Source organism: Euphorbia lathyris, chromosome 4 (assembly GCF_963576675.1).
Source record: "Euphorbia lathyris chromosome 4, ddEupLath1.1, whole genome shotgun sequence".
NCBI lineage: Eukaryota > Viridiplantae > Streptophyta > Magnoliopsida > Malpighiales > Euphorbiaceae > Euphorbia > Euphorbia lathyris.
Genome location: NC_088913.1, coordinates 72,094,202 through 72,166,290, shown reverse-complemented (window position 1 = coordinate 72,166,290; position 72,089 = coordinate 72,094,202). Strand labels below are relative to the sequence as shown.

Genomic DNA, 72,089 nt, shown 5'->3' with positions numbered 1-72,089 from the left:
GTTAACGACTTCAAAATTAAAAAAAAATCAATAATTAATGATATTCTAAGAAAATTTTAGTTTTGAGATCATTTAGATGTTGTTTAGAGGAGATAAAGTTGATTTTTAGAGAGATAAAATCCAAAATGGTGATTTTAAAAAATAAAAAATATGGTTCTATGGTAAATATCATTCTCAACAACTTTAACTCTTTAATATTTTTATTTTGAAGTCGTTAATTTAATGATTATTTTAAAGAGTTAGTTAAAGTTTAATAATCACAGGTGTAACAAAAATAAAATTCAGTAATTTTAATGTTAAATTTGAAATTCGGTATATTGTCACCGTGAAAGTTGATAAAATTCAATCGCCATTCCGACTAGTGAATGGTTCTAAATATCTCATTCCATATGTAAATCCAGAATTCCTCATGAAATTTATTTTTTATTTTAAATATTATTAAAAATTAGATTTATATAAAATAAAGTATCAAATTAATAAAGAATACACTTCACTTTTTAGCAATACAAGCGTAAGACATTCATACTAGACACGGGAGACTTGTTTCGGTCTAAAAAACATGTGACATGATTTATAAACATGATTTGGAAATTATGGATTGACATACCTTAATAGAAATTCCATGTATACCTTCTCATCACGATGAGAGTGTAAGAATGCATTAGAAATATCTAGCTGAATACGATTGTTTTAATCTTCATCATCTGATTTTAATAAGCCTAAATCTAATAGTGATTGACTAAATTCACTTGGTCAGTCACTGACCAAGTGAAAACTACCGTATGATCAGAATTGTAGCTGGTTGGACCACGAGATTGTAAGTATCAAACCAGTCTCTTGGGCACTCATGAAAGCCTTTAGAAACTAATTGTGGCTTATACTGATTGATGTCTTCAAATATGAAGATACTTTCCGGTCACGCATTCTGATCACATGAACTAATAACAAACAGTTAGGGAGGGGTGACCGAATAATATGGTCATTTTTGTCTTTTCAAATATAACTGCTGAGTTGTAAAAAGAAAGTGACCGAATTTGACATGTGGCATTTGAAAAGTCAGACTTCAAGTGCATTCCTTACACCGGTCAATTCTAACCTTCGATAATGAAAATGGAGGGGTGAGAAATACCACTTTTATGGAATTAAATGGGTAAATAGGACATTGGATGAGTTGAGGGATACAATGACCAAGTTAAGAGGGTGAGAAATATCATTTTATAGATTTAAGGAGTAAGGGGTAAATAAGACATTCGATGAGTTGAGAGGTAAAATAACCAATTTGAACAAGTTAAGGGGGTTGAGGAGCATTAGGCATTTTTTTTTAATTATCAATGGTTAGATCAAGTTTAGGGAAAATTACACATAAATTCATTTTTTAAAAATTATTTACAATTATATCAAGTCGTAATTTCAGATTATGTTAAACAAATAAAATAAGTACTTTTAATATATTTTAAGGATTAAAATTTATAAATTAGAAGTCTAGAATATATTTTCTAGGGTTTATGATTTATGAATTTGAGCCTAAATTTTTTAATTATGGTGTAAAATCATAATATACAGAAAATAATGACATGTTAAGAATTAAGTTTGGTGATATGACTTAAGGCCTGTTTGGTTCAGCTGTTAGCTAATAGCTGTTGCGGTTGCTGTTAGCTGTTTGCAGTTGCAATAAGTTGTTAGCTGTTTGTTATTAGCTGTTTAATTACTAGTGTTTGGTAAAATTATATTGAAATGTTGCTGTTCGGATATAAAATGTTTAAAATGAACATGTTTTAATATAATCAACAATGGAATTATAAAAAGAAAAATGTGAAAAAATGCACATAACGTTTACAACTAGAAATAATTTTACTGTTAATGTCTAAAATTGTGCAATTTTATCCATAACGCGGGCAGTTAAGAGCAATTTTATCTCTAATATTGGCAAGTTGAGTCGATTTCAAATATTATTAGAAAACATAGATATTTTATTTCTTATTATACACCAATTGCACATACCAGTAGTTCTAAAAAAGATATTTCATTTTTTTTTTGATTTAATAATAAAATTGAAAATTAATATTTATAAATTCGATGAAAATATTGGAAATTTTTTGTCCAACTTGTTCAAAAGACAATATTGGGGTATTTTTGCACATTATCCTATTATAAAATAAAAAATGTGTTACACAAATTAATAAAAATAATCTATATAAAAAATAAAAAATTTATTGAACGCAACAAAATCTTGTTTTCCGGTAATTATGTTGTAGAAATATAAATAATGTTAAAAAAGAAACATATTTTATGAAATAAGAAGGATAATTCGGTCAATAACAACTAACTGCAAACAGCTGTTTATGAAAAGCTCCAAATAAGAGTTTTTCGTGAAACGCTCCAAAACGCTGCAGTTTCCAGAGAAAATGTTAAACGCTGCGGTTATATAAACCTAACCAAACGCTATATTTTCCGCGGTTTGGAGTGAAACGCTAAATGCTCCTCCGAAAAGCTGAAACAAACACTCTCTTAATTGTAATTTTGAACTTAATTATAATATTCGGTATTTGACTCTAAAGTTTATTACTAAGCTCGGTAATACATCCCAAAAAGTTACGATACGTACACTGATTAGAAACAATTTTACAGTGCAAAGTAAATTTTACACCATTAAAGTTGCTGTTACAAATCGGACCTTGTTATGAAAAGGAGTATAAATGATTATAAAATAGGTATACCTAGAGATGATGAGATTACGTACGTATTCATTTAGGTTTGGTATAACATTATTTTATACGTTCGTGCACATTTACGTCTGTCATAATCATACACAAATTAAACACTCGTCACCTATTATCCTACCAAACCTATTTAATTATGCATAAGATAACACCTACACTACACCTATAATTATGTTTTTTTTAATTTTCATACAACCTTCATCTTTCATTTTAGGTTGTGTTAGGATGGAAACATCCAATGTACATCATAGTCAATTCACTGCCTAACATACAGCTAAAAAATTATCGTCTTCTTCATCCAGATTTCGAGGTTTTTCGACAAATTAAATTTTTATTTACTTTGTTTTGTTTTTACTTTATTGAATAAATTTTTTTTGATGTAGATTTTTGTAGTTTCTACTTTATTTATCAATATTGTTCTTTCGTCAAGTCTAAAGGACATTTGCGTGATAGGTTGTGTCAGGTAATAATATAAAAGTTATTGTTGGATCTTAACAACTTAAACTTTAAGTTTAGTTGGTTCATTCACACGATTGGTTGTGGTATGTCTCTCTATATGAGTGTTATCATGTTTTCTTTTATGAAAAAACACAATAGTTTTATCTATCATCACATAGATCTGGCTATTTAAAAAATTATGAAGACATTCCTGAAAAAAAAAGACTATTGAGTCAAATTCTAGGTGGAGTGTGTTTCTCGACGTTGTGTTAAAAATATATATATTTTTTTTTTGTAAGTGTCAAAAGTAGTTTTAAACATTATCTTCTATTGCTCTATCACGCTCTATGGTATTGAAGCTCTAGATTCAAGTTTTTCTGATGTATTTCTAAATTGTAATTTTCTAATTACTTATATCGATATGTATTATTTTTGTTATGAATACAACAAACATATGTCTTCTGAAAAAACATACATTATACCATTATTACTAAGTTAAAATACAAATATCCAATCAAGGTGATAACAATATCATTTTCAGTAAAATAAAAATAAATATTCACTCAATGTAAAGAGGAAGCCTTTTACCTCAAAATTTATAATTAGTTACAAAAAAAAAATACAATTAAATTATATTATAAAATTTAATTCTTAATAAATATATATTTTCTTATCTATAAGGAGGGGCGAAAACCCTAGAGGATTCTTAATATATATTTAATTTCTATATATTATAAATAAAATATAATTTTATACCCATAATTTAAAAATATTAGACTCCAATTCATAAATCATAAATTCACAAATTCAACAAGTGTATTTGAAAATGAGAGAGATATTTTCTCATCTTATTTATTGAATACTGAATGAGTCTATATATAGACTTTACATGATGAACACTTTGCAAAAGTAGAACTTTAATCTAACAGCTACAATTCAAATAACTATCATCTAATGGTCCCTCTTCTTCCTGATAGATGATTGGAGAGTTCAAATCTGTTTCCGTAGAATACGGTGAATAGAAAAGGGGTGTGATGGGTGTTATCTGTAACTGTAATTTGAGCGGGAAAAATGGAAGAAGAGTGAAGAAGAAGATTGACAAAGAAGAGTGAAGAAGAAGATTGGCTGTTGTTTGTGATTTGTGTAAAATGCGCAGTTTAACTAAGAAGCAGTAATGATAAAGTGAAGTGAGGTGTATGGATCTTTATTGTGGGGTGTGTATATTTGGAGATAAATGTTACTGTTATGACCCCCCCTCAAACTTGGCATAGGGATTGGAGAGGCCAAGTTTGGAAACTAAGGCAGAGAATTGAGGAGAATGGTGTGCTTTTGTAAGAAGATCAGCAAGTTGCAAAGTGGTAGAAATGGGCATAAGGCGAATGAGGCCAGATTGAACTCTTTCGCGAATTACATGGCAGTCAATATCGATATGTTTCGTTCTCTCATGGAAAACAGGATTTTGAGCAATATGTATGGCAGATGTATTGTCACAGAAGAGTAAAGATGAGCGGTGGGGGATATTGAGTTCTTGGGCAAGACGAAGAATCCACTGAAGCTCACAGGATGTGGATGCCATTGCTCTATATTCTGCTTCGGATGAAGATCGAGATACAGTACTCTGTCGTTTAGAACGCCAAGAGATCAGTGCAGGACCAAGAAATACTAGATAACCAGTGATAGAGCGACGTGATTCAACACATGAAGCCCAATCAGAGTCAGTGAAAGCCTGTATGCGAAGATCATTTGAGGCAGGAAAGAAAATACCAAGACCTGGAGTTTGTTTCAAGTATCGAAGAACTCGATAAGCCCTTTGAAGATCATCAGTGGTAGGTTTGTTAAGATGTTGTGATAAGGTATTTATGATGAAGGCTATTTCAGGTCTGGTGTGAGTGATATACAGTAGTCGGCCAATTAATCTTCGGTAAGCAGTAATGTCCGTGAGTAATTGGGCATTTGGTGAAGGTTTAAAATTTGGGATGGCTGGTGTAAGGGTTGGTTTGCATCCTAAGAAGCCAGTTTCACTGAGTAATTCAAGGATATACTTCCGCTGGCACATGTGGATCCCTGAAGTGGTTCTGGCATATTCAAATCCCAAAAAATAATGAAGAGCTCCCATATCCTTGATACTGAATAGTATGTGAAGATGTTGCTTAATAGAATTGATTTCGCTGTGATTATCTCCGGTTACAATGACATCATCCATGTATATGAGTACTGCCACAAAGCCATGAGGATCATGCTTGATGAAAATGGAGGGGTCTGATTGAGCCTGCTTGAAACCTGCCTGTTTAATTGCAGTAGTTAGCTTGATGTTCCACTGCCTGCCAGCTTGTCGAAGACCATAAAGAGATCTTTTGAGCCTGCAAACCTTGTTGAGATCATGGGAATGCAATCCAGGTGGCAGAGTCATGTATACTTCTTCTTCTAGCTCTCCATGTAAGTATGCATTGTTGATATCTAACTGATCAATTCTCCATGTTTTGGCTACTGCAATTGTTAATAATACACGAATTGTTGTAAACTTTGCCACTGGTGCAAAAGTTTCTTTGAAATCTACCCCTTCTTGTTGCGTGAATCCCTTTGCAACTAATCTTGCTTTGAATCTGTCTATACTTCCATCGGCCTTGTATTTAATTCTGTACACCCATTTGCAACCAATTGGTGTTTTGTTTAATGGCAAATCTGTGATCTCCCATGTATGATTCAATTCTAAGGCCATTAGTTCCTTATTCATAGCTTCTTGCCACCTTGGATCTTTGAGTGCCTGGGTATAATTTTTGGGTTCTGTGTGGCATGTAATGTTTATGGTAAATGCTCTTTTGCTTATGGATAGGTTAGTGTAAGATAAATGCGGGGTGATTGAATGTGGAGTGTTAGGTAATTCGGGCGGTGTATGGTTTAGTGAAAGGGCGGTATGATAATCTTGGAGATAGGTTGGGGGATGGGAATTTCGAGTTGATTTTCTTTGTGGTAAAATGACAGGCTGATTTGTGTGTACTGGTAATGGATGTGGTAAGACAGGGTTAAGATAATCAACTTGATCATCAATGTGAGAATTATGGATGAGAATTTTTGGTGGAGCTTGCTCAAATTCATCATCTGCTGGGACAGCATTATGCAAAGAGTCTAGATGATCATCAGTAACATAATGAAAATCATTAGTTGGGGTATAGCTAAAAGGATACTCACCCTCGTACACTTTTACATTTCTAGAGACAAAGATTGTAAAAGTGTCTAAGTCAAGTAATTTGTAGCCTTTGACACTTGGCTTATAACCAAGAAAAACACATTTTGTTGCCCGGTCACTGAGTTTATTTTTGTTTCTGTCCAAAGTACTAGCATAAGCTAGACTTCCAAAGACCTTCAAATCATCAATATCTGCCTTTTTGGAATACAACTTTTGATAAGGAGTGATGTTACCTATTGCTGCTGAAGGTAGTCTGTTGATCAAATAGAAAGAGTGTTGAACAGCAAACGGCCAGAATTCTTTAGGCATTGAGCTCTGCAACAGTAAAGCTCTTGTAGTGTTCATGATATCCTGGTGTTTCCTTTCCACTCTTCCATTCTGCTGTGGTGTTTCAGGACAAGATTTTTGATGAATGATTCCTTGCTTATTGTAGAAATCGGGCATATGAAACTCCATGCCATTGTCTGACCTTACAATCTTCACTTTTGTTTGGAACTGAGTGTTGACATAAGCATGAAAATGTTGTATTAAATCCTTAGCCTCTGATTTGAGCTTCATTAGAGAAATCCAAGTATAACGGCTATGATCATCAACAATGGTGAGAAAGTATTGCTCATCAGTAAAAGAATGCTTGAAAGGACCCCAAATATCTATATGTATTAGATCAAAAGTGGATACAACAATACTATCACTTAGTCTATAAGACAATTTCTTTTGTTTTGCTTTTGAACATACATCACAGGGATCTTTGACATATGAACTACAAAATGGAAACAGTTTTTGTAAGTTCAGCATTCTTTGTTTGGAAGGGTGGCCGAATCTGGCATGCCAAATTTCTTTATTCGAAATTGAAACTGCTACTTTCTTGTGAGTGTTTAGAGGTGTCTCTAGGTAATACAATCCATCTCTTTCTCTAGCACAACCAATCATCTCCCACTTTATAACATCCTGTATTAAACAATAATGTTTAGTAACAATCAAGCAAATGTGTTTGTCTGTGGTTAATTTGCTGGTTGAAATGAGATTGTATTCAAAATTTGGAACATAGAGCACATCTCGTAATATAAGATTTGGATTCAGAATCACAGTTCCAATGCATGCTACTGGCACAGAACTCCCATTTGGCAATTGAATATCATAATCAGCAACTTCCTTATATGTTTCATAAAACTTTAGATCACAGATGACATGGTCAGATGCACCTGTGTCAATAATCCATGCTTCCTTTGTGCAAAATGAACTAAGAGAACTCAGAATTTTACCAGACTAAATGTTTGATTTTGCACTGACGTTTACTGCTCCTGTATGTGCTTTACTTCCTGCAGTTCCTCCTGTACTTGATGGAATAAGTGACATCAGTTGCTGATATTGTGTCTTAGTAAGCACACAACTATCTGATTCCTGCATGGTTTGCATATTATAATTGCTGATTTGATCATCTGAATCTGATTCATCATCAGAATTGTCATTTTGTTGATGAGATGCATAATTGACTCTGGATGAGTTCCTTTTGTAGTTGTTTTTGCCTGTTGCCATAATTCGGTGGATAACCATGTTTCTTAAAAACATGTATCTTCTATATGCCCTGGAGTTGAACAATAAGTGCAAATTGGGGGAGCTTTGCCATAGTTTTTCTTATAGTGAGGTTTTGAATTTCCATTGGTATTGTTGTTTGGATAAGAATTGTGTTTAGGCTGTGAAGTTGTGAAACCAGCAAATGATGCTGGTTCAGCCTTAATAAATCTCTTGGTAGTGTGGTTTATTTGCCTCTCATGTTGCATAGTTAATGCAAAAACCTTATTCAAAGAAGGTAATGGATCCATAAGAAGGATCTGAGAACAAGCAGTGTTAAATTGATCATTTAAACCCTGCAGAAATGTTATAACCTGATCTCCATCCATTTGACTCATTAGAGTTCGAAATGCTTCACAATTACAAGCAGGATTGCAGCTGCATTTAGGAATAGGTCTTAAATTCAAAAATTCATTATAAAGAATCTTCAAACCTGTGTAATACTCTGTTACTCCTTGATCTTCTTGCTTGTAACTGTAGATCTCCTTCTTCAATTCTGAGATCCGTAATGCATCTATCTGAGAAAACCTTTCCTTAAGATCTTCCCAAGCTTCTGATGCCTTATCAATGCAAATTATGCTTTGAGCAATAGATGGAGACAAAGCATGATGAATCCAGGACATGACCATTGTATTACATCTTTGCCAATGAGAATACATAGTATCCTCTAGATTTGCAGGTGCTGTAATTGTACCATCAACAAATGAAAATTTGTTTTTGGACATTAAAGCCATCTTCATAGATCTTGACCATTGATGATAATTTGGTCCAGTTAGAACCTGAGATACTAGAGTGAGGCCTGGTGCTTCATTGGTTGCCAAGTAATATGGACTACCAGTTGTAATTGCTGCAGGAATCGCCATTGTTGAAAAAAAAATGGCCGAGAAAGAAATTTCAGAGAAGAAATAATGAGCTAAGCGTGCTCTGATACCATCATAAATTCAACAAGTGTATTTGAAAATGAGAGAGATATTTTCTCATCTTATTTATTGAATACTGAATGAGTCTATATATACTTTACATGATGAACACTTTGCAAAAGTAGAACTTTAATCTAACAGCTACAATTCAAAGAACAATCATCTAATGGTCCCTCTTCTTCCTGATAGATGATTGGAGAGTTCAAATCTGTTTCCGTAGAATACGGTGAATAGAAAAGGGGTGTGATGGGTGTTATCTGTAACTGTAATTTGAGCGGGAAAATGGAAGAAGAGTGAAGAAGAAGATTGACAAAGAAGAGTGAAGAAGAAGATTGGCTGTTGTTTGTGATTTGTGTAAAACGCGCAGTTTAACTAAGAAACAGTAATGATAAAGTGAAGTGAGGTGTATGGATCTTTATTGTGGGGTGTGTATATTTGGAGATAAATGTTACTGTTATGATAAATCTCAATCCGTAAATTCAAAACAATACGGTTAATGTCATATTCTAATAAATAGTAAATTTATATAATTGTTACAGTGTGTAATTTGTCCAAATTAAGATATTCCACATAAAATATATAAACAAACAGGAATAGTGAGATTGAAATAGGAATAGTAATATGTAAGGGAATCTATTTTTTCTAAAAGAAATAAAATGAAAAAAAAGCAATCATTATCTTATCTTATATTTAAGGAATAATGGAAGAATATGTGTTAGTTTAACCACTCAACTAAACTAAACACACATATATATATATATAGCCTCTTAATAAATAATAATAGGTTGAACTATCAAAATAATAATAATGGTTGACACCAAATAAAAAAAAATACTGTTAATAATAATAATGTAATTTAGGTAGATAATGGCAAATGGAGCATCCTTATCTTAATTAATTTCATGTAGAGCCGTGTTAGAACTTCATATTCCCAATTTGTCATTATTATGTAAAGGGAACGATCCTTCTAGTTATTCAAGTACTACCACTAGCCGACTTATAATTCAACTAATTTAGTTCAAGCAGTTGAGTCTGGTTCTATTCGTGGAAAGTAGGTCTGTCCTTTTTTGTTGCTTGTTTCAATTCTTTTTTCTCATATTCAATAAAGGTTTACTTATTTTTTCAAAAAAAAAAGTTTCAATTTACTTGAAATCTTGAGTTTGAATTTTAGTATACATGGAAAATTTTAATTAAGAGAGAGGATTCATCTAAAAGATACCTAACAAGTCTCAAAATGATAAATCAGACAAACTATATAAAAAAAACTTATCATTCAGTAATAAATTATAAATTAGCCATATAATTATTCTTTGAATCGAACAAATTTACACTCTGAATATAAGATTGTGCATTTTCTTTTTGTTATGAAATCGTGCAATGTTAACACTAATTATTCAAGGTGAACTGATATTCGTCTTAAGTGGTTAAGAGTTCGAATCTTGCATTTATTAAAAAAAATCAACAAATGGTAAGATTGACATGCCTTGTACACGCTTTAAGCCCATCGCATGTGGAGGTATGTCAAATCGTATAATACAATTTTTATTGGTTAACTATCAACTTAACTTTTTGGTTCAATTGATTATTTGACATAAAATCTGATAGGATTGAATTTAGAAACATAGAGCAAACGAAGAAGAGAGTGTCTGTAATTTCTTGTTGTCCTTTTATTAAATGATAAATAACATATATATAATAGTCTTACGACTGAAATATAACAAGTACTGCTGTAAAATAGGAACACTAACAATTAACAATAATGGGTCATCGTTCTCCCTCTCTCGACTGCTGTTGATCTGAGTTTGGTGGAGGGTCTTGGTCCATTATGGTTTTGCTCTAGTAGTTTTTGTTTTATCTTTCAATTCATCAGTGTTGTCTATCTGCGGTCTTTTAGTAGTTTTTGTTTTATCTTTCAATTCATCAGTGTTGTCTTTCTGCGGTCTTTTAGTAGTTTTTGTTTTATCTTTCAATTCATCAGTGTTGTCTTTCTGCGGTCTTTTAGTAGTTTCTGTTTAATATATGGCAAGTACAAGTTTGGAGGGGTTACTTGAGAAGTTTAATCTGACAGAGTGTGAAGATGTCCTAGTTGATTTGTAAAAAGAACCTCTATTAGATGGTGAGCGTTCGATTTGTCCAAGTTTAGTGGGAAAGGTTTTCTCCTCAAAGGCTCTCAATTTGAAGGGGGTGGCATATGCTTTTTCCGTAGCATGGCGAGTGAAGACTTTTCAGATGAAGGATGTTGTAAATAACTTATTTATTTGTGAGTTCTCCAACAATCGAGATTTGAATAGAGTGATGAAGGATAGTCCCTGACACTGAAAGAATTGAATGGAGATGAGCAATTATCTGACATTCCTTTGAATGTTTGTGATTTCTGGATCAGGATAATTAATGTACCACTGAATCATCATGATGTACAATCAATCAAGTCAGTTTCCTATTGTGTGGGTCAAGTACTAGAATTGGATATCGATGGTGTTGGCGGTTGGAGCAGTTATGTCAGAGCTCGGATTCGGTTACAAGTATCTAAGCCTCTAATTCGTGATGTGAAAAGTTACCAAATTTTTGTTACTGGTGTGCGCTTATTGGGCATGGTTATGATGAATGTTGAGAGGTTACAAAAGTTGAGGATATCGAATGGCCCTATGGGCTAAGTTTGTGAGCGTCTCCCTTACGAGTTAAAAACGTTAGGGTCGATCCAAAAGATAACACCGTGTTGGATAATCCTTTGGAAAGTAAAGGTCCTTGCAAAAAATTGAACTATGTTATGGAGGATGTAAGTGTTCATGTTGTAAGTGGAATTAATGGTGGTTTGGTTAGTGAAGTTTCAAATTAATGGTGCAATTACTTGATTTTGGAGAGAAATTAACAAAGAGGTGAGAGAAAGAAAAAGAAGATTAGAGATATATGGAGAAGCTAGTGTTTTTGAATTTTTATTTTTAATTTTGGGATTTGTTTGTGATAATTAGATAATAAGGAGGTTAATATATAAAATAAATAAATAAATATACAGACAAAATTAACTTTTTTCCTTTTTCCTTTTGACTTTTTTTTTAATACCGGCAATCAATTTTGACTGTGTTTGCTAACGAAATCAATTTCAAGGTGCATGTTTGCCAACTTTTAAACCACATCGTCTCTGTTTGAAAATGGCCTAAACTATATGTTTTATTTTTATACTTTCCCCTTAAATAAATAAAGCTTAAATGGGTAAAATAGGGTAAAGGTAAAAGGATGGTATGGACTATAAATAAAGGTGACATCATCTCAGATACCTTCAATAAAACAACCAATAAGAAATACCTCAGGTAGGACATAAACTTGGTGGTAAGTTTTTTTCAAATGCTTCCTGTTATGCTGCCAGAGTAATAGTTTGACATGGATGATTGAGTGCTTCAGAAGGATCCTCATACTCTGTTGGACTAAAATGAGTGAGAATTTCCTTGATGAACTCATTCCAACTTTGATGTCCACGAAATTTCATGAACCGTCGATGCCATTGTAAAGCAACACCTTCTAAATGGAAAGAGACTAGTTGAACTTGTTAGCCAGGGCTAATTTTTTGAAACTGGAAGTACTTTTGCAGCCTTGTAAGTCTAGCCACTTGGGTCCTCCCCATTAAATTTTAAGAAAACGTATGGTTCGTGAGCCTTGTAACTCAGTTAATACTCTTCGCTAGGAAGCAGTGATTTTATTAAAGTTGGATTCTTGTCGAGCTATAACTTCATTGACATCATTACAAAATTCGACATTAGTCTTACGTTGAGTATCCATTGCCGGAACAGGACTCTGATACTAAATGATATTATTGAATTTAGAAATAGATGGGAAAAGAAGAAGAGATTGTCTGTAATTTCGTACTGCCCTTTTATTGAATGATAATATACTATATATAATAGTCTTACAACTGAATCATTAAGTACTACTATAAAATAGGAACACTAACAATGAATAATAATGCTTTGGTCTAGGATACGAAGCCGCTGCTAACAATATGAATAAACTGGGCATTAAAGCAACAACTGAAAATCAACTCATGTATCCGTATCAGAACCTCTTAGACCAAGTGATCACGAGTTTGAATCCTAACAAATATCATTTATCATAAATAATTTAACACATGGTAAAATGAGTTGTATTGTGCACGCTTCAAACTATGTACATCGTATGCTAGGGATTAAAGTTCTATTGGTTTTTCACTATTCGTTTAAACTTTTGGTTCAATTGGTTTCTTGACATGATATCAAATCTTTTTAGACTAATTGTGTGTTGTACATATTTCATGCTCATGGGCACTTGTTGAAACACGTTTCCACACTAATTTTGATTATGTCAAAAATATTAAAGGAAATTAATATACCTATAATAAGTAACACATTAAAATTAAATATTGATTTATTTGAACTAATGTGTTTGTTGAGTGTTTTGGTTAAACTAAAGTATAAGATTAAAAGAAATAGATAAAAGCCTTAAAATATGGATCAACTTGAGCCTCATAGCAAGAAGGATCCAGAAGCACCATTCCATGCCTCAAGATAAGACTTACTTGGAGGACAGTAGAACAAGGCACAAGAGACAAGATCAAACGTTAACTCCGTGCAACTGACATTGTATAACTAAATGTGGAAAGATTCTGAAGCTCCAGACGGTGTGTCCCCTGGTCAACTTGAAAACTTTGCCTGATTTGGTTAGACAAACAGACTGCCTCTGTAGAAGATCAGAAGCGTGGCACCTCGGACAAAATAACGGAAAAAAGAAAGAATACCATTGGCTTAGGACACTGGGCTCTGAGGACGAAAGGGATAGAAGAGATGTTTTCCTCCAACGGTTATTCCAAAATTCGAATTAGCCAGCCTTCAAGATGTCACTATCAAAGCCGTATCACTTGCTACATTTGTGGACGACTATCCACGCAGATATTCAAAGAGAATCTCTATTGAAATTCCAAAAGCAAAAATCATATACACACTCATTATATTTATTTGTATAAAAGTTCTAAGTTCACATATTGTGTTCTGCGATTAAAACAAAAATTATCAATTGCTTACATAGTTCAGAAGCTCTTCTATTTACTTGTGTTATAAGTAGACAGGAAGAGAGAAGAATAGATAGTTGAGTGTGGAGTGTAAAGGAATGTATTTTATAGAACATGTGTATCTATTATACTCTACTTGTGAAAGAGTTCGCTAGTGGATTAAAGCTCAGAGGAAGGTACTCTAGGGACTGGACGTAGACAGGAGGCCGAATCAGGATAAATCGTTGCGTAACAATTTCTTTACCCACTCAATAGCATACTTAATTAAGTCACACAGAGTCTTTACCCAGTTGCGCAGTCTAAGTGTACAAGTTTAGAAGAGGATTCAAGCTTAGCTTCTGTTCAAAATAGTAAATTAAGTTTGCCTCTGATTCTGAGTGGCCCGTGCTATAAAACTAATTGTGAGAAAATTTATAAAGCTCTTAAATTTGTTTATAGTTCCATTCACCCTCACTTTGGAACTAGATTATATCTCACAAGGGACCAACAACATTCGCGTACGAGTTAGCTTAAACTTTGGGTTCTTTAACAGCGCAAACGTAGAACCAAATTAAAAGGAGATTAAATTAAATTAAATTAATGGAAAAATGACTTTTATTAAATTTTACAGTTTGGAATTACTTCATCTACAAAATATAAGTAAAAACTGCTCAGTTTCGTAAGGAGTCTAAATTCCTTTTTTCCAATTAATCATAAAGCTAAATTTGCAAATTATCCTTGATGTGAGGGATTCTGAGCGAATCTTGTTGGGTCCATAGATTGCCTGAGATAAGAGAAAAAAAAAGTAGTTAAAGAGGAGTCGGAAACCGGCGATCCCACTCTCATGTCTAAATCAATGATGAGAATAATATTGAGAAGTATACAAACTTAGGTGAGCAAGTAGAATCAATAAAATACTTCTTGTGTAATCTGCATTTTATATTTAGGGATAATGTGCAAAAATACCACTAACGTTACGACCAGGAGTAATTTTACCACTAAGATTGGCAGTTATGAGCAATTTTACCCCTAACGTTGTCAAGTTGGGTCAATTTGAAAAATAAATCAAACTGTCTTCTCGATCATAAATCTTGTCATCTATACTTCACATGTGAGTCATTTTATTACTCATTATTAACAGATCATAAAAATATGATTAGACGTAAAAAAAATTAAAAATATACTGACTTCTGTACGAGTTGGACAAAAAATGCAAAATATTTCACCGAATTTATAAATAATAATCTCCAATTCTATTATTAAATCATAAAAAATATGAAACTTTTTTTTAAAATAAACTGATATGTAATTGGTGCAGAATAAGGAACAAAATATTTATGGTTTATAATAATGTCTGAAATTGACCCAACTTGACAATGTTAGGGGTAAAATTGCTTTTGACTACCAACATTAGGAGTACAATTGCATCATTTTAAACGTTAAAGATAAAATTGCTCCTGATTATAAACGTTATAAGTATCCTTTATTTATTTATATATATATATATATATATAAGATCCAGACTGTGCACCTAAATATAAACAGAGAACCATGTGACAATCTCTTAATTAGGAGGTCAATTACGATTCTCTTTAAGACATCTACAACTTCACTAATCATAACGTGAGATATAGATCAGAATGTGTACGATCTTTATAACTTTATTTGACCGGATACGATAACTCTGGCCATTAGACTTAAAGTTGTGAGTATTTCATTGATATTTGACTCATAATAATGTGATATCAATCCTTATAAATAATTCACCTTTCAAACCGACTTTTTTTAGTGCATATTATTTCTATTTTTCCCAACAAAACTTTGTTATTCCCCCAAATTTAGAAACCTAATAAACAAACCATTCTATTTCCCCAACCAAAAAATTGAAAAAAAATAAACCCATCATTTTTCTCCACCTAGTATTTAAACGTACCTAAATTTAACACATTAAAAACATAAACCCCACAAAAATTAACATCAACTTAACCTCAAACCTCTTTCTCCTATATGCTTGCAAACCTCCTATGGCTTCTCTCCATTTTCTATTCAAACATAAACTTCTCCTCCTCCTCTTCCTCATTTTCTCGCTAACCAAACACTCTTTTTCCTCAAATGAACAATCTTTGGTTTTATCTTTGAAAACCCAGAAAAAAAGTTCCCATCTTTCAACCCCAAACACCACCACCACCACCACCAAACTCACTTTCCACCACAATGTTTCTCTCACGGTGTCTCTCTCCGTCGGAACGCCGCCGCAGATGGTCACCATGGTTCTCGACACCGGCAGTGAGCTTTCATGGCTTCACTGTAAAAAAGAACCCGGTTTAAATTCGGTTTTCAACCCGATTTCCTCCAAAACTTACTCTAAAGTTAGCTGTCTTACACCCACTTGCAGGACCCGAACCCAGAATCTGACCCTACCCGTTTCCTGTGACTCGGCTAAGATCTGCCACGTCATCGTCTCCTACGCGGACGCGTCTTCCATTGAAGGCAGTCTAGCTTTCGAAACTTTCAGACTCGGGTCATCGACTCAACCGGATACGCTTTTCGGGTGCATGGATTCGGGTACCAGTTCGAATTCGGAGGAAGACGGGAAGACAACCGGGTTAATGGGTTTGAATCGCGGGTCATTATCGTTTGTTAGTCAATTGGGGTATCGGAAATTTTCTTATTGTATTTCGGATGTTGACTCGGCCGGTGTTTTACTTCTCGGTAATGCCGATTTACCGTGGCTTAAACCGCTTAACTATACTCCTTTAGTGAAAATCTCCACCCCGTTACCGTACTTTGACCGGGTTGCTTATTCAGTCCAACTTGAAGGTATAAAAGTGAATAACAAACTTTTATCGCTTCCGAAATCTATCTTTGTACCGGACCATACCGGAGCCGGACAAACCATAGTTGACTCGGGTACACAGTTCTCATTCTTATTGGGTCCGGTATACACTGCTTTGAAAAACGAATATCTGGCACAATCAAAAGGGATTTTAAGGGTTTTAAATGATGATAATTTTGTATTTCAAGGAGCAATGGATTTGTGTTATGTAATTGAATCGTCTCGGCCGATTCCGGCGAACATACCGGTGGTAAGCTTGGTGTTTGATGGAGCCGAGATGCAAGTATCGGGGGAGAGGTTATTGGTTCGGGTACCGGGTGAAGTGAGGGGGAATGATTCAGTGTGGTGCTTTACATTTGGGAATTCAGACCTTCTAGGAATAGAAGCGTTTGTGATTGGTCATCATCATCAACAAAATGTTTGGATGGAATTTGACATTGAAAAATCAAGGATTGGACTTGCTGAATTTAGGTGTGATATTGCTGGTCAAAAGCTTGGATTACACATATGAAAAAAAATCATTATTTATTTATTGTGACAGAAAAATCAAGAAAAAAAAAACAAAATTGCAGGGACAAATGTAAATATATATTTTTACATATACACATTTCTTGAGAAAAATTATTGTTGGTCCATATTGGCCTATATCACTTGTAATTATTGTTTTTTTTTTGTTTTTTTATTTAATTAAAATTTTAAAAAATTAATTGAATATATATATTTTTTGGGTAAATAATTATAAGGTGCTTATGTTTTTACTTAACACGCTAGTAAGTCCATCATATTATTCTAAGGTCCTTAACTTTTATCTTAATCAATTATTTAGTCCTTCCATTAGTTTTTTTAAATGAAAGTCCAAAATTACCCCTAGTTATATACATAAAAAAAATTATTTTTTAGTTTCAAATTTTATCTAATTAAAATTAATGAAAATTTTGAACTACATATACACCGAAATTAATATACTTGAAAAAATGTATTATTAATTTTCTTAAATTGTATTTTTTTAAAATTTTTAATATAATATCTTTAAACTAACATTAAATATTATTACAATTTTTTTTTAAAATCATTTTTTTTATTCGTAAAATTTATTAGAATTTTAAAAACTTTTTACAATGATAGTCTTACTCCTGTTTTAATAATTATTGAAATATTTTTCATTAATTTTTTAGTCAATAAATTTTACGTTATTAAATTAAAGTTCTATAATTATATAAAAATTAATAAATCAATTACTTTATATTGTGATTATGTAGGAAAAAAGAGAAAAAAAATAGACAATAGAAAAAATAGATGTTTTATTATTAAAAGATAAAGTAAAGGAGTAATTTTGGTATTTTAATTATAGTTTGACCATTGACCCAAACATAAGGACTAAGGAGTTAATAAAAATAAAAACTGAGGGACTATATAATTATTTTTAAAAACACAGGGACTAAATAGTATATTAGATAAAAACATAGGGACCTTATAATTATTTACCTTTTTTGAGGAAAATTGAATATATTATTTTTAGTTATTGGTTTGTTAAATTCTCTAAATAAAAAGTAGTGAATGATGTTAGGTAATAAATTTATAATTGTAGATAGTACATTACTATATTTGGTATGCAGAATTTTTACCATCTACTATTGTACAGTTTGATTAATTGTACTATATATAGCATTTTATGCTTATAGGTCCACATTTTTAGTGTAGACTCTGGTCCAAAAAATTCTTTACCTGTCTCTCACTCAAATTTTGATATTTGGCATATTTATCACTTTCTATTAATTTTGATTAAAAAGGTTAAGAGTTAGAGTTAAAAAAATAAAGCATGATAAGTACATAAGTGTCATAAATTGAGTGGAAGATATGTAAAGAGATATAGAATTCGTGATCTCATATTTTCTTTCTATTACACTATTGTCTCCTTTAAGATTTTTTTCGGATTTGAATCCAAAACACGACAGATAGTGTGACAATAAAAATATAGAAAAACCAGTTTCAATAAAATTACCTAAATGTGGTAATTTATAATTGAGAGTCGGGGCTAGCTTTTCTCCAAAAGCTTCCGCCTCCTCTCCTTCTCCTTTCTTTTCTTTCCTCCTTTTCTCATCCACTTTTTTTTTAAACCCACTTTTTTTCCTTTGTAAATCCTCTTCTACTAAATCTTTGAGCAGGAAGAAGGAAGGAAGCTCGCTTTTATGTTTTCTAATTTTTGTTTTGTTAAGTTATAATCTAGTTGGATTTCATATATTTTACCGGATCTTCTACTCCGTTTGAACTGCATCTGTTTTTCTTAATCTTTTCATTTGTAACCTTTTCTGATTTAGCAAGAGCAGAAAAGGTAGATCTTATCCGTAGATCACTAGATCTACGGGATTGCAAAAGAAAGGACTCAGATCCAAATGTTCAGACTGGTTCTAATGTTGGAGATTGGATTACAACTGCTTTTCTGCGAACTCGGAGTTTCGAGAAATATGTGATTTATCTGTTATTGTTGTTGTTGTTATAGTTGTACCTTTTATGGCTTTTTCTGCTTTTTGTAGCCATTTTATTACCTTAGTGGATCACGTATTAAGCATAACCTATACTTATGTGAGGTTTTGTACATTTTCTTATATTATACGTTCAATCTTCTTATTTAATGAAATATTAGCATTATCATAAAAAAAAAAAATAATTGAGAGTCGGGAGATGTAGTATAGTATTGGATTAGAACCCAAAACCATATTTTTAGAAAGTGTTGTCACTCAATTACTAATTGAGTAATTTGATTAAGAGTTAATTATTTGAACTTAATTATTATCAGCTCAATGTATGAATTGAAATTTTGTTCTTGTTTTTCTCGTGAATGAATATTTATTTACTCAATTTTCTTTTCTTTTTTGTCTTTTCATATTAAAAGTAAGAATTTTAAGTGTTCGGCTAGGAAACTATTGTTTACATTTTATACATAAAAATAGATTTTTTTTCAACACAAGATTTTCTGTTTTTCCAACAACAAACAATAAATCATAACGCTAAACAACATTGAGTTAAGAGGATAATAATTGGTTTTATTTTATTGTAAATGTAATCTTTACTAGGAAGTTGGGTGGAAATGAGGCACAAAATCAAATTGGTCATTTTTTAATTGAATATTGGTCATATTTTTGGAGCAGGTAGAGTTTTTGCTGGGTTTGACAGCCCATCGTGCTTTGGTTTTTGCACACACCACTTGATACTCATCCTAAAATATCCTCCTAATCCTTGTCTCCATGTGAACACTATTTCTGTTTAAAATACATAAAATTTAGATTTTAGGGTTATATTTGTCTTTGAAATTATTAGGAAATATTAATTTTATTTTTATTATAAGAAATCCTAACTCAATCTTACCTTTATAATAATAAAATATAGTTAACTTTTTTTTTCAAGTAAATGTCAACTAATATAGCAATAAAAAAACTTAAAATTAATCTAATATTTCAACCATGAAGGACAAATTAAATCAATCATTTAATATTTTGAAAGAAAATATCTCTGGTCATTTAATAATTAAAAAAATTATTTACTAACCACAACAATCATAGTCCTAACAATAATTAAATAAAAAAAAATCATTAGTTTTAAATATTTAAAGTGATGTAATTATATGATATTTTATATTATTATTATAAGAACATTGATTGATGAATTGAGGCAAGATCTTAGTTTTGTGAGAAAAAACACACTAATTCCAACAAATTTGATAATTTAAGATAAGATATTGGGTGTGCAGACAAATAATGTTGAAAATGGATGTGATATTACCAAATTTGACTTATTTATACAATCAAATGTTTGAATCGGACAAGGGACCCGCGAACAGAAATCAGTCCAACATGGAACACTGTTCGTAGTGTCTGAATTACACAAAATCAAGGTTGCACCTTGCAAAACATAATTCAACTATTTCACATTTTAATACAAACAACTTGTAGAAGATATAAATTAATTTCCGGCCTAATACACAAATAACTCTCTGAACTTGTCTAAATGTTGCAACTGTCCCCTCTAACTTTCAATTATAACAACTTACTCTTCAAATTTGTCCAATTGTAAAACATAACCCCTCAAACTTGTCCAATTGTAAAACATAATCTCAAATTGTTGATATGGACTGAAATTGAAGAAACACGTGAAATACAAATTTTGCAACGCTTGTGGAGTGTGATAATCAGATCGTTGGCGTGATATGAATCCGGAGAAACGTTTTACGGTTGCTTCAAGTACGGGGTAAAAAAACTTTCCAATTTAAGGTTATGTTTTACAATTGGACAAGTTTGAGGGGTAAATTGTTACAATTGAAAGTTAGAGGAGGCAGTTGCAACATTTGGATAAGTTCAGGGGATTATTTGTATATTAGACCTTAATTTCCAATTCTCTCATTCGATAACAAGAATTAACCGAAGCTATGGTCGACAACATTTACTTGTTTACGGAAGAGGATGTAGTTAAATTTTTTTTACATTACAGTACTCTGAAAGTAATATATCTGATCTATAAAAATCATTTTAATAATATGTACATATGAAATTAATTCTTTGGTCAGATATATTATTCGAATAGTACCTGAAAATTTTCCACATCTAAAACGGCAATCCAACAAATCTGAAGCTAAAGATTTACAATCCAAAAACAATAGAGAATTTAACACCAAAAGAGTATTATTTAGAAAAATAATTCATAATCTAAGGTTGTTGGGCTTGGCCCATATTTGTTTATAAATGAAAGGCTTATATTAAGCAACTTTATGGTATATAGATTAAAGAGAGGAGAAATAAAACACTAATAGAGTGGTTTATATTGGATGTACTCACATATTTGGGTGTGTTCCATTGGGGTACCCAATTTTAGGGGTGAGCATCGGTTCGGTTCGGTTCGGTTACTAACCGAACCGACCTGCCGGTTAACCGAACCGAAATTTGTTCTATTTTCATAACCGAACCGAACCGAATAAGTTTGGGAACCAAATTTGATTTAACCGAAAATTTTCGGTTCGGTTCGGTTACCGACCGAATAACCGAAAACTCAAAATATTTAATTTTTTGTACATTTTTATTTAATTAGTTTTCAAATAATATCCTTGTACAAAAGTTACAATTGCATAAATTAAAGGCTACTAAACCAAAATATATGTATACAAAGATAAAAGTGTATTTTTTAGGGTTAAACTTTTTATTTATATATATATAAAGATAAAATTATATTTTAAATATGTATATATGAAGTTCGGTTCGGTTATCGGTTACACCGATATTTTTTTTCAATAACCGAACCGATAACCGATTACCAAATAAAGCTAAAATTAAAACCGAACCAGAATGTTAAAATAACCGAACCAAACTAAAATTTTGGTTCAGTTATCGATTTGGTAATCGGTTACCGGTTAGTTTGCTCACCCCTACCCAATTTTATGCATGGGTGATGATTTATATGGACATTGGTTCACTTTGACCACTATATGTGTGCGTTGTTGTAGACTGATCGAGCTGGACCAGATTGGGTGTTGTGGACCAATTGAAAAAAAATACAAAAATAAATCTTGTATTTTGGTGATTTTCAAATATAATCTTCGTGATTTAAAAGATGACAACCAAGTATCTTGACGTTGATTCCGTTAGCAAAGACAGTTTAATAGTGTTAAAAAGGATGACATGACAGTCAAATGGACATTTGTTGAAAAACAATTTCCATAGAGTTTTTTATTCTGACAAAAATAACAATTATGTAAGATTCCAAAATATTTAATTTCAAAATTGAATTAAGTTGTTTTTTTATGTTAACGTGTTTATTGAATATTTATACTAACTTATAGCATAACACAAAGGCAATTAAAAAGGTCTTACCAAAATAAAAGGCCCAAGTACAAACTGGGAAGACAGAATCATGTGACAAGCAGTCACATCAAGGCAATCTAGAAATAGTAAAAACGTAGAAGACAAAAGACCCTATCAAACAGACGTCTTCCTCTATCAACCAAATAAGGAAAGACATAGATTGAAAGCATGTGAAGTCAAAAGTCAAAAGATTATCATTGACGCACAGCTTTACGATAGACAGAAGCCTGATTTCTAAAATGACAACTTTCCTTAAATGGATATATTGGCACAAAGTTCAGAAGCAAGACAGAGACAGAGGACGTTTCCCTCCAACGACTTGCTCCACCTATAAAAGCCAATCCCAAAGCTCATTTTCACAACTTGATCTTCACGCGAAAAATAGATAAAAAAACTCAAGTGAAAAGCAAAGAGCAAATATCTACACACATTAACTCTGTATTTGTGTAATTAAAATAGAGAGAGACTAGTTCATTTGATTTCATATCAAAATCTTTTCTATTGTAAAACCAGAAGATCTGTTATTGCTTTCGTTATTGGCAAGTAACGAGAGAGAAATAGTTAAGTGATTGTAAGTAAATGTCGGTACTTTACTTAGCCTTTGACTATTGTAAATGGTTTGTACTCTACCTGTGAAATAGTTCTTTAGTGTATTAAAGCTCAGAAGATGAAATTCTGAGAACTGGACGTAGGCAGAAGGTCGAACCAGTATAAATATGTTGAGTAACTTCTTTTCCTTACTCTACCTTTATTGCTTCTGTATATTGCATGCTCTGACTCTTTATCTCACTTAGATCATTCTGAATATCATGTATATAACATATAATATCAATCTCAAGGATCTTCAGAAGCTATGTTAAACGAACTGTCCATTGAGTGCAAATATCAGAAGTAAAATCAAGCTTAGTAGACTGATCCTCGGTAGACTGAACTTGTCTCTGATTCTGAGTGTTACCTCTATACTGTTGTTGAACTAAAAGAGAAAAATTATTAAAAGGTTAAAATTAACCAATAGTTCTATTCATAACCCCCTAGAACTAATGTAACATTATTAGGGACTAACAAGTGGTATTAGAGTCTAAGCTATATATCTAAGATAAAACAATCTTGAGCTAAGGATCCTTAAAATGGCAGTCAATAACACTCGCTTCTTTCCTGGTAATGAGACAATATAAATCCTACCAGAAGGTTTGTCTATCACCAGACCCCTCTGTTCTTTGGATCTAATTATACATTCTGGAAGAACAAAACGATTTTTTTTATCCAAGCTCAGAGCATGAGTGTCTGGTTAGCAATAATCAAAGGCCTTCATGTACCTATTGAAACAGTAGCTGGGGAAAAGGTCTTGAAGACTGAGGATAAATGGACAAAAGATGATCTTAAGAAGCTACAAATAAATGCTTCGACTATAAATGTGCTTCACTGTGCTCTAGATGCTGCAGAATATAACAAGATCGTAGGTGTTGAAACGACCGAAGAAATATGGAACAAGCTAGAAGTGACCTATGAAGGTACTAGCAAGGTAAAATAATTAAAAGTCAACCAGAATATGAGATTATATGAATTATTCGAGATGAAGGAAGGTGAAGGCATCTCTAATATGAATGCAAGATTCGCCAATATTATCAATGAGCTTAAGAGGCTGGGAAAAGTATTCTCAAAAGAAGAGCAAGTCAAAAAGATCATCAGAAGCCTTCCGAAAAGTTGGCAGGCCAAGAAGACATCCATTGAGGAAGCTCGGGACTTGACATCTTACAAGTATGATGAGTTCATTGGATCCTTACTAACCCATGAAATTCATGAAAAACTTTGAAGTAAAGGAGAAGTCAGAAGATAAGAAACAAAAATGAATAGTGTTGAAGGCTGACTTTACTGATGAAAGCACTACTGATGATGAGGACATGACAATGTTCACTCGAAAAATGAAACGAATGTTCATGAAGAATGATCAATACAACAAGAAGCCATTCAGAAGGCCTAACAAACCTAAAAGTGAGTACCATGATAATAAGTTCAAAAAAGAACCTTCCAAGCGCATCACTCTCTTCAAATGTCATCAGCTAGTGCATATCAAGTTTAATTGCCTAACTCTCGAAAAGGAGAAAAGACATGGCAAGAAGGCCAATGTAGCTACTTAGAGCGATAATGATGAGACATCATCTTTTGAGAACGAAGCTATTGCAACAGCCAACATTTGCTTCATTGTTGTCAAGATAGAAGAACCATAAGCTATTGATGCTGCTGAACCATCCAACACCTCTAAAGATAAAGAACATGATCAGAATATTGAGGTAAGCTCTCCCTTTGTTTTTTGAGAAGAAATGATTAATTCTATATATGATCTATATTCATTAACGAAAAAGTATAATAAAAAGATCAAATCATTAAATAGATGATGTGATGAGATTGAAGAAATGAAACTCAGAGGCATCTGATATTTTCTTCAAGACAATACTCGTCAAGATGAGAATCTTAGAACCATGATAAAGTTTGTCTCTCAAAACTTTGAGGAAAGAAAATCCTTCGGAAAAGATATCACATCAATTCAGAGTCACCGGGTGACTCAGAAGGAGATATAGCCACCATCATCAGATCTTTGGAAGCCAAGCTCCCAATAGGAAAAGATGGAAGACAAGACTAGAAGCTGCGTGCAACTTCTATGGCAAGAAATGCCACACTACCAATATGTATTGGCATAAAAACGGATATTACGATCAATATGATGAACAACCTGTTAGAACTAACATAAGAGAAAAATTATTAAAAGGTTAAAATTAACCAGTAGTTCTATTCACGCTCCCTTTAGAACTAATCTAACCTTATTAGGGACCAGCAAGTGTTGCCTCTGATTCTTAATGTTGTAAATGTACCTCTAAACATGCCCTAATCGGGGTATATATATACTATCTTTTATAACGTGCTTGCCTTAATTGAGTCGTTTTTCGTTACTCCTATTTTTTCATTACTCATCCTTCTACAATGACGTGGCAATATACATCTTTATCTTCTTTCCATTGACTTTCGACGAATCCCTATTGGTTAGTCTTTCACTCGGATATCGATAAACATGGCTTTTAGTGATTCCCTTGAAACGAGGTTCCTTAGGTGGGTCTCTTATCATAAGACCTTGAAGGAACATGTCTCATGTAGATTCGACTGCCTTATCGTGGGACTCCTCAGGTTACCGTCTTTCTATGTATTCTGCTATTGCTGACGGTTGATGACACCTTTCGTGAATTTGTGTGTTATCAGTAGGCCGCCTTATTGCCAATAACTTCATTATGCTCCTCCACCAAAGAAACTAGGTGATCTTTTTCCCGAGTCTTCATCAGGGAAATGAACTTCTTATCATCCAACTTCCGCTCTATATAAAGCTTTGGAGTTTCCTCCTCCTTAACTATTTGCTTCAAAGACTTGCTCTACTTTAAGGTTTTGAATTTTCTCTTCCATCTCGATTGCCTTATTCTCTAAAGTAGAAATCTATTGATTCACTAGTTTGGTGAAGGGTAGAGTCTATTGCATAAGAAAGAAGATTCAATAAGAGCATAAAAAGTTAAAGATAAAAAAGGCAGTATACCGAGACTTACAAAGATTAACTGTTGGGCCATTTGCATGACATTCTCCTGAGTAACCTTACTCAACAACCTCTCTTATGTCTCAACTTGAGTTAAGATCCACCCCATATCGAATATGAATGTGGGAATTTGGACCATAAAGACTAGTCCATAAATTCAGATTCATATTATCTGGTGCAATTGAGGCCGAGTATCCTGAGGAAGGGCATAAGATTAGGGAGATGATAAAAAACACAAAATAAAGAGCAACATGAGGTGTAAAGAAAGATAGAAATCATCCTACCTCAACAACTAGTTTATTTCCCTTATTTTGTAAATGGATCTTCTTAGACTTCTTCTACGCAATCTGCTTTATTTTCTTGGAACCTTTCTATGAAGTTGGATTAGGCTTAGAATTCTTGCGTTTTGAGGGTTTTAAAGGAGCCAAATTCTTAATAACCGGAGATCCTTGGGGGAAACTGCTAAATATGCTTATGGTTCCTTAATGTCTTACATAATTATTGCAAAGATAACTTCCATTGTTCAATTGCATGCACAAGGAATATAGGAAGTAAGAAAGAAATAAAAGTGCATTTAACATGGGACCTCCTCATAGCGGTATTTATGTTGGCCCACATCCATTTCCCATCTTATCAAGGATTTGCATACGAGGTATGCTTCGATAACAAATTGCAGGCCATAACACTTCCATTGAATTGGGAAGTTATGACCCTCTCTGGTCTTTATGAAGAAGAATACATCTTTTTAATTCTCCATGAAAGAGACCGGCCAGTAGAAAAGTAAAATGACTTCTCTACTGGCAGAGAATATCTTGTCATTTAGAGGGATCTTTATCTATTGGCAGTTCTAATAAAAGGAAGCTATTTCATTCCAAGCCTTTGGATGAATCTGAGGAATCCAAAGTTTGAAATAAGTTAAGACACTAGCTACCGGCTCCAATAATGGATATGTATGTGAAGCCAAAAAATATATGCATCGAGTAGATGGAGAAGCAACCCTCAAATGGATGATGTACCCTCTGAAAGGACTCAAGAAAGGCATAGTCGCACTTTGTAAGCCAACCGTGGATGACATTTTTCTCAATTCTAGGGGTGATATTTTTGCAAGGCTTGGATGTTGTTAATCTGCGGAGATTTCAGGCGCAGTTTTGTTTGGGTTTTCCTTAACAGAAGATGCGGCGACCATATGCATATTTGATTGGGTGCTCTCACGGACATTGTCAATTGGGGAAGAAGATCAGCGAGGAGTGCCATTGATTTGAGACATATTTATCAAGAGAAAAAGATGAGTGCCCAAAGAATAGACACTTTAGTGTCTTTTTTATATAATTTAGTGATGGTCATATTTGCAAACTTGGGGTAAATTACACATGTGGTGTACAATCTCTGTCTTATTTCACACTTTGGTGTACAACTATCAATTTTGCACATAAAAGTGTACAACCTTTTGGCGACCTCACACTAAAGTGCACAATCGGTAATTGTGATCAGTCAATGCGAAGTCAACGTGCCATGTCAGTAATTTAACCTCCATAAAAGTCAAAATGGCTGACGTAGCACATTGACTTTGCGTTGACTGATCAACTTTTGACTTTTATAGAGGTCAAATTGTTGATCTGACGTGTTGGCTTCGCATTGACCGGTCACAATTACCGATTGTACACTTTAATGAGAGGTCATCAAAATGTTATACACTTTTGTATGTAAAATTAAAAGTTGTACACCAAAATGTGAAATAAGATAAAAGTTGTACACCACGTATGTAATTTACCCTGCAAGAGCAAAACGAGAGAAAGAATTGCTTAAATAAAATATTAAGCTTAAGTTCTATTTTATTTATTTTTAATTTATTAATAATGAATATTTTTTATTACAATATATATTTTTTATAAGTATTACAATAAGACTTTTTTTTTGTAACAGAGGAACGGCTTACACCCCAACAAAAACAAAAAGAAACACTAAAACAACAGCTCAAAACAGAATTTAAACTATTTCAGCTCCATTTGAGTTAAAACCAAGCTGGTCTTCCAGCAAGATGTCACGGAGGACTGCAGGCTGCCAATCACACTAGTGATGACCTAAAGGGAGAGTTCCTGCGAAATTAGCCATCCAATCCGCGACTCTGTTACCTTCCCGGAAGGTATGAACCACTTTGACGTCCCAGTTCTGCTTCAAAAGGGTTTTTCACTTTTCTATTAACCAATAGTATCTGTGATTGGATCCACCACTACCCTGCACCAACTTCACAACAGATAGCGAATCCAGCTCAAATATAACCCGCCGATATCCTTTACTCCAGGCCAGCACCATCCCGTAGTAAAAGCCCCAGAATTCTGCAAGTTCCGCCGTACAGATTCCAAGGTTGCAATTAATACCTCCTTTCCAGTCACCTTTCTCATCTCTGATTAATCCCCCTGCAGCCGTTGGCCCCGGGTCTCCTTTACTAGCCCCATCGCAATTAACTTTAACCCAATTCTCGCCCGGTGGAGTCCAGACAACATTCCTTCTATTCATCCTTGAGTTTCCCGACTCATCCGCCACCCTACTCTCTAAGTAAGCAATGGCCTGGCTCACAATTAATTCTTGTTTCCACCGAGGATCCAGGTGAGTGGAATTAAAAATGACATCGTTTCTCCACCGCCATATTCACCAGCACGTGAAGGAGAACACCGACTGCCACTCAATCCCTCTCCAGCGAGTACAGGTCGTTAAGTTCATAGCTATCCAGACATTTAGGTTTCCTGTGTTAAATTGCTGATACCAGCTAGCAGGAATGAACATCTTCCAAACATCTTTTGCTTCAGTGCAATCCCGCAATAGATGAATGATTGTCTCATCTTCCAAGCAGCTTGGACATCTCGCATCTGTTGTTAGCTGATGCCGGACCCTGTTAATGTTAGTTAGGATCGACTTCCGCTGCACTAGCCAAATAAAGCACCGAACTCGCTCCGTAGCTCCCAAATTCCACGTTACTTTCCAATTCTGGGATTCTTCCCTATCCACACAGCTCGACAGATCAGTATAAATTAACTGATACATTGTTTTCACCAAGAAGCTCCTGGACGCAGATTTACGCCAAAGCCAACCATCATTTTCAGCACTATCTTCGAACAACACATAAGACGCAAGTTGCATCAGGATCCCGTCGGGTAAAAGATTCTTCAGCCGAGTCCAATTCCAACCTCCTGTATCTACCCAATAATCGCTGATAGTATAATTAATCTCATCATCTGGGATCGAGGTTATACTAACTTCAGTAAGAGCCAAGTCCCCCATCCACACATCAGTCCAGAACCGGATCTCCTTCCCTGTATAGAGAAGCCTTCCCAATGCTCGAGGGATCTCCTTAGCACTCTCCACTAAGCCCTTCCAAACACGACTACTTCCTCTCACTCTTCTGAACATATCCATTCCCCTCATTCTCTTTGCATACTTCTCTTTAACAACTCGAGCCCAGAGCGTATTAGGATCCGTAAGCATTTTCCAATTAAGTTTAGCTAACAGGGCTATATTATATTTTCTTATCTGACGAATGCCTAAACCCCCCGTGTCTCTCTTTTAACAGACTCACTCCCAGTTAACCAAGCTTATCTTTTTGCTTCCGTCTCTGCTTCCCCAAAGGAACTTCCTATTGATGGAATCCAAAGTATTACAAGTTTTAACTAGTAGGAGGTTAGTTTGCATTGTGTAGGTCGGTATCGCATTGGGGACTGATTTGATGAGGGTTGTTCTTCCGGCCAGCGACAACGTTTTTTCTCTCCAACCCGATAGTCTCTCCTGAACTCTCTCCACAACATATTTGAAGCTATCTGTGGTTACTTTCTCATGGATAACTGATACTCCAAGATACCTGCCCAGAGAGTTGGTCTTCTTAATCCCCAATTCCTCAACCACGTCCAACTGGTCTTGCTCGATGGTATTCATCGAGAAATAAACGCTTGATTTATTCAAGCTAACCCGCTGCCCCGAGCAGTCACAAAAGTAGCTCAAAACTGATTTTATCACCTGAGCTTGTTCACGATTCGCTTCTGCCATTAGAACTATGTCGTCAGCAAAGAAGCAATGCGAAAGCGGAGGGCCATTTTTAGATAAAGCTATTGGCTTCCAAACCTTATCTTCAACTGCATCGAGGATTAAATGGCTAAGGCGCTCAAGGCAAAGCACGAAGAGATAGGGCGATATCGGATCGTCTTGCCTGATACCCCTTGACGGTTTGAACCTTTCACACTGCTCACCATGCCACATAACCTTCATATGGGAAGATGATACACACTTCATAATGATGCCGACCATACCTATCGGTAAACCAAGGCTTCTCAGCGTGTCTTCAATAAAACCCCAGCTAAGACGGTCGTACGCTTTCTCAAGGTCCAGTTTTATAACCATCGCCCTCTTTCTACCCTTCTTATGTTTCAGGGAGTGAACCGTTTCTTGAATGAGAATGATATTATCCGAGATTTGTCTCCCAGGGACAAAGCTGCTTTGCATTGGGCTCACCACGCCGGATAAAAGCGGCTTCAACCTGTTAACAATACACTTAGTGATCAGTTTGTAGGAAACGTTACACAAGGTGATGGGTCTGAACTGGGAGAAGTCCTCAGGGGAATTTATCTTCGGTATTAGCGTGATATTGGTATGGTTGGTTTCTTCCTCCAACACCCCCTCATTCAGCGCTTTCAGGATATGATTGCTCGTATCCTGACCAATAATGCTCCAGAATTTCTGATAGAAATCAGCCTGGAGCCTGTCCGGGCCAAGAGCCTTCCAAGGGGCCATGGAAGTGAGCGTTGCATAGACCTCATCACCATCGAAAAGCTTGGAAAGAGAGGCCTGATCCTGCTCAGTAAATGGGGGAAACTCATGTCTAGCATTAATGTGGATTCTTGAAGGACAATCTTCCATATACAACTTGCTGAAAAACTCCACTGCCATATTCTTCAGGACCTCGCTATCCCAAACCCAATTACCCTCAGAATTATGAAGACCATTGATTTTGTTGCATCTTCTCCGAATAATGGTTGTCGTATGGAAGAAAGAAGTGTTTCTATCCCCTTCCCGGAGCCAAAGAATCCTTGATTTTTGAGCCCAGTAGCATTACTCTTGCTTCAGAATATCGTTCAATTCATCTAGAAATCTCATTTCTAGTCTGATCAGACCCTATGTACACCGCCCTAACAGAGCTCTCTGAACCCCTGCTAGTCTCGCATACACCCGTTTCCTTCGTCTGAAAATATTTCCAAAAGAGTGGCTATTCCAGTTGCTGATCTTAGCAGTTAGATTCTGTATTTGGTCGCTTAACTTTTCCTCCTGATTCCACCAACTGGCTATCTAATCCTTGAAGCCCGGCGCTTCTAATCAGGTGTTCAGGAACCGAAATGGGGCCTGAGGTCTCCTGCAACTCTAACTCAGTTCCATGAGAATGGGAACATGGCCAGACTGGTTTCTTTAGAGATGTCTAATGGTGGCTTCAGGGAATCTATGTCTCCAATCTACAGAGCACAGACCACGATCAAGGCGGCAAGCAATGCATGTTCTCGGAGTAATACCTCAAAACCAGGTGAAGGGAGGACCTACAAATCCCAGATCCGCAATCCAGTTTGTAAACAAAGTACTTCTATCAATAGCCCCAGTTGCCCCGCCTTGCTTCTCCACCTGAGAGCTGATACAGTTAAAGTCACCACACAGCAACCATGGATGGTCAACAGTCCGTTTCATCTCCCTCATACTCTCAAAAAATAGTTTCTTGTATCTCATCTGGGGACGCACATAAACAGCAGTGAGCAGAAAAGGAGAATTCTAAAATAAACCATGTTTCATGGTAACCAGACAATGAATGAATTGGGTATTTTGGCATTTAACCTCAACTTCCAGCTCGCTCTCATCCTAGAACAACCAGATTCCACCGCTGAAACCTTCCGCTTCGACAATCGTGTAATTGGGAAGCTGCACTTGCCTACTGATATCCTTAGCACGAGAACTAGGAACTCTGGTTTCAACCAGACACAAAATAGAAGGCCTATGGGTCTTCACTAGATGACGGAGAGCCCTTTGAAAGGCGGTGCCGCCAGCACCGAAACAATTCCAAGAGAGTAACTTCATAACAAAGAAAACGCTAAACAGAACACCACTACCTCACACCAACATGGGATTAGGAAATCTTCTGGGCACTTCCGCCACCCACATCCCCTCCCTTTTGTCTAGCACGGTCACGCAACATTTGGCTCAGCTTGTCATCTCTTCCCTGCCCCATCTCAAATTTTGATTTGTTCATATCAATAGGTTGAAGAGCAATTCGTGTTACTAGCTCAGTTCTAACTCGTTTTCCTCGGTTATTACTTAAGCTGTTTTCATGTCGCCGGTTCTAGTCTGTCCCAACATCATCCTCCATGATCATCTCCTGGTTCCCTGTATCCAAACTGGCGAACGGATTGGTATCCCAATTTTCATTTTGGCCCTGAATCATGCTTGTAGAGCCCCCTATCTTTTCAATGATTTTTCCAGTTGTTCTCCTTGGTTTTGAAATTCTAGACCTGGTGCCCTGTTCATTCTGGCAGCTGAACCCCTCAAAATTATTATTCGTTGAAGGCAATGTCTTACCAGACAACTCGAACGGGTTCAGAGTTTGTTGATTGTCCATCCTCTCCATTCCTTTATTATTTCCTCTATTGTCCCTTCCCCTTGGCATGAACTTTCGCCTTGGAACTATCATCCAGGGCCTATAATCCTCAGTGATATTACCGGTGTTGCCTGTTTCAGTAACCTGCGGTGCATCCTGAATTGTATTAGTGGTCCCATCCGTCTTAGCAATAACCTCCTACTCAACAACCATTTCATTTGTCACCGATTGTTCCTTTGGTGGTATCGCACTCGGCCAGCTACATCCCGTCTTCAGATGTCCATACCTTCCACAATTTGTACAAGCTATGTGCAGACCCTCATATTCCACTCTCTGTATATCACCCTCCAGTTCAAACTGCGCAATAAGTGGCTGTTATAGGCTTACCTCAACACAGACACGAGCAAAGCGTCCCCTAGCCTTTTGGGCAGTGTTTTCGTCAACCCTGATTGGTTTACCAATAACCTCTGCTAATCCAAGAAGGACATCAACATCATAATAGAGAAGGGGTAATTGGGGAAACCTTACCCAAACTAGTGATTTTTCCACACATGTTGCAGCTGGGTTGAAATCTGCATCTCAAGTTCTGACTGTCAGATAATGCCCCTGAACAAGCCAAGGTCCATCATTGATTACATGGTCCCGATCCATATCGTTATCAAATTGGACAATATGAAATCCCTCCCCAAGGTCCATCATACTGAAACCCGCAATCGGATTCCAAAGTTCCGCTGTTCTTTTCTGTAGCGCCACATAGCCCATGTTTCTTCCCAGCAACTTAATCACCAGCGCCTTTTCCCAAGGAACACTTAATCTTTTCTTCAGTTCAGGGTCACTAGTTACCCGTGGGCAGAGCGGATTGGTATCCAGTGTATTGATAGTTAGGAGCCCAGCCGTTCGAAGATTCGTGCGAGTGCGAAGGGAAGTGGTGGCATTCTTTGCTTCAGCGATGTCTTTCCAGAAACGGCGCGGGGCATCAACCTCCCCAGCACTACGGCTGCCACTTAAATCAGGAGGAACAGGGAACGGTGGCCGGAGGGGACTGGAGAAGGGCATCGCCATCAGAGCCCTAGCGACAGAGAAAACGCTTAAAACCTATATATTATGTGTATGTTATGTTTAGCTCGTATTACAATATTACTTTGATGCTGTAAATTGAAAGTCACGGTCAATTAAGAAATAATTGTAAATTGAAATGGTTAGTGATGTGGTAGTAGCAACACACCCTTTACAATTGTAGAGATGGATAATCTAAAATAGACTAATTAACTTTGGATAATCTATGTGTCCGAAAAAACATTTAGTAGAAAGAACTCTACAACCAGAACCAGGCACCACCAACAAAATACACGTCCAGCTGATTTTTGCATTTACGGACAGCTACGGTGTCGTTTTGCTTGTTGTTCAGCACAAATTAAATGAATAAACAATAATTCCGATAGTACTATACGAGGAAAAGCGTGTTGGTTTCAGGCGAAACCAGCCCCAAAACCCAACGCGTTCGACTCAAATCGTTCTCCAACTCGTCTTCGTCTATCATCCTCTTCAATTTACAGACAACGAGAAAAGGAAGCATTTTCTACCATGTTATCAACATGAATTGGATACATACATCCAGATCCAACATCATTTTCCGCGATTAAATGTAAGTCTCTTTTCTCTTTTCCATTCTCATTTCTGCATTTTACAAGATAAAGCTATCTTCGCATCTAATACCTCATGTAATATTTTTTTCCTTGATCGATTATGGAATAATTTGATTTTTTATTCGATGGCTTGACTTATTATTGTGTTTTTGTGGTAGGGGGTTAGGGTTTGTTCTCTGCTCCGTATTCAATTTCTCATCTTGAAATAAATACATTGTCTTAATTTTTAACTTATTTTGTTCTTCAATGTGGTCGTTGGCGATTCTTTCCAATCTAGGCATTGCAGCGAATTATCGACTTTAATCTTACTTCAGAATTTTGTGAACTGAAAATTGAATAGCCGTGTGCTTTCGTTTTGTGTTCTTTTATCGTGTGTACGTGTTTTCTTGTTTCGATTTAGTTAATGCTGCAAAATTCTAGTTCTGTTTCTCCGTTCTAATATTGTTTTGTTTAATGAGTTTCAGTGTTGGTGGATCATACATTACCAGAGTAAGGTGATTTTTGTAATATTTGAAGAAGCATGAGTTTTGTGTTTCGAGGGACTAGAGCTGATTTAGAAAATGGGTTCCAAGAATTTCTCCCTGAGCGGCGAGCAGTGGTAATATCAATTTGATTAATATCTTTACTATAATGTATATTATTATATGTATATAATTTCATTATTATTCTATCAATCGAACCTGATTATAATGGTTGGTTTTTGTTGAACATTTTTTTCTCATCAGCGTGTGCATGCTGCGCGGCCTGTTAACTCCAACTCCCTTGTTTTTCTCGTCACAGGTACTTGTTTAACATGAATTAACATAAATCTTTTCTATATTATGGTTTTCTAATTTATGCATTCCTTATTTGGTGTGGCAGTTCTTTTATTATTCATGATACTGAACTCACAACAGATGTCACCTAACTTTCTGGTATGCTTTTCCCCAAATATAGAAGTGCATCATGTTTTAGTTTTCTTGTTAATGATGTTGGAGTTTGTGTATGTAGCTTTGGCTAGTGCTTGGGATATTTTTAATGGCTACGACTCTAAGGATGTATGCAACTTGTCAACAACTTCAAGCTCAGGCTCAGGCCCATGCTGCCATGGCCAGTGGGCTTCTTGGTCATACCGAGTTGCGTTTGCATATGCCACCATCAATAGCACTTGCAACCAGAGGGCGTTTACAAGGCCTTAGACTCCAACTTGCTCTTTTGGATCGGGAATTCGATGATCTAGGTATAGTATCACTATTCAGGTTTTATTGTGTTTCAGGGAGTTTGGTTTAGACAAATGGTAGGGAAATACAATGATCATTTGCTGAAGTAGGCGTGGTTTTCATCTTGTTATCTTATGTGGAATGTGCTATCTGTTGATTTGATTATGATGAAAACGATTATTCATCTAAAGTTGCTGTTTGCAGATTATGAGACTTTGAGAGCATTGGATTCTGATAATGTTCCCACCACTGCATCAATGAGTGAGGAAGAGATAAATGCCCTTCCAGTTCATAAATACAAGGCCACTGCTCTCCAAAGGTAAGCTTTTGGGTTTCTTTGATAGATATACTTGTAAATTGCTTCTTCACCTACTGGTGTGAAACAGTAACATTGATTTTGCCCTTGCATTCCTCATGGAAAGTGGTCCTTTTTTGTCCCTGACCCAGTTCATTCAATGCACTCTCTAGCATGTGATTTTTAGTTTTACTATGTTTAAATTCATTATTGTGGTTGGTGGATGCTGTTATTACCTTTTCCCTGCTAGAGTTCCATTGAGTGAAAGGCAAATATTGATTTTGGTACTCTTTGTCATGCATACTGATATTTGACCTTTCTAAAAAATGATTAACTCAGCTGGTGGACTATCTTGCATGGAAACGGAAATGGACACCGAGCAATGTTATTTCTAAAAAAATATAGCTAGGAAACTATAACGGAAACAGACACAAAATGTGGAAACGCTAATGAAAAAGAGTTTCCGTGCAACATAGCTGGTGGATTATGTAATATAATCCGTGATATAGTAATCATGTTATATTGCTTTTTAATGATATTCTTTACCCAATTTTATGATAGTTTGAGTGATGGATGCAAAAGAGTATGGGCGAATCAAGTTGAGCCATCGTCCCTGCTGAACTAACTCAGCCTAATGTCTTATCAGTGGAGACAATTGTCTCAATTTTGTTGATGCAGGCTGAACCCAACTAAGCAAAATTACATGTCACTGAAGAAAAAATCCATTTTTATAGATTGGCGTAGATTTTTTTTTTTTTTTTTTTTTGATGCTGTGGGGTGGTTCACATAGGCATCCATCTTCTTGGTCGTTTTGCTCAGCACCACAAAAACAACATTGAATTAGATATTTTGCTCGTGTTCGCCATTTGAAAAGTGGAAGTTGTCTGAATTGATTAGTGAGCTCACTCTGAGCAATAGAAGGCAGCCTGTCTGAATGGGACAAAAAAATAGGACTTAAGTTTTCTGTTAATTTCATAATATGTTTGTTTTGAAAGCACTACATACATCTTAAATATGCATATGAATGAAAGAAAAAAGAACATCTAATTGTCTTTAGTTTTGAAATGTCATGTATATAATCCTTGAGTTTTTACTTGTGGACATCAATGACTTGACAACAAGATGATTTTTTGGACAGTGGTGGCTCTTCAATACAACAGGCCTCATCTTCCGTCTCAGCTGAGGTATGGGCTTTTGTTATTTTTGAATCTCTATCAATAGGTCCAATGTTTACGTTGCAATTTGTGCACGTGTGTGTTGAGACTAAAATCGTTTTGCACTCTCTTCCACGTTAGTTGCTTTACCTTTGCCTGTGCCTGGCATGTGCTAATTTTCAGCCTCATGTTTATACCAAAGATTTTGCTGTAGAGGATTTTATACAATAAACATTTGAATAATGGAAGAAATGATGCTTTTCTTGACTGTTTGCATTAGCTTCTAGTTGGTCTTTCTAGCTTGATGCATATTCAGTTATGCAATTCTCAGCATAGTTATCAAAGGGTTACCTGCTAGGCTCCAGGCCTGTCGCTTGAAAAGCCAAAAGGCGACTCTGTTCAAAAGGCGCTTGCTTGAGCACGCTTGTGAGCCCAGGGCCTTGTTGGAGCCCCCCCTAGGCGCAATTTTATAAGCCATACAGTTTAGTTTAAGGTTCCAAGTTAAAAAGTGGCTGTTTTGATGTTAGACCTTCCCTATTTATTCCTTATACTGCTGAGGGAAGTGTTTATCATACTAGAGGAGTAGGAAAAAATATCATGAATATCTCTACTTCAAGTGCTAGGCCTAGGTCAAAGGAGAAGGCTGAAGCACCATCTTCTTGTGTTTGAGGAAGAACTCTTACAGTTCTTAGAGATGAGGAGGAAGAAGAATCTGACTTTGTAGAATGTAGATGACTACCTTGAAGATGAAGTGGGTGAGATTTAGAACCTTAAAGATGAATCTCATGTTGGAGATGATGATAGGATGGTGGTGGTGATGACTTTCATGAGTGATGAATATGGACCATGGAGAATTTAGTATTGATAAGAAGTAGTTATTGGACTCTTAGTTAATTAACTTAGGATTTTGTTGAACTTTAGTCTTAAGATTTAGAAGTTATTATGGATAATTAGATATGATTTAGTATTTGACTATCTTTTGCATTTTAGAAATGTTAGTTGTTGTTATTTATGATTTTATACATTTTTTTTTTAAATCTTTAGTGCACCTTGTGCCACTTAAGTGCACGCCTGTGCCTTGCTTCTAGGCCCCAAAACCCCTTGGCGCCTTAGTGTGTCTAGGATCCTCAGGCTGTTGCACATCTGCGTGATGAATGCAGGATTCAATAGATTTTCTTTTGTTGTTTTTTCCCTTATTGCTTCCCTGGGTATTAGCTTGAGATTGCTCTCTGATCACCCAAAAACCAAGGTATCCGAGCGTTGATAAATAAAACTACTGAAACACAATTCAAATTTTTGTGACTGGTGATAGTAGATTCAGTCACTCACTGGCCATCTTGATTAGTTTTTGGACTAAATTTTTATATATTTCCTGAAATATGTGATTAAGTTGTACTTTAATGTTTCAACTATATGTAAATTATTTATTTCAAATGGTGACTTTATTTGATATTCCTCTCGTTGCGTGCTGTATATACTATATATTACATGCGTCGTCAAACTTGATTTCTATGAAGCTTTTCGTTTCATTCTTTATTTCGTTTGGTGTTTATATAATTTTAGAGTTCGATTCATTTTTCTTTTCTCCTTAGCTGAAGAAGCAAGATACTACAAATGCTGTGGGAAGCACGAAAGCTTCGGAAGATGATCTGACTTGTAGTGTGTGCTTGGAGCAAGTTATTGTAGGAGAAGTGATTCGTAGTCTCCCATGCTTGCATCAGGTTCGTCTTCTTTCCAATAACCTTAGGGGTAGGCTTGTCAATGGGGTGGGCAAGATCATAATGGGGATGAGAATTTCCCATCCGTCATTGTTGGGATAGGGACAAGTTTATCCCGATTTTCCTTAATGGGGCGGGGATAGGATGTGTTGCCTCATCCCATCCCCACCCGGCCTATTGACAAACGTTCTCAGAGGGAAAACTGATTCTTATCCCTAGAATGAATGAAGAATATGAAGTTCGATATTCGTGATATTGCAGTTTCATGCGAATTGCATAGACCCGTGGCTGCGGCAACAAGGAACATGCCCGGTTTGCAAATCGAGGGCAGGAGGAGTTGATGTTTCTTACATGGTTTGAGGCACTGACCTAAAATATATCATTTTGATGAAAAATCTTGGTTAGGGTAAGTCTAGCTATCAGTATCATATGATTGGAAGTGTAATTTAACATTATTAATCCAATTAAATGCCATGTTATTTTTACATCATTCTCTTTGAAGATGAAAATGGAATTTAATTCATGCTATATATGATATTGACTTCGCTGCCAAAAAAATAAAAAATTGGAATGCAGTCTTATACATAAGAGCATATCGACGTGAAAAAACATAACTAATTGGCTGCAACTATCCACCGATCAAGATGCGCATTTTGTTATGAGCTCTATGCATATAAAATTTTCATTGGGGGATTGTTGGTTTGGAAAATCTGAAGTTGAAAATTCAGAAATCTGCCTCTGGAACTGCGAAAAAACAAACATTGAGTTTTGCGGCATTCAGAAGTTGGGACGTTAGCAGAATATTCTTTGGTACAAATGATTCATGGTTCCTGTTTTTGCCAGTTAAGATATTTTTTAAAATTGTAGATACTACCTATTCGCTTTCAAAATGAATCTCTTTCACTTTTTTTATTTTTTTTATAATCGGATCTTGTGGTATCTCTCAATACGTCGTGATTAATACGATTATCAGTGAATCCACATCTCCATCCACATCCTCGATTACTTGGCATTATGTAAAAGTTTATTAAAGTCTTAAAGATTAGGAAGAGGATTACTTGACATTACCACAAGCGTCATGGTGTATGAAATCATACTAGTCCCAGGCTTTCTTTTCTCCCACTGCCTCACTGAAGATGCTCAAATACAGGCCGAAGCCTTGGAGGTCGAACTTGTGAGATTGAGAATCATTATTTTAGTGATAGGGAATGACCAGCCTAGCTTCGCTAAGCGCGAAATAGAAGTTCTTCCGCATCGTTGTGACCTCGAAACAGGACGTTCTAGTGAGTTATATAGCGCTCAAAAGTATAAAACAAAAGAGAAGAGCTGGCAAGGGGCAATTAACTAAACGAACCTATTTTGTGTGAGCTTGCAATTGTGAGTTAGTGCTGAATCCTCTCCTTTGCTAACTGAACCATGTGGTTGACATTTAGAACTGGTTTTCATTAGACTGATTCAATCAATTCCATTTTGAAGCAGCCATACCTTTCTCAACCTGCTAGCTCTCGAAAGGGGAGTGCCCTTTGAATTAGCTAATGACAGAATTTCATTGATAACGGATCTACTGCTGTAGAAATAGAAAGAATCGCCTTACGCTATCGGAAAAAAATATAATCTTGGATAGAGCACATAACCAAATTTACCTGATGTAGAGGCAATCAAGAAGGCCGCATAAGTGAAGATATAACCTATGGAAAAATGGGCTAATCTAGCCAATCTTGCTTGCACGATGGAAAGAGCTACTGGTTTATCTCTCCATCGAATCAAATTAGCCAAAGGTGTACGTTCATGAGTAATGTTATGAGGGTTCCACGACTTAAGCGCTAGGTCTGGCCTAGTCTACTTGAAAGAAAGGTTGGAGGAGCTCTTGCCACAATTCTTCTATTCCTACTCTGTCTCCATCTCTATATTAGCTCCCACAGTCGGTGGGTCTCATAGCAAACCAGTCGTTCATCTCGCTTGGATTGGTGTTTAAGTAAGAAGCCTTTTCTCAGGGTTATGACCTGTACGGCCTCACTCACTCAGTTGCTGGCTTCTATTCTACATACACCCTGCCCTTGTTGAGCCCTCTAGGGCGGCTTGCCTAGCCGTCTCAACCACCGGCGAGTTGACACCTCACTTAGAAAGGGAGGCACTGAACCAAATGGAAATTAATAAAAAAAAAATAGTGAAAAAAAAGCTTTAACCAATGATAATGATGCGAATGCGGAAAGATCCAACGAAGCATGTGTAATGTTTATGATGAGTTTGGTTTTATTTTTATAGAGACATTTCTTTTAAAATATTCTGAAATCTTTGCAAGCTACAATGACTTTCACTATTAATTATATTTCTGACCGTTATAGTGAATCCATGCTTTAGTGGTGTTCACGTCAAAATGGTGCCACCTAAATACTAGTCACATTCAAAAGTAATATTTCATTAGAGGCTTTGTAACTTCACAATTTTTTAGGATTAAATAAATAAATAAAAATAAATCAGAAAGGATTGAATTCGTAATTTATTATCCAAAAGCAACTTAATTGGGACTGCAGATTGAGGCACCAGACATACCACATCTGGCATGTATCTGGCGATTCCGTGTGCTGCACTCTTCTTTTTGAATTTTATAGATAAAATTCATTATTTATTATTAAAGAAAATAAAAACTGCAATTGGACACAACCTTGCTAATGGTTGGTTATTACTTTTTCATCTAAAGTTACAAGTAAACGACATCTCTTATCAACTATACCATGCTTCAAATTATTTTGAAATTTCTATGAGCCACATTGACTTTTATTATCAATTATACCATCTCTAAATTATTTTGAAATCTCTGAGAGCTGTAGAGACTTGCACTATCATTTATATTTTCGCAATCTATACTATATTTCACTGTCAATTATATCCCCAACAATGTACAAGGCTCCAAGTTATTTTGTAAATTATGTTAGCTACATTGTATTCCACCATCAATTATACCCTTGACAATTCAAATTGTTTTGAAATCTACGTGTTCTACTATCTAGATATCCTTACTAATTAATGCGCTGCTCCAAAATTTAAAATGTGCTGAGTTAAATATAACTATTAGCTTAAACTAAAAAAAACAATATAATGTAGTAAGATCCAATTTTACTATATTATGCGTATGTGATTTAGACAGTTAACCAATTTAAAAATTGACACTCTTTCAATTCATTCATTTCTCTTTATATTTTTTCATAGTTGTCAAAACTGGACCGATCATATAATAAAAAAAGACAGAAAGTCAAAGTGTTAAAGGTTCAACTGAGGTTAATCAGAGCTAAATTGAGATTCAAATAATGTGAAAATTATATTTTTATTCACATTTGAACTTACAACACAGTACAATCTCATTAATATTAATAAATACTATACTAATAATAATAATATTTCTTTAATATCGATTCATGATATTTGATATATTAATAAATTTAATATGACAATAATTGTTTATTTTTTGTTAAAATTCAATATATATAAAACTTGAAAAAGAAATATATATTTTAAAACTAAATAGTTATTATTTATATTTATATTATTAACACGTAAATATAATAAAATAAGATATTTATAATTCATTAGACTTTTAAATTTTTACTTATATGTATTGTAAATAATAACTAATTTTTTTTCTATAAAAAAAATAATTAAATTTTTTTAATATTGACAATATAAAATAATTTTTTTTGGGATTGACGATCTTCTATGAGAGTATTTCTCATCCCATAGGGCCATATCTCCATGCCCCAATTTCACTGATAAACTTTGTTTTTTTTTTCCAAATCTCATTCCGCAAGGGAAATTTTGGAGATTTTCCACCTCCTTCAAAGAAGGATTTCCAACAAAAAGGGAGAATCTCTATTATTCCATTGACAAGTCTACCAAACAATTTCTTTTACATTCTAATTCATTCAAAAACTTGCATTAGTTTTTGGCCAATGCAAGTTGAACTAAACTAAAACAAAAATAATATACTGATGGGTTATTTTGGAAACTTTTATTTATCAATTTATAATATTTTATTTATATTTATATTATTCAAGATTGCCTTCACTTCAATCTTTGCATTTCCCATCTGCAAAACTTGCTTAAATTTCTCCTATCTTAATTTTTTTCCGTAAACATTCATCACAAAAAAAAAAAAAAAAAAGGTGTTTTGACAAATGAGAGGGAAATTACAACTTCAGTCCCCCCAACTACTATGTTTAAAATTTTAGTCCTTGAAAACCTCCCAAGACTGTTCCCCATTTCACTGTTGAGGGTCCTCAAGAAGACTACCTTCTGTGCTCAAGGTGAATTACTTAATTACATTATAATTAGTCTTTTTTCCATTAGTTTAATCGGATTTGTTTTTTTTTGTACGTTCTTATTCGTTAAAAAATAAATATTATATAAATATAATTAACATATACATATTATACTATAAAAAAATAAAAAATAAAATGGTTTAATGACAGAAAAACATGTACATTCGAAACATATATCCTTAAAAATCATACAAGTAAAAAATAATATCATAAGTAATATAATTTACCAAAAATTATAAAATAATATCTTTAACATCTTAATCTATATCGTAGAAACAAGTAGCAAATAATTAAACGAAAATATCTGAAAATAATAAACACAATTCATCAACCATTAATGAGAAAATGTTTAAAAGTTAATTATAATAAAGGAAAAGAAAAAAATATTTGTTTTGATTGCTGCCTAGTCATCGTCCAAGCAGCAAGAATAAAAAGCTTAGGGGTCCCAATTGGAGAAAATCGGATCGGTTTCTCAATCGGCTAGTCAAACTAATCGGCTGATTTCTTCAACACGGATCAAAACTATGGCAATTTTTTTGTAAAATGATATATACGATGCAGGTAGTGAATTCAAGTATATTAAGACAAAAGTAGAAGCAATAGACAAAGAAAACTTGAGCCATAGCTACAGCATAATTGAAGCAGAGCCAAAGACTGAAAAACTTGAAAAAATAACAATGGAGATCAAAATGGAGAGTTATCAAGAGCTGCAGCAAGTACTATCCAAAAGAAAACTGTGAGGTTGATGAAGACATAATCAAGAAAAAGCAGAGAAAGCAATGGGTTTATACAAGGTTGTTGAAGCCTACATCTTGCCCAATACTCATGTTTGCAACTAAATTGGGATTTAAACATTTTTTGGCCTGAGAATGAAGTTTTCATATTGTTTTTTGCTGAATCAATTTTAATTTAATATATGACTTGTATTTACACTAAGTTCTGGTCAAATTATAAAAAATAATATTTTAGCAATCGGAATTTAATAACCCAGAAATTTGGAAGGTAAATATATGTCAGCAATTATTACATTAAAAATCTGAGTAAAGTTGGAACAATCATAGCATCAAATGCATACAAATTTCAGACCACAACAATGTATGAGTTTCACATCAATCATATGTAATATTTTTTCACAAAAATCTCTGGTTATTTTGATTTTCCCTTACCTTTTCCTTTCTTTGCTTCAAGCTTGGCTTGCATCCGGGCAGCTGCAGCTGCTTTGGCTTCTTCTCTCCTCTTCTTTTCTTCCTCTTTTGTTGCTGCTGCAATCTCTCTTTGCTTCTTTAGCTCTCTGATAACAATTATCACTATCAGCATCGCACAAACCAGATTATATCCTGCGCTAAATTGAAAACTTGAAAAACTAGAATGGAAAAATTAACATTGAGAGACCTCAGAAGGAGTTCTTTACTTACTCTAGTCTAGCCCTTTCCTCTGAAACACTACTCATACTAGAGCCTCTCCGTGGCTTGCACGCCAATAACTCCACCTCAAAAATAAGGGTTGCACTACATCAAATAAATGTACCAATCAATCGAAGGTTCCGAACTCTTAAATACAATCAATAAGAAAAATTTCTAAGCATCCAATCTTCCTCCATCTCTATTATGAGAATTTAAATCTCAAGCTAACAAATCCTCAACCTTAGGGGTGGAATATCTGGTCAATGCATCCATTAGAGCGCAGTTTCACTTAATTGATGATCTTAATCTTGATTTTATTACCTTCTAGAATCTGTAATTTGAAAATTAAAGAGAGATGCATAATTTACTTGGGTGGAATATCTGGTGGGGAGCCAGCAGTTCCATAAGCATATTCTGGCTTGCAAGTGAGTTTTGCAACTTCTCCAACCTGGTAATCAATCAAAGATTATTAGTTACATTTAGTGGAAGGTGGAAAGCACACAATAAATTGTATCAATAAATAGTGTGTCTTTTACCTTCATGGTTTTCAAGGCAATGTCCCATGACTGGATTACAGAGCCCTTCCCAAGTTCAAACGAGAAAATAGTATTATCCTCATGTGTAGTATCAAAAACTTCACCACTTTCAGCAAGTGTTCCCTCATAATGAACTGATCGAAACAAGCATGCATATATTAGTGACAGTGTTCTTATGACTGAGCAATTAGCATTATTGGAATACAACAACAACAAAGCCTTAGTCCCGAAATGATTCGGGGTCGGCTAACATGAACCATCATATAAAACCGTGAAAATCAAGTCGTGTCAGCGACACAGATTCGCTCCCTCCACTCCGTCCTATCCACTACCATATTTTCCTCAATTCCCAATAAACTCATATCACTCTCGATCACCCTCCTCCAAGTTTGCTTAGGTCTTCCCCTACCCCTCACCACTACATCCCTTTGCCACTCTTCGGTTCTCCTAACCGGCGCATCAAGCGCTCTACGTCTCACATGGCCAAACCACCTTAGTCGGTTTTCTCTCATTTTATTCTCAATAGATGTGACCCCTAGTTTTGTCCTAATTATTTCATTACGCACCCGGTCCTTTCTCGTGTGACCACACATCCATCTCAACATACGCATCTCCGCCACCGACATCTTATGGATGTGGCAGTGTTTCACTGCCCAACACTCCGTACCATATAACAATGCTGGTCTAATTGCCGTCCGGTAGAATTTTCCCTTCAATCTATTAGGCATGCCGGGATCACAAAGGAAACCCGTAGCACTCTTCCACTTCGACCAACCAGCTTTAATCCTATGAGCAACATCTCCATCTACTTCTCCATCCGTTTGGATAATAGATCCTAAATACCGGAAGCAATCCGAGGCCTGAACAACTCTCCCATCTAGGGTGATTGTCCCTACCTCCCTACTCCTACGGCCGCTAAACTTACACTCCAAATATTCTGTCTTACTTCGACTCAACTTAAAGCCTCTAGATTCTAGAGTTTGCCTCCATAGTTCCAACTTCATCTCCACTCCTTCTTTCGTCTCATCAACCAACACAATATCATCTGCAAACAGCATGCACCATGGTATACCATCTTGAAGTGAACTTGTTAGTTCATCCATAACGATGGCAAAAAGAAATGGGCTTAGTGCGGAACCTTGATGCACTCCAATCGTAATAGGAAACTCTTCAGTCTTCCCAACACTAGTACGTACACTCGTGCATACTCCCTCATACATGTCCTTTATGATGTCAATATATTTCCGCGAAATGCCTTTCCTTGTCAAGGCCCACCAAAGTACTTCCCTTGGTACCTTATCATATGCTTTCTCCAAGTCAATGAAAACCATATGCAAGTCTTTCTTCTTATTTCGATAGTGCTCCATTAATTGTCTCATTAGATGGATGGCTTCCATAGTTGATCTTCCCGGCATAAAGCCAAACTGGTTTTCCGAGATCTTCACCGTCCTCCTTAGCCTTTGTTCAATCACTCGCTCCCAAAGTTTCATAGTGTGACTCATTAATTTGATTCCCCGATAGTTGGCACAATCTTGGACATCGCCTTTGTTCTTATACAAAGGGATTAAGGTACTTTTCCTCCATTCTGATGGCATCTTATTGTTTCTCCAAATTTTGTTGAAGAACGTCGTCAACCATTCGATTCCTCTTTCTCCCAAACATCTCCAAATCTCAATAGGGATGCCATCAGGTCCTACTGCTTTCTTCAACTTCATCTTACTTAATGTCATTTTGACTTCACCCTTTTGAATTCTCCGCAGGCATTCATGATTTATCATATCGTGATGGATACTTATATCTCCAACATCTTGTTGGCGATCTCCATTAAATAAGTCATCAAAATAGGACCTCCATCGTTCCTTGATATCCTTATCTCCAACTAGGACTTTCTGGTCCACATCCTTCACACATTTAACTTTTCCGAGATCTCGCGTCTTCCTATCTCTCATCCGAGCAATTCTATATATGTCTCTTTCCCCTTCTTTCGTATCCAATCTTGTATACAGATCCCGATTCACCTTTGCTCTAGCATCTCGTATGACCTTCTTTACTTCCCTTTTAGCCTCTTTGTATTTTTCGTAGTTCTCGTCACTCCTACATTTCCCCAATAGTTTATAGGATTCTCTCTTACTCTTTACTGCTTGTCGTACTTCTTCTGTCCACCAAGATGTGCCCTTACCCGGTGGCATGCTACCTTTAGATTCCCCTAGAACTTCCTTCGCTACTTCCCTTATACTATGCTCCAATTAGCATTATTGGAATATAATAATATAATAGAAACAAAAACAAAATTATAAGAAGAGAACACAGAAAATGAGTTTAACTTCTTCAAGAATTGACTTAAAAAAAGTACACGTTTAGCTACAAGAACAGTTTCCAATTAATTAGAAAGAGTGAAACATAGTTAATCATGCACGTAGCTATTGCATCATGAAAATAGATGGTATTGTATTAGTCATTGATTACACAGACCAGGTGCAGCAATGTTTCAGGTCATATATAATCCCTATTCTGAGACTTCAACTACTATTGTCTCAAGTTAGGGTAGCCACATCTTGAGCAAATCATCGCATATACAGAAAGGAATCACTTGAAGACTAATAATAGAATGGTAGCCTAAAATAACAACAATAAGTGGCTGTAAAATTGATTTTCCATTTTACTTTATTAGATTTTGTAACAGGGTAAATTCACATATTATGGAAACAAACAAGTAGGGGACAGAACAATTTTGAAGATAATAACTAGAGATTTTTAGCCATCTTAAGAAAGTGCATCAGGTTTAGATTTTAGAGATAATAAAAATCATAAGTTAAGATATATGAAGGCGGTGTTAAATTTTTAGACATAATAAAAAAAAAGTTCGACAACAATTATGTTGAATGAGGACTTAATTAAATAAAATTTATTTTATTAGTTATGAAACTAAAATTCTACAAGGACTTAATTTAACTTTACTCACATTACATCACCTCACCTCACCTCACCTCACTCCACTCAACTCTTACTTGGACTCTCTTGCTCACTTTTTGAGCTTTGTTTTTCTGCACTGAATTCACAAATCCCATAAGCCTATTTATACTTGGTTTCTTTGATTTTGTACCACAATTTCATGTCAGTGACAACCAAACAAATTACACTTCCTATGGCTAAATAGTTTCTATCTAAAGAAGTATGTGAATATTGGACACAATGACATACCATCAACTACAGGAAGATCATCTGAAGGACCAAGTGCATCAGGTTTGGCCTGCCTTATGATTGTCTTGATAACACCTCCATCCCCAGTCAAATCAATTGCATCACCCATGATTTAGAAATTTTTAAAAGCCTGATGAGACAGTAGAAACATCAGAGCGTTAAGATCTAGCAGGACAACGGCTTCAATATACCAGGCAGGCTGAACAAATTGAGCATTACAGCTTTGGTATTTTCTAACAAAACTTATCATTCTGATGCAGGCAAAAACACTAACATAGGAAACAGAAACTCAGACCATGAATTGTAAGCAAAGATCCAAAGAAGATCATATAAGTAAATGCAAGACCGACCCCCCAACCCTTCTGTTACATAGATTTGCTCATTACAAAAAGAAAGACGTACATTATCTGATAAATAAGAAACCAGTTCACAGGAAAGTTACTACTAGCATAGACATTGGAGGTATTCGATTTTTATAGAACATTATTTAGTTTTCAGTCTAACTTTCATCTTCAAGTGGAATCTAAATTTTAACAAGGAGGCATATTTCAAAATTAGTATCAACATTTTTTCATGTAGCTGAAGTTCTGATCAAAGTTTCAAACTAATTTAAACTTAAACCACTTGAATCTTCTACATTTCCCAAACACCTTCAGGTTCTCTTAACAGGAAAAATATCAAACATAAAAAAAGAGAGAATGTTTTATTCAGATAAGAAAAGAACCCTAGGGGTTTGTTCTTCCTATTCAAAGATCAGCAGCATAGACTGACATCTTCACATCCAGAAACAATAGGCAAATCAATCAAAAAGTAACAAAAACCTAATTTCATTATTCAGTACAAATCACAACAAAAAAAAGGAACATGACGACTAAAGAAGTAAAGAACTATGAAACAGAAAATTCACCTTTAGAGATGATTTTGAGCTAACTGAGTAAGTCGAAAGGGAGATGACAGAATCCAAGACGACAGGGGGAAATCGGAAAGTGATATCGGAGAATATAGGCGTTAATTTCGGTGGCCATAGGCGTCCAGACGATTTCCTATGACTGGGAAGAGCAGAGACGGCATTTGTATGTCGAGTGGTGAGTGGCCAATCGGCAAAACTGGTGGACACCTATTTTAGATCCTTTGGGCTTTGGCCCATGTTTGCTCTTTTTTAACTAGAAAAAGAAAGAAAGAAGAAATTAACTTTAATTGTTTTTTAGAATTTTATTTATTTATTTAAAGCATTTCCTATTTATTTGTAAAGGAGTTTTTTTGAATGATTTATATTTTTATTGGTTAATGTTTAATTAATTATGATGTAGAGAGGGGTCGGATATAGAAATTGTCTAAATCAATAAAGGGATTCTCAAATTAAACTTAAAAGAGTTGAAAAACCTTCAATTTATAAATTAAACTTGTAGGAATTTAGAAATCTCCAATTGATAAGGGATTAATCCTAACTCTCTTAAAAAGAAATTGTAATTTTGATTGATTCGTTACAATATGAAATTGGGCTTTATATACCCACTAAACCCTATGAACAGTAAATCACTATATATAATTTATCATAAATTAAAAAGGGTAGAAAAGACAAAGCATAATTCAATGACAACTTAGTAAATATAGAATTACAATTATACTGATATTAGAAGCGTAAATAATTAAATGGGTAATTAAACTAAATAAAATAATCCATTGAAAATAATTATAAAAAGTACGTAATTTCAAGTGAAAAAACCAAAAGATTAAGTATTTAGCACATAGCACTACATTAACAAGTGTTCAATAACACACATAGTAGATTGAATTAGGTTATCTAGGTACATATTTTTTTAATATAATATATATTATAACTGAAATTATACAAACTTCGAAATTTGTAGAAGATCTCTAAGGAGATTTATTCGGGGTGGGATGGGGACTCCATGGTTTGGCGATAGCATCATCCGCCCCTATCCCATTTCGGTATGTCAAATAAGAAATTAGTGTTTGATTATAACATAGTTTCATATTTGAAATAAGGAATTAGACATATCATTTACACGAAAAATTATAGATTAATGATTTAAAACCATTAAGAAATATAAAAAATAAATAAATTGAGAGATAAATAGGTGGAAACAATTGTCTTTTTTAGTGAACGAGAATTAGATGTAATTATTACGAGTATACAAATATATAAAAGTAACAGGTATACAGTCGGTTTGTAATTAAATGCCTTTATTGTAATGAGACTAAACAAAGCCCGATAAAAATACATCTTTCTTTAAAAAACGGTCAAAGTGTTTAATTTTCATGGAGTACTAGAATTGGCTATGTAAACACCTGATAGATACATATGAACGAGTATTAGTAACGACCAATGTAAAAGCTCATTACAAATACCTACTTTTTTTCTTAAAAAAACTGCCAAAATTTGTTCAAATTTCATGGACATTAGTAATGAATGTGATGCGGGTATCCAGTCGATCGAATGGTGGAAACGAATTGTGGGAGAAGTTGAGCCCAAAATGACAACCCACCTAGGGGAAGTGAAGGATCATGTGAAAGATAGATCGCACACGTTGTATGCAATTTTAAAGACATCAGTTAGTTTCCAGAACCAAAGCCACACTCCGTGTGGATTTTAGAATACTCACCAGATCTTCCTAAATGAATCCCACATGTTGTATGGCATGTTGATTCGGGATCACACTGGTAGCTGTATGCTCGCACGTAACGCTGGACTGGCTGATTCGATCAACCCGTCTCTGGCAGAAGCCTTGGCCATAAGGGAGGCGCTCAGTTGGATTAAGACGCTCGACTATTCGCACGTGGAAATTCAATCTGATTGTCTCGAAGTGGTCCGTGCTATTCAACATCAGGACTTCAACCTTTCTTACTTATCCGATGTTGTACAAGAATGCCACCTTATTTTGCGAGATTTGAATTTTGTTTCGATCTCTTTTGTTAGACGATCAGCGAACCTAACAACCCATTTACTTGCGAAAACTATTAGTTCTAAGTCTGATCAAGGTGAGTGGGCATGTCCACCACCTTTTCTTACCGATATTCTTATTTCTGATTTGAGTTAATTTAATTTATTCTTAAAAAAAGGTAATTAATTTATTAGTCTCTATATTTTGACAAAACACACTGTTTAGTCCCTGTATTTTCAAAAAGACACGGTAAAGTCCTTAACGTTTTTCTCGATGAACTGTTTAGTCCCTAACGTTTTTCTCAGTGAACTGTTTAGTCCTTGCCGTTAGACTCTCATGAAGATTCTGTTAGTTAATTTAGATTTGCGTTCTTCTTTTCCTTTATTTTTTTTCCTTTAAATTCTAATGCATTTGAAATCAACTTTGTTCTTCTTGATTTTCTTTTTAATCGTTCAAATTCATAAGCATTGGGTCTGTTCTTTTTCTTGTTCTCTGTACAAATAGTTTCTTTTTCTAAATTGGATTTCCTCTTCTGAAGTTTGAAGGTAAATAGTAAAGGGTAATTTAGTCATTTTCGAAGTCATAAACGGTAAAAAATCTAACAAACAGACGAAAGGACTAAACAGTTCACTGAGAAAAATGTTAGAGACCTTACCATGTGTTTTTGAAAATACAGGGACTAAACAGTATGTTTTGTCAAAATATGGGGACTAATAAATTAAGACAAATGATATATACAACCCTTAGGGTTGTATATAAGCATTAATTCTCCATATATTTTCAATAAAATAAAATAAAATCTTAATTTTAAAGCATTTATTTGTATTGGAAATATAATTAGTTTACTAGTTTTTATGAGTATTTAATAATTTAATTTTTAAGTATTAATAAATTTTATTATAAGTCTTTCAAAAATAAATAAATTTTATTATAAGATTATCTTGAAAAACTAAATTAACACTAAATATAGTAATTTATGGGGTTTTATTTACAGCCCTTAGGGCTGTAAATATCAGGACCCGTAAATTAATTACCCTAAAAAAATAAAAAAATAAAAAAGTCCTGAGTATGACATAAATTTAAAGCTTTAATGAGCACTAATTATCTAATCACTTTTTTATATTTATGTTGCTAAACTTATCAACCAAAAAAAAAGCTTCCAAATTTAAATTTTTTGTTATATAATTCAATAAAACTCAAAAATAATAATTTTATATAACTAAAAAATACTAGTATTGTGCCCGCGCGTTGCGCGGGTATCTAAATTTTTTTGTACAATTATTTAAGAGTATTTAATTTTTTAATTTTATATCATTTACATATAATGATATTGATATTTTTTTTAAAATATACATGTTGGGATGTTTTGGATGGTATTTTATTACATCTATTAAATATAAATTATATTAGATATATTTTTTTTGTTACTGTTTTTACAACTTGTGAAAAAGGCATCCAAATCTCACCTTATGAATGTCTCTTTTGTTGCACTATTATATTTAGTATTAATAATAATAATAATAATAATAATAATAATAATATAGAATCCATGCTTAAAAAATGAGAAAAGAACTTAAAATAATAATAATAAAAATAAAAAATACAACTTAGTGTTTGTATAATTTCTAATTTAGTAAAGTCCTTGAAGAACTTCCTTGTATACTATATTTGCGGCATAATTTTTTCCGGTGCTTTCTTCATCTGTGATCAATATTTTGAGTCCAGCCTTTGTTTTCACTCTTCATACGACGACGTATAGTTGTCCATGACTGAAAACTTGTTGTGGTAAAAATAGACCAACATTTTCAAGAGATTGTCATTGGCTTTTGTTTATTGTCATACCGTAACACACAGCCAAAGGATATTGACGACGTTTCAAAACAAATGGCCATTTAGATTGTGCTGGTGTCATAATGATTCTTGGAATAAAGACTTTATCGCCAATATTGTTGCCAGTTATGATTTGTGCTTCTACAAACCATTTTCCTAACTGTGTTAACCTTGTCCCATTGCATAGGCCAGAATGTTGGTTTAAATTTCGTAAAAGCATTACCGGAATTCCTACTTTTAGTCTTAATTTATGGTCTGGTATTGTCAAAAAAATAATATATGTTTATAATTTTGTTCAATATGCACAGAAATTGTCAAAAAATAATATATGTTTATAATTTTATTCAATATGCACAGAAAGATTATTGTAATTTTACTAATAAATTTTTACCTTGGAATTGCAGTCCTTGGTTTTCGTTCACATTCGTCGCACCAAAATCTATCATCTTTCGGCTTTACTTTCTTTCGGCAAATTTCACATGCCAAATAGTACCATCTGAATTTATCATTGATGCTTTTTATCGTAGCAGCCACTGTGAAAGTCTTCTCCTGACCAATTATATAATTATTATAATATATTTTTTAATTTTTAATTAAAAATAATAAATTTTACCTGCTCTTTTGATTCCCATTGAATTTTTTTTAAAATCATCTATATTCACTCTATTTCTGAATTTCTTATTCTCCAAATCCCCATTGTTGTCTTCATTGGGTATGATTCGAATGGATTCTTTGGTTCTGACATTCCTATAAATAATTAAAAAAAAAGACTTAGATAATTGGTTACTGACAAAATCATTAATATACAAAAGAATTTTACTTGTTCATAATTTCTTCGACTTCGGGAATGTTGAAATTCAAATATATCTTGGTTGATGTAGTCGAAGATATTATATATTGACCTACAATTAAAAAAATATGTTATGTATTACATACAAAAATATATTCGTATCTATTTAATAATTGTACTTACCCAAATACTTCCTCACAGTCATTGATGTTAAAATAATAACCAATGGTTCATCTTTTTGTGGAAATTGACATTCCATCAAAATCTGTGGCTACTTTCCCCCATAATGTGGCTCTAATCATTTTCCCTCTATAATTAAGCAACCAAGTATAAATATATATTTATTTTAATAAAAATAAGGGAAATTAAATTAAATTGCAGAAAGCAATTAATTACAGATCGTACTCATAATTCATTAGCTCGAGATCTACTTTCTTTCGTTTCTTTTCACTAACATCAATTTCATTGATCGAGCTTATTGTTGTGATTCTCCCAACAACATCTGCAAAATTAATATCGTAAAATCAATTGAAATTAATATTTAATTTCAAACTGAATTAAATTATAAAACTATATTTCAAATATCTCACCAGTTAGAACAAAATGGTTTTCACGTCTATCAATAAGCTTGTCAAAAGTAACAAACTCAAACTTTTGGAGAGCAATTTTGCAATCAATCTCATCCACTTGTGTTACTTTAGTTGTTAGAAGAAACACAATCTTATGCTCATTAGGAATAGGCCTATAGCTTTGTGAAGCTTGTATAATTTTGAAGTTCTCAATAACATGAATTTTGCCTTTATGTAATTTGCTTCGAAATCTATCAATTTGAGCTTTACGGATAATTCCATGAATGGTGCTACCCTATTTTGCAACAAAAAAAAATATATCAATGAATTTTCAGTTTTAATGGATATATATAATATATCAATGAATTTTCAGTTTTAATGAATATATAAAAATATTATATAAATACCTCTTCATCTAGCAATATCATATCCAAACTCATTACGGAATTGTTTTCTTTTATGTTCAGTGCTTCCCATAACCTAATAACTCTCACTCTTATTCTCCACGTGTATTTTTCGGTAGAGAGGTGGCTAATTTGGTTGAAGCGAGCCTTAATTTGCAACATTGCCATACTGCACGAAAATATATTGATTAAGAAACAATTAATAAAAAAATCATATAACTTTAACAAAATTCAACATAGCCGTACTTGAAGATTTAAGTTTGTGGGGATGTAAATCTGTGAAGAAAAAAATCACAAACTCCTTACATTATATAGTACAATAAATTGTAACGGTTGATGTAATAATAATACTTATTAAATACAATTAATTAATGCAGTATCTCTTCATCTACCATGAATTGTTATATGATTAAATATACAATTATTATTTAATTAATCAAATGAATATATAATTGGTAATAGCCATAAATATACTCGAAATGGATGTATATGCATTAATGCATTAAAAAAAAAACAAAAACTATGCAACTATACAAATTCTAATACTAAATATAAAATGTAAATGTTAATTATACAACAATATCACGAATTTCATATATTCAGATTTAATATAAATTTTTAATTTTTTTAAATGATTTCATATATTCAGATTTAATATAAATTTTTAATTAATTAAAATCCTATTTAATCTAGTTTTTTAAATGATTGACAACTAATGAAATAAGCCTCTAAAACACTTTTCTCATTTTCTCTCTGCTTCCGTAATTATATATAGTATAAATTTAACAAATAATAAAAATTAAATAAAGGTGATAAATGTATATAATATAAGAGCGAGCCAGACTTGATTGAGTTTGAGCTTTTAAAACAAATTCCTAACTCTAATTCATTCTAAACCCAATCCATAAAAGGCACACAAACAGACTCATGAATATATATACGAAATTTACTAATTAAGGTTTGGTTAAGGGTTTCAAGTCACTTAAACTAGATCTCGAGTTCGAGTCATAACGTATGTAGAAAGCTTTAATTGGGAACAAATCCATTTAAAGGGTGCCTGACAAGTCTCGGACCGAGAAATCGAAACAAGTTATAAACCTTTTTATTAATGTCATTTTTTTTGAAAGGTTTATTAATGTCATTAAATTACAATCAAAATCACTTTTTTTTATAATGCCTCACAATGCGATCTCTTTATACTTGATTTGATTCAGTTTCTTTTATAGATATCTAATGTATTGTGTCCACGTGTATATATATATATTTGTCTTGACCATAAATATTCTTATTGAGATAATCACGAAAGATTTAGTCATTGTTAAGAATCTTCATTGGTCCTTGTGAATATACTTAGATTATGTGCTTTATTACTTAATTTCAGTTTCAATTATTAATTCAATTTCAGTTTCAATTATTAATTCAATTCAGTTTAGTAATTTATCATTACTTATTATAATTATAATTATTTTTTATAATTATTTTTTTCATTATTATTATTATCATTATTATTAGAACACTTATTATTATTTTTAAAGGATTATATTATTATTTCAATTTCAGTAGAATTCAGTTCAGTTCAGTTCAGTTCAGTTTTTTTCAGTCATAAAAAACAGAGCCTATTTTATAAATCCATTTAAAATCCCTATTTTAATTGATGGACTGCATTATTCCCAACGTATAGAAAGTCTCTTTATTTAATGGTGTTAGACGTTTGCTAATAGAGATAAACACATAAAGTATGTTTGCAAGTTTTAAAATTACGTGACTCTATTTGTAGATCCGCCAAACCTTAAAAACAAAAACTAGAAGAAATCTACTAAACATGTCTAGAATAAGCATCTATATATTGCATTAACTGAAACATCAAACAACGAAAACAATTTTGCAATATAAGTTTAAAAAATCATCAGCAGCAAGCAGTTATGAAACAAAGCTTCAGACTTCAGAGTATTTGTTCTTCTTTTTCTATAACAACTAATCTGTTTGGAAATTCATAATAATAATAATAATAATAAACTAAAATGTTAAAAAACGATAGAGATAAATTTGAATCTTCTCCCTCGGATATGATAGCATCCGCAAACGAATTCACGACTCCCCCGTTATAGCATCTGTACACGAAAAAACATCAGCAAGGTCAATTTGATACTAGCAACAGTAATAATGAAAATAAAAATGAATATGATAACTTGTATTACCTCTCTGTAAAATCTTCTTTATTGCTTCTTAAACTTCATTCATTCTTCTTATTTAAGAGCCCACAGACACAAGACTTTCAACGCAAAAAATATGAATAAGCAAATCCACCGAACAATGCTTGTTTAGAAGACCTGTTTCGTTCTTTTCAAGACTTCTTTCAATAAGATCATATGAATATATTTTCTCGAAATCTAAAAGAAGAACTTTAGTATCTCTTTCCTTTGAATATCCTAGAATTCTAGGATAAAACCATTCTTCCATAATAGAAAATAATTTAGTCCAAATAAACTCGGGTCCTTTCTTCTTCCTAACATATAAATCAACCTTACTTCCAAGGTCAACCATGACAGAAAAACACCCTTCAAAATTCCTCAACCTCATATGTTTACTTTGGTTTTCGTAAATAGGTTCTGTTACTACAGAGAACGTCTCCTTAGCAACATCAAATGCCACAATTACGTGTGATTTCCTTCGCTCTCCGTAGCATAAAAAATACACACAACCGTCTACAAAACAATTTCCGTCACTAGATCTATGAATATCGGTGTATTCTATATAAGGAAAATCAATCTTTCTCCAATTACTTGAACTCAACTCGAAAATCCAAACCTCCCCATGAGGGAATTTAATGTGTACGATCTTGTAATCATCTGTAGTGGAGTCATAACCGAAACCCGATGTGCGGTTGCTTGAAAAAGTATATTCTGGCGGGAAATCGGGAAGTTCCCGGTAGTTTCTGGTTGATGGATTCCATACAGAAAATTTGTTTCCCAATGGATTCAAGAGAACCAAACCCTTGCAGCAAGCAAGATAAGAGGAGAGTCTGTTTGGCAAGTCAAAATCAAGTGAAACGTCTTCTAGAGAGTCATTGTTGATATCGAAAGATTGAATTTTTGAGCGATTAGGGTAGGATCCGCAAATAAGTTTGCGATGAATCCTGTTTTGGGAAGATGATTGGAGATGAGATTCGATAAAAGCTTTGCTACTAATGATGGAATTGAAAGACCTGGAAACAGATCTAAAACGAAGGAGTGATTTCACCGGCAATAGTAACAGAATTTCGGTGATTAAGTCCTGCGGGAGAGCTGCCATAGCTTGGCAGATTTCAGAATTTCGTTGATTGTAAGAGTTAGGGTTTCCGTTATATAGATGTAATTTGAGGTTCACTATAAGTTTTAAATACATTTTCAATATTCATAATAGTCAAAAGGTCAATAAATAAATTTATTTATTAGCGGTTGATTATGACTATTATTGACTATTAACTGTTTTAATTAGAATTTTTATTGATTTTTGACTATGACATAATTATTAACTGTTTACCATGACTATTATGTATATATAATTCATAGTGCATAAGAATATATTTACATAGTATATTCTATCAGTTTCTACCCGATCTTTCTTCTATTTTCAGTATTTTTGGAACGTCCTTATTATACAATTAGACAACTATTTAATATATATTTTTATCTATTTTAGAAAAGTCCTTTAAATAAAAAAAAACTTTTATTTATTTTGGGATAAATAATTTATTAGTCTCCATGTTATTATCTAACACACTGTTTCGTTAAATTTGATATGTAATTTGTTAGTTAAACCCAAACTGAGTCAAATATCCTTAAAATAAAAATTTATTGCAGTAACTACCCTTAACCTCAATATAACATACCATTTTTGTTTATTGGAAGAGCTTGTACATGCTCCGAGGCTAATACTCTGAAAGCTAGGTCATGCCGCCGAGCTTTGGAGACTTAGGGATGATGGCTAGAGCAAAAGAAGTAGAAAAATAAAAAGCTTTTCCATTGGTAGAGTTCTTGAAAATGAGTTCCATTTTTAGGAATCTCTGCAACTCCAGTTAAATCGAAATTTTTAAACCCGGCAAAGAAGAGTTCATTGTTAAGTTGGGAAGAAACCTGGATTGAGAAGAAAAGGAAAACATAGAAAAACATTAAAAAAAAAAAATGCAGAAAGAATCATTCAAGGCATGGATTTTGTTGTTAATAATTACAAAAAAAAAAAAAAAAACAAGATGTTGGGAAAAGAGAACGATGCGAAAGGATAAGGACCGAAGAACTTGATAGAAGAAATTGATGATGCGAAAGGATAAGGACCTCATAATATATTTTTGAAAATGCGAGGATTAAACAGTATGTTAGATTATGTAGCAACTAATAAACTATTTATCATTTTCACCTTTTTCGTTATCGGTTCTATTTTTTATAACATATATTCTATTTTAATTATGTTTATATAAAAAATGGTGAAATTGTTATATATCACGGCCAATTATGTTTTTTTTAAGATTTCCGAAGTAATTTATAATTGAATTTAATGAAAAAATTAAATTAAAATTGTAATTTATAATTACTATATTTTGAGTATGGTTACATGTTTTATTTTTATTTTTTTTTTCATGACGGGCTTTAGGGGAGACTACTTTTTTATAATCACAATAATGGGAGTTAAAATATAGGCAAACGTTTGTAGGAGATTATAAGTGATTTATGGAGGGAATCTTCCCTCCAAAAATCTCCTACACCGTTTTTTGTTATGTAGGAGACTCTATAGGTGGTCTCATGCAAAACGCGTTTGTGGGTTAAACTGTAGCTATTTCTTGTATTTTCTACGAATATATATTACGTAGTAGATTTCCGTAGGAGATCAACGTTTTTCTTGTTGTTAACAACTTACAACACTAACTAAAGTTATTTTTTTTTTTGAAAAAATACCATAGTTTCATTAATTACGAATATCAAACATAGCTACTGACCTTAAAAATAAAGGAGCGAAATGCCAAATAGTTGGACTAGGCTAATTAAAAACAGATTTAGTTAAGACATCCGCTGCCTAATTCGCACTATGCATGACACGGATGACCTTAGACACATTACAAACATTAGCTAAACTACGATATAAGCATATCATTGAACCGAAACCTGAACTGCCAATTCTATTTTTATAATAACTCTTAACCACTCCCACATCATTCATATCTCAACCTTGACATTTCGCCATCTGTTTGCGCTAATTCACATCAAGGCCTCCTAAAACCCACAAACCTCTGAAATTCGCACATCCCAGATTCCCCTAATAATGATGTATGTGTTGCAATATTAACAATATAGCAACATGTAAATCCCAAAAGAAAAAACCGAGTAGTATGCAGTACAAAAGAAAAGAATACTTTTTCACGCATCGTGATTGTAAGATAAAAATTATAACACAACATTGACAAAAATACATTCTTAATTTTACGTCAGCATCGGATATCATAATTATATAATATAAAAACTAATTTTATGAGTATTTATAAGTGTATAATATATCGGGGAACACAACGAGTATTTATTAAGATAGGTAGAGATCTGCACGAGACATGATACTAGTGGAAAAATTCTTATTTATATCGCTTATTAATAGAAACAACACAACCAAATCATTTGCGTCACACTTTTAATTAGCGAAGCAACTTTTAGGGTTTTGATTCTCTAATTCTCTCCCCAGTCCTTTCTTATTTGCTTTCTCTTCTCGTATTCTCATCTCTCAATCGTTGAAATCCCTAGCCAACTTCGACCAAATCACTTTTCTTCATAGTTGTAAGAGCCGAACCAGACCGATCGATTTAACCCGATTTGATTGGAACCAATCACAATTTCAAACTGGAAGTGGTTTGGTTTTTTAATCTTTAAAAACCGATTGGAACCGCTTAAATTGATCGATTTAACTGTGAATCGGTTGAGCGGTTTGGTCTGATTAGATTTTAGGTATATTTATTTAAAAAAATTAAAATTGACCCTTAAGCTATAAACACTAAGAGTAACTATAATGATTGTTATTTGTATGTTACATTTCAAAATAAATTGTTACTAACTATTAGACACCTTGTTAAAAGAATTGGTTGGTTTGTTACTAATATTACGTGAAATGCATTTTGTTGTGTCACACGTTTTTTTGGGAAGGTAACCAGGTTGCAAATGCGCTAACCAATTTTAGCAGGATCAGTTCGGAACCTCACTGGTGGGACTCACATCCTCAATTTTGTTCTAGTTTTATTTGGGACAATTGTAACAGTCGGGATTTGTATCGGTTTGCTTAGTTTTGCCTATTCACTCTTTGACTTTGATTGTATTTTTTATTCTTTTTTATTGATTTGGGTTCGAGACTGGTCGTTTAGAGGGACCAACCTAATTAGAATGTCCCGGACTTCCTTTCCTTATCTTCTATCTCTTAATAATAATAATAAAAATTTCTAACATATCTCTGTTAACTTTAATTCTGTAAAAAGCTTTATTAATTATTTGATCAATAAAAACTGTAACAATTTATTTTTGTTTATTCAAATTTTCTCTCTAAAAAGTAACATTGTTTCACTGTTACAAAACATTTTTATTCAATTTTTTTCTCTATGATAAAACGGTAACATCGTACTATTTATTACAAAAGAAAATTTCAAAGGATTTATATAATCACTCAATAAATAATTATTAATTAATTCTTTCTAAAAAAAATAATTCAATATATTTTTTCAATTATAATAAGTATTGAATAAATTATTGTGTTGGTAAAAATTATTAATTATATATTAATTGAATGTATGTTTTATGACAAGTGAGATCTATAAAAATTGAAAGTAAGTGAATGTTACAGTGATATGATATGTTATTTATAAGTGTTATTTGTGTGTATGTGTATCAAATGACAAAGATTTGTGTATGTGTATATGGTTCTAATGTTCACCATTACACCACCATTTAAATATATATAATTATATTAACATTAAATAATTAAAATATTATTTAGTACTTATTATTATTTTTTGTTTTATATTTAAATAAATATATTAAAAAATTATTTTATCTCCTCAGTATTAATAAATTTTAATTAGTATTTAAAATTTAAATTATAGAAATAAAATTTAAAAATTTAATAAACTATATAATACTGAAGCTAGCCTAGTAGTTGAGAGCTTACCTATGACTAGAGAGGTTATGGGTTCGAATCACATCTGTGTCTAGTGGAGATTTTTCTTTCTCTTTAATGTAAGCGCATAATAAACTGTAAAAATACACGAACATGTTTACCAAAAAATTATTATTAACATATTTACAACTAACCAGCCAAAATACACGAATATGTTCACACAAGAAAATGTTTCCTAACACGTTCACAACCAACTTATCAAAATGCAATTTATCAATGAAATTGTTTGGAAGATCCAATATGACATTTAAATAAGTAAAAAAATTATGTTAGATAAGAATAAAATTAATCTTGATTGGAGATGTTAGGCGTAAATTTTATCATTTCGTACATTAGAGGTAAATCTGCCACTAATATGCTTATTATGAGCAAAATCTCATATGCTTATTATGAGCAATGCTCCTGGAAACAGAAATAAATAACTAAAAACAAGTTATCCTGCCAATGCCACAGACACAGATTCAATACAAATAATACACTTAAACAAAGTGGTGTCAAGATAAGGATCATACAAGATAAGGAAAAATAAAAATAAGACAAACAGTCAAAAGAATAATAAGACAACTCAATCCAAAAGCAAACAATTAAATCCTCATTTCAGCATTCAGTTTATACAGAGCACATATCGGATTCCAAGTAAATACTTTTCAATAATGTCAAATAATACCAGTACATCACTCAATGGTAGTAAAGAAAATCACAACATGAACTTAGAGAACTTTCCTTCTGTACTTCAATAAAGAAGAGAATGATAGCCTGAAATCTGAACCTGAGAAAATGTACATGACTGCCTGCCTTCAGCTGGACATGGAAAAGAGATGGTTTCAGTTAACCTCGTTATAGAACAACCATGTATTAATACTGTAACATAATTAACCTTCTATCATAATTGTAGCATAAAAGAAACTATAGAAAATTAGGACATTGAAAGAAAAATCAATTAGTATCATATATATGCATGGTTAGCATAGCATCCTATCTACCTACAGCACAAGCATTGGCTATACTTGCCTCCAAAAATTAGAGCTAGGATTGTTGCTGTCTTTTTCTGAAATTTGAACCATCATCCAAGAATCTATTTTGCTGCTGTCTGCTACCTCTTCACTTCCAGAATTACTGGTTAATTAACCTTAATATTGCATTAGGTATAGAATGTTAGAAATAGAGAATCCCACATCACTTGAGACAAATGAAATGCATACAAGTTAAAAGAAAGCAAACCAATTAATGTCTTTTTCCGTTTTTCGCGTTTTTACAACAAATTTTATCATTACATTTATCTAAGCAAACATATGTATTGTAAAGGTAATTACATTTTATCAGTTCTTTCAAAATTTGCCAATCAAACATGATAATGAAATCACCGTTCCATTCCATTACAACTGTTGGAAATGTGCCTTAGTTAATTTATTATCGGATAATGTTTTATTTAATTATTTTGAATTCAAGAGAAGTTATTTAGTTATTGCATATGTCTAGGAGAAGTTATGGAAGTCAGATGTAACTGATGTCTGTATTGCTGTATAAAAATTTCCTGAAGTTCAATAGAAGTTCATGTTGGTTCCAAACTCTTAAATATTAATTACTACAAATTGGTATCAGAGCATATTATCTTGAGGGATCAATGGAAGCAGATGCAGTATCTTTTAATCCGGTTGCTGCACCAGTTTTTGATGGCCAAAATTATCAAGCTTGGGCTATTAAATTGAAGGTTTATCTTGAAGCATTGGATCTTTGGGAGGCTGTAGAAGAAGATTATGAAGTTGCTCCGCTTCCACTAAATCCAACAATGGCACAGATAAAGAATCATAAGGAGAGAAAGACAAGGAAGTCAAAAGCTAAAGCCTGTTTTTTTTCTTCTGTTTCCAGCATCATATTTACTAGAATTATGAGTCTGGAATCAGCAAAAGAAATATGGGACTACATCAAGAAGGAGTACCAGGGAAATGAAAGAACCAAGAACATGCACGTGCTCAATTTGATTAGAGAATTTGAGATGCTGAAGATGAGGGAGTCAGAAACAATTAAAGACTATTCTGACAAGTTGCTGGGTATTGTTAACAAAGTCAGGCTGCTTGGTAAGGAGTTCTCTGATGAGAGAATTGTCCAAAAAATCCTTGTTACTTTGCCTGAAAAATATGAGTCTAAGATTTCTTCTTTGGAGGAGTCTAAAGATCTGTCAAACATATCTTTGGCAGAATTAGTGAATGCTTTACAGGCTCACGAGCAAAGGAGAATGATGAGAAAAGAAGAAATGGTAGAGGGTGCTTTCAAGGCAAATTACAAGGAGAAGAAGAATAACAAGTTCAGCAGTGATAACAAAAATGATGTGAGCACACCTTGCCCACATTGCAAGAAGATGAATCATATGGCAAAAAGATGCTGGTGGCGGCCTGACATCAAGTGCAGGAAATGTGGTAATATGGGCCACATGGAAAAGGTTTGCAGATCACAACAAACTGAAGCCGCAAAAGTTATAGAAGAACAAGATGAAGAGCAACTCTTTGTGGCAACGTGTTTTGCAATTAACAACAACTCCAGTGATGCGTGGTTGATAGATAGTGGTTGCACAAATCACATGACCAACGATCAAACTCTTTTCACAGAAATAGATAAAACTCTCATTTCTAAAGTCAAAATTGGAAATGGTGAGTTTTGGCCATTGAAAGCTTAGCAGGTGTAAAACATATTACTGACATTGATCAAAACTTGCTTAGTGTTGGACAGCTTGTTGAAAAGGGCTTCAAAGTTATTTTTGAAGACAAGTGATGCTTCATCAAGGATACAAGGGGCAAAGATGTGTTTAAAGTGAAGATGAAAGCCAAAAGTTTTGCCTTGAATTTGATGGAGGATGAGCAAGCAACACCAGCAAGTCATGTTAGCAATCAACTTACAACACCTTACACACCACAACGGAACGGTGTAAGTGAGAGAAAGAATAGGAGTGTCATGGAGATGGCTAGGTACATGCTTCATGAAAAGGAATTGCCAAAAAGTCTTTGGGCGGAAGAAGCGAGTACTGCAGTTTTGCCCACTAGAGCTGTGCAAGGAAAAACATCATTTGAGGCATGGTTCAACACTTCAAAAGCTTACAGAATTTTCCAACCACAAAATGGGAAAATTATTGTGAGCCGAGATGTCAAGTTCATGGAAGATAAACAATGGAGTTGGGAGGAGTCACTTGAAAGGCAATCACCAACAAATTTGCAGATTCTTGATGAAAAGATCAATGATGTTCGTGTTCGTGGCACACGATCTCTATCTAATATCTATGAAAGAAGTAATGTTGCTGTTTTTGAGCCTTCAGAATTTAAAGAAGCCGAGAAGGATGACAAATGGATAGAAGCCATGAAAGAGGAGCTTCGTATGATTGAGAAGAATGACACTTGGGAGCTAGTTGACATGCCTCAAAATAGAAAGAAAATTGGAGTTAAATGGGTTTTCAGAACCAAACTCAATGCTGATGGTTCTGTCAACAAACACAAAGTGAGGCTAGTTGTTAAAGGGTACAGTCAAGTTTTTGATGTGGATTTTTCAGAAACTTTTGCTCCTGTTGCACGCTTGGACACCATCAGAATGTTATTGGCATTGGCTCCACAAAATGGGTGGAAGCTTTACCAATTGGATGTTAAATCAGCCTTTCTAAATGGCTATCTTCGTGAAGAAATTTTTGTTGAGCAGCCAGAAGGTTTTGTAAATATTAAGGCAATGAGGAGTTTGTTGGAAATGTGCCTTAGTTAATTTATTATCAGATAATGTTTTATTTAATTATTTTGAATTCAGGAGAAGTTATTTAGTTATTGCATATGTTTAGGAGAAGTTATGGAAGTCAGTTGTAACTGTATTGCTGTATAAATTTCCTGAAGTTCAATAGAAGTTCATGTTGGTTCCAAACTCTTAAATATTAATTACTACAACAACTTTAATTATATTAAAACTTTGATTAAATAATAATAATAATAATAATAATGTTCAGAGAAAGAAATGTTAGTTATGAGATACATACCTTGTCCGTATACAACTTTTGAAAGGTGGAACTAAGGGTACCTTCCCACAACCATTTCCTAAAGGGTTGGAGTCCCAGATGAACACACTGTAGCTTCGGTGCAGTTGAAGTTCCAGCAGAAAAGGTCCTCATATTTGGGCATCCATACACAATTACTATCTCCAAAGATGGAAATTTGAAGTTGAAACTACCCAAGCAGAAGCTTGTTAGACTTTGTGAATGAAACAACTCCAAAGTATTTAAACGAGTGAATACAATCTCTTCTGCTGTTTCATCCGCCTCATCAGTTATAATATCTTCCAACATCTTGCAAAAACTAATTTTCATTTTCGTGAGATGCACCATACTTTTGGCTGTTGAGGATGTCAATAAATGTTGCAGGGATTTACAATCGTAAACTTCTAGAGTAGTTAGACTTCCAAGAGTTACAGAAGATGGAGCCAAATAAATCAAACTATGACATCTGAATACTTTCATACTCTGGAGATATTCAAGCATGTAGTTCATTTGGGAGTAGTCTTGCTTCCAAATATATGTCAGATTACCAAGCATCACCAGCTCCAAGTTTCTTATCCGTGGAAGTAATACTGTCATGTTATCATCTTCTTTCTTGCTATGGTACCCTTCATATCTCGTTAACTCTCTGACATCAGAATCACGCACATACAGAGTTTCAAGATTGGACAGTCTTTGCATGAAGCCAAACAGAAACAGTGAACCAACTAGTTCGTCAATCTCTACCCATTCAACGTATTTTACGCTGGAAAGATGCTCCAAAGACAGTTGGCATTGTGATATCATCTCCATCACTGGACCATCTAATGTCAACTTCTCCAGATTTAGGAAAACCTAGAACGCGTAAGCAATTTAGTTAATATATAAACACTGTACTGATCATTCTTTCAAGGCCAAAGAATGACAGCCATATTAAATGGAACTTTACATTTTGGAAATGAAAATTTACAAAACAAAATAAAAAAGGCTAGCACATGCAATATTATATATTCATTTCTTAAGCCTTGTTTGATAACCTATCTAATAGCTTAAACTAAAATATTAAACAATAATTTAATTTAAGTGCGTTTGATAACAATTATTTTTCCATCATTTAAATTAGTAAATTAAGTTAAAAAAACATTTATTTTGATAAGTCAAAATATTTAACTTAACATCATCAACTAATATTTTTATAACAATTATATTTATTTAATATTTTCAACACTTATAATATTCAACACTTAAAATTCATTTGTAAGTAAATTCATTCTAGTACCTTTTTCGCCATGAGAAAGGACTGTTGAACAGGGTTATTGTGTTGGTTCCTGTGGAAAGTTAAGAATTCCGAAGCAAATTCCATTGCTTGTCCGCATTTAACTAATCTCAAATGTTTCAACTTGGGGAATTGCAAACTATGTACCTCAGGATAGAAACATCTAAGTCGTGTTAATCTTTCTAGTTCTAGGGACAGTAATTGAGGGAATACAAACGAAGGGGCTGCTTCTATACCCTCTATCTTCTCTACAAGCGCTTCTACCCCAGAAGAACTTAAATCAACCCTTTCAAGTTGCAAGAGATCCTTAGCTATGGAGATAGGAAAGAGACTGTTCAGAGATATGCAACTTCTAACATGTACAGATTGTAGATTTTTGAAAGTGAAAATTCCTTGTGGATCTTTACTCCATATATGCTTCAATTTGCAAAGCCCATCTATATGCAAATATCTCAGTTCAAAGGCCAACACAGAATTGCTTTCTTCATCACTGAATACCGGGAGTTGATATATCTCTTGCAGCGATTCACAGAAATTTACCACCAAATTCTCCAGTCTCAGGAATCTTGCCAAGTGATTAGATGGAAAAACTGTTTGCAAAATTTCACAACTTGTAAAATTCATTGATTTTAGTTTGCAAAACGAACCTTCAGAAAGCTGGTTATCCCATGCCCTTTCCAAGTTACTCATGGAGCTAATATCCATATGCTCTAAGCTTGGGAATGCGACCTGCAATGATAATTCCAATCATGTGTATAAATTTATGAAGTTCCACGTTCATTTCTATTGAATGCTGAAAATCATCATTAACACAATCTACAATATTTGAGTGAAACTGAGAGAAGTAAAAGAAGAAATAAACAGTAGAGCAAATGGATCAGGAGAAAAAAAGATCACCTTTTCATCAAAAAAAGGTGGAAATCTGGAGCTCTGGTTTTTCTCCAAGTCTAGACCTGTTGTTCCTTTGCTGGCTGCAGTGGAAGCACTTAGAGGATTGGAGATGAAAGTCTTTAGAGCAGGGCATCTACTTATTGATAGTTCAATCAAAGTGGGAAATTCAATGAAATTCCCATCACAAAATCTTTTGAGATTTGGAAGATTATATAAGTTGAGGACATGCAGATTAGGAAGGATATTCTTCATCATACTCTCATCTTGTCCAAATTCTGTGAGTACTATCCCTTCCAAGAACTCGCAAGAGTATACCTCAAGTTTTTTCAATTGCAGAAGATTGTTCATAAAAGAAGAAAAAAATATATACTTCATATCATGGCCGCCTGACACAGTTGAGCGTGTCAGGTTTGAAGAAACAAGAGAGGGTTCACCATATTGTGTCACTTGACAGGCTATATATACCAACGTCAGGACCTCCAAGTTGGGGAAGAAAGCCTGCAGAAAAGTAACTTGATTCATGAATTCTCTTTTTTTCTTTTAAGTTAGAAAAATATCAGAAAGCTAATAATATAGGAAATGTCCAAAAATTATGTGAGCTTACTCTTTTGTCAAAAAATGGCAATGGAGCTTGGAGCTCATCCTCCTCAGAAACAATTTCCTTTGTTCTTTGATAACTTTCCAACTGCGATGGGGTAAGTTCCTTCACTTTGGAGCAAAATCCTCGAAACATTGGTAGACATCTTAATGTCAGGAAGCGTAATTGGGGAAAATCAACCACTTGAGCTTCCTTATCTTTGACTTCACTTTCACCAGAAACTATCTCTTCCATGCCCTTACAGTTGCTTACTTCCAATTCTTGAAGCTGTGAAAGGTTTCTAACCATGGAGAAGGACAACAAATTCTTCAACTTATTGCAATTTTCGACTTTCAGCGTTCTTAATTTGCTGAACGAGCAGGCTGTGAGTTGACAATTACTAATATTCTCCAGAGTAATCAGCTTCCGCAGAACTAAAGACTCCAAGATGGGAAAGACATTACAGGGAACCTTCTCTGTTGAGCAGATAACATAATGAATGTCGTGGCCATCATGGATCTCAAGATGCTTCAATTGGAGAAACCCTTCCCAGTCTAGTTCATACAATAAGCTCCGAATCCCTTTCAATTCATATAAAGAAAGATGTTCAGTTCCCTTCAGCAACACTTGAACACCATGATCTAAATGAATATTGGTTGAATCGAGCTTCAGCTCAAGCGCTCTTGAAAAGAAATCCTTCTCATTTGTGTACCACATACATCCAATTGTGATCCTGTAGTTCACCAACTTATCGGAAAACAAGTCTTTGGGTAGCATCTTGGTATCTGGAACATCTATTACCAATGTTGTCAAGTGAGACAGAAGTTTCAATTCAGCAAGGCTTGCATTGCCTTGACCATCAGCCCCTTCGATCTCCCAACCACGAAAGCTGTGTCTCATATACAGTTCTTCCAACAAGGACAACCTTGATATCACATTTGCTGGAATAGTTTTGAGGCTGAAACATTCATTTAAACATAACAATTTCAGCTCAGTGAGTTTCCCAATATCTCTTGACAATTGATTTATATTAGATCCTCGGAAGCTGAGGACCTCTAGTCTCTTCAGTTTTCCAATGATACCAGTGTCGCCCAATGCACAATCCTCCAAATACAAGGTACGAAGGTTTGTTAAGGAATCAAAAGATGAAGGCAGGGACCACAAACACATACCATTTAACTGCACTACTTTGAGCTTTGTAATCCCCTCAAAAAATGAATTGGGGATTTTGGAATAAGTATCTTTCTCATAAATTCGTCCAGTGCCAAGTACAAATAACTCTGCTTCTGGACACTCGAGCCTTTCCGGGAACTCATGGATTTCAGAACGAGGCAGATAAATTCTGGTGCAGTTTCCATGCACATCCTTGTTTGGCAATTTGTTCAATCCAATCTCATCTCTGAATGTGAAAGCCCGTTGAGTAGTGGATGCAATTAAAACAGCAGCATCTCGAATAACATCATGCATTTTCACAAACCCGTACCTGTCTCCGTCTAGAAGCAAGCAAGCAGCTTTTAGGTCATTTATCAATTTAAGTACTTTGTTTCTTCCATCCTCCACCGTTTCTGTGTGTCTGAGTAAACCCAAACCCATACTGTAAGTCACCAAGTATGGAAATGGAATGTCATTTTGAGCAAGTTGAGCACATAGCAAGAAAAATGACTTTACTTCTTCACTACCCAGATGACGGTAACTCAACTCTAATGCTGAGTAGACTTTTTCCTGAAATCCTTTATTGTCAAACCCAGAGAGCTCCTTCAAGGCAACTTTCCATGCTTCTAATCCCTTATTCTTCAAAGCTACTGCAACAGTGACAACTAACACTGGAAGACCTGCACATTTCTTAGCAATTTCAGTTGCTAGCATCTGATCTGCAACTTCACCCGTGGTCTTTTCAAATAAACTTAGTGCCTCTACTTCTGATAGAATTCCAAGCTCAAATGTCTTTTGTGTTCCCATCTTTTGGGATAGAACGTCGCCGTTTCTTGATGTCACCAATATTTTACATCCTTGTTGATCACTACCAAAAGGAATTCCCACACTTTCTAGGTCTAGTTCTTTCCAGACATCATCCAGAATTATGAGGACCTTCTTCTCAAGTGTTAAGCGCTGACTGAGTCTATGTGCTCTTCCTTCTACAGTCTTCTCGCCAAATTGCAAGCCCAGCATGTCAGCAATATTCTCTTGAATATTTTTAAGATCTGGTGTTTCAGATACATGAGTCAGAACTACAACATTGAATAGCTTGGCTTCAATTGATTGCCTGCGCACTTCCTTTGCCAGGGTGGTTTTACCAATACCACCTGTACCACACACTCCTACCATGCTCACAGAAGGATCCATCAGTGCATCCATAACATTCTTCAACATGGATGCTCTTGAATGTAACATCTCATTACCATGGGTGGATGAACCCACCAACGGTGTTAAAGCAGGGCGGTAGGAAATACGATCAAATCTACCTTCTTCCTGGAGCTTAGTAAACTCTGGATCTTCTTTCGCAGCTTTTCTGCCAAGCCTGTGTTGCGCCTTCAAATTGGGTATTAATCCGTAGAAACATTTCTCTTTTGCTGGTTCTTCGCCATTGATGAGTTCCTGATCAGCTTTTTGGATTGCTTCGTTAACTTTGTTCAACCACTGTTGAACATCATCCTTAATGGCATCCCCTCGCCTTGTAGCAGCATCAACCTCCTGGAGCAAACCGTCTCTCTGACCCTGCAGCTTCTGGACCTGATTCTTGAGGTTTTCAGCCTTGCTTTTGTAGTTGAAAGTGTAGCCAAGGTGCCGTTTGATAGGAACAAAGGTGTACTCAGCAATAGTGGGAAGAATTGCGAGAATGGCATCTAGAGCCATTTCTACTTCAGTTTGTCTTTATCTTTTTTTCCAGATACAGATGCAAACAGCAAGAAACAATGAAAATATAAACTGCAAACTGAAATAATAAATTGAAAGTGAAATCAGACTAAGAATAGAAACGCCTGAACCACACTTCAAATGGTGCAACAATTTAGAAGTTGGAAACAAAGAACAATGACTAAAGAAAGTCACAGAGAGATGACAGCAAAGTGGGATGATAGCTTCATAAGCAACTAGTAGTTAATTGAAAAATGAAGGAGGAGATGATATAAAAGAGAAAGAATGAAGCACATCCTCAAGAACAGAAAAGAGGGAGAAGGAAAGAAGTAAAAGAGAGATTGTTTGTAGATGGTAATGTTGCCGGAGTTCAAATGGTGGCTGGAGATGGGAATACAAGGAAAGGAATAACTTCTCCAAAAGGAGGAGACAAATGATAAAGAAAAAGGAACCAGCAAGCATAAACTTTTCCAGCAGCATATAAAAAAAATGCAAAATTAATAAAATATTGATTGAACTACGAAAGCAAAGTCGAGAACTTCGAGAATCAGGTCCAACATTTTGGATAATATATACATATGTATATGCCCGCTGAAATTAAATATTAAAGCAAA

General features: G+C 34.2%; 4 protein-coding genes across 5 annotated transcripts; 2 read left to right on the top strand and 2 right to left on the bottom strand.

Moving 5' to 3' along the window:
• Positions 1 to 15,700: 15,700 nt before the first annotated feature.
• On the top strand, positions 15,701 to 17,309 carry LOC136228010 (aspartic proteinase PCS1-like). Its single transcript, XM_066016839.1, has one exon. The coding sequence runs from the start codon at positions 15,876 to 15,878 to the stop codon at positions 17,196 to 17,198; it is 1,323 nt and encodes a 440-aa protein (XP_065872911.1). The 5' UTR covers positions 15,701 to 15,875; the 3' UTR covers positions 17,199 to 17,309.
• Positions 17,310 to 34,064: 16,755 nt separating this feature from the next.
• LOC136227439 (E3 ubiquitin-protein ligase SDIR1) lies at positions 34,065 to 39,231 on the top strand. Of its 2 annotated transcripts, none has more exons than XM_066016104.1 (9): positions 34,065 to 34,374; positions 34,840 to 34,970; positions 35,101 to 35,155; positions 35,237 to 35,289; positions 35,366 to 35,594; positions 35,779 to 35,893; positions 37,008 to 37,053; positions 38,616 to 38,744; positions 39,003 to 39,231. In XM_066016104.1, the coding sequence occupies exons 2-9, from the start codon at positions 34,896 to 34,898 to the stop codon at positions 39,099 to 39,101; spliced, it is 801 nt and encodes a 266-aa protein (XP_065872176.1). In that variant the 5' UTR covers positions 34,065 to 34,374; positions 34,840 to 34,895; the 3' UTR covers positions 39,102 to 39,231. The 2 variants fall into 2 exon arrangements, with proteins under 2 accessions (XP_065872176.1, XP_065872175.1); XM_066016103.1 differs by having other exon boundaries at positions 34,069 to 34,374; positions 34,840 to 34,973.
• Positions 39,232 to 44,066: 4,835 nt separating this feature from the next.
• LOC136227879 (peptidyl-prolyl cis-trans isomerase FKBP20-1) lies at positions 44,067 to 49,290 on the bottom strand. The gene is made up of 6 exons (XM_066016646.1): positions 49,105 to 49,290; positions 48,198 to 48,327; positions 44,997 to 45,130; positions 44,829 to 44,908; positions 44,473 to 44,565; positions 44,067 to 44,348 (listed from the first exon to the last, which is right to left on the bottom strand). The coding sequence occupies exons 2-6, from the start codon at positions 48,304 to 48,306 to the stop codon at positions 44,204 to 44,206; spliced, it is 561 nt and encodes a 186-aa protein (XP_065872718.1). The 5' UTR covers positions 48,307 to 48,327; positions 49,105 to 49,290; the 3' UTR covers positions 44,067 to 44,203.
• Positions 49,291 to 62,880: 13,590 nt separating this feature from the next.
• On the bottom strand, positions 62,881 to 71,759 carry LOC136226836 (probable disease resistance protein At4g27220). The gene is made up of 5 exons (XM_066015495.1): positions 68,650 to 71,759; positions 68,052 to 68,543; positions 67,158 to 67,883; positions 65,885 to 66,733; positions 62,881 to 63,007 (listed from the first exon to the last, which is right to left on the bottom strand). Exons 1-5 carry the CDS (start codon positions 71,473 to 71,475, stop codon positions 62,999 to 63,001), a joined length of 4,902 nt encoding a protein of 1,633 aa, XP_065871567.1. The 5' UTR covers positions 71,476 to 71,759; the 3' UTR covers positions 62,881 to 62,998.
• Between the last annotated feature and the right edge of the window lie 330 nt (positions 71,760 to 72,089).

Coding starts and splice junctions, on each gene's coding strand:
- LOC136227879 (XM_066016646.1), bottom strand. CDS start 48,306: ATGGGTGATGCAATTGATTTGACTGGGGATGGAGGTGTTATCAAGACA. Junction 44,909..44,996: donor TTGCCTTGAAAACCATGAAG/GTAAAAGACACA, acceptor ATTGATTACCAG/GTTGGAGAAGTTGCAAAACT. Junction 44,566..44,828: donor CCACCAGATATTCCACCCAA/GTAAATTATGCA, acceptor TATTTGATGTAG/TGCAACCCTTATTTTTGAGG.
- LOC136227439 (XM_066016103.1), top strand. CDS start 34,896: ATGAGTTTTGTGTTTCGAGGGACTAGAGCTGATTTAGAAAATGGGTTC. Junction 34,974..35,100: donor TCCCTGAGCGGCGAGCAGTG/GTAATATCAATT, acceptor TTTTCTCATCAG/CGTGTGCATGCTGCGCGGCC. Junction 35,290..35,365: donor AGATGTCACCTAACTTTCTG/GTATGCTTTTCC, acceptor TTGTGTATGTAG/CTTTGGCTAGTGCTTGGGAT.
- LOC136228010 (XM_066016839.1), top strand. CDS start 15,876: ATGGCTTCTCTCCATTTTCTATTCAAACATAAACTTCTCCTCCTCCTC.
- LOC136226836 (XM_066015495.1), bottom strand. CDS start 71,475: ATGGCTCTAGATGCCATTCTCGCAATTCTTCCCACTATTGCTGAGTAC. Junction 68,544..68,649: donor TGCCATTTTTTGACAAAAGA/GTAAGCTCACAT, acceptor ACTTTTCTGCAG/GCTTTCTTCCCCAACTTGGA. Junction 67,884..68,051: donor CACCTTTTTTTGATGAAAAG/GTGATCTTTTTT, acceptor TTATCATTGCAG/GTCGCATTCCCAAGCTTAGA.